General features: G+C 28.6%; 9 protein-coding genes across 9 annotated transcripts in view; 3 read left to right on the top strand and 6 right to left on the bottom strand.

The window, feature by feature from the left end:
• LOC108467179 (uncharacterized) overlaps positions 1-3,986 on the top strand; it is a 4,071-nt gene extending 85 nt beyond the window's left edge. The window contains exons 1-12 of the mRNA XM_017767732.2: positions 1-405; positions 679-743; positions 871-943; positions 1,096-1,114; positions 1,476-1,595; positions 1,822-1,891; positions 2,455-2,498; positions 2,572-2,613; positions 2,853-2,912; positions 3,064-3,131; positions 3,531-3,588; positions 3,681-3,986. The exon at positions 1-405 is cut by the window's left edge and continues 85 nt beyond it. Of these exons, the coding sequence (XP_017623221.1) occupies positions 86-405; positions 679-743; positions 871-943; positions 1,096-1,114; positions 1,476-1,595; positions 1,822-1,891; positions 2,455-2,498; positions 2,572-2,613; positions 2,853-2,912; positions 3,064-3,131; positions 3,531-3,588; positions 3,681-3,770 (1,029 nt within the window). The 5' untranslated portion in view covers positions 1-85 and the 3' untranslated portion in view covers positions 3,771-3,986. The remainder of the gene's footprint in view (positions 406-678; positions 744-870; positions 944-1,095; positions 1,115-1,475; positions 1,596-1,821; positions 1,892-2,454; positions 2,499-2,571; positions 2,614-2,852; positions 2,913-3,063; positions 3,132-3,530; positions 3,589-3,680) is intronic.
• A 2,156-nt stretch (positions 3,987-6,142) lies between these two features.
• On the bottom strand, positions 6,143-7,867 carry LOC108467180 (uncharacterized). The gene has a single exon (XM_017767734.2). It carries the CDS (start codon positions 7,659-7,661, stop codon positions 6,822-6,824), a length of 840 nt encoding a protein of 279 aa, XP_017623223.1. The 5' UTR covers positions 7,662-7,867; the 3' UTR covers positions 6,143-6,821.
• A 19,426-nt stretch (positions 7,868-27,293) lies between these two features.
• Positions 27,294-31,504, top strand: LOC108467267 (F-box/kelch-repeat protein At1g57790-like). Its single transcript, XM_053025181.1, has 2 exons — positions 27,294-27,477; positions 30,147-31,504. Exons 1-2 carry the CDS (start codon positions 27,446-27,448, stop codon positions 31,237-31,239), a joined length of 1,125 nt encoding a protein of 374 aa, XP_052881141.1. The 5' UTR covers positions 27,294-27,445; the 3' UTR covers positions 31,240-31,504.
• Positions 31,505-32,128: 624 nt separating this feature from the next.
• Positions 32,129-33,824, top strand: LOC108467266 (paired amphipathic helix protein Sin3-like 1). The gene has a single exon (XM_017767863.2). It carries the CDS (start codon positions 32,243-32,245, stop codon positions 33,530-33,532), a length of 1,290 nt encoding a protein of 429 aa, XP_017623352.1. The 5' UTR covers positions 32,129-32,242; the 3' UTR covers positions 33,533-33,824.
• A 1,258-nt stretch (positions 33,825-35,082) lies between these two features.
• On the bottom strand, positions 35,083-38,947 carry LOC108460744 (heterogeneous nuclear ribonucleoprotein Q-like). Its single transcript, XM_017760367.2, has 9 exons — positions 38,764-38,947; positions 37,573-37,991; positions 37,386-37,502; positions 37,037-37,177; positions 36,734-36,907; positions 36,440-36,647; positions 36,161-36,333; positions 35,582-35,667; positions 35,083-35,410 (listed from the first exon to the last, which is right to left on the bottom strand). The coding sequence occupies exons 2-9, from the start codon at positions 37,954-37,956 to the stop codon at positions 35,269-35,271; spliced, it is 1,425 nt and encodes a 474-aa protein (XP_017615856.1). The 5' UTR covers positions 37,957-37,991; positions 38,764-38,947; the 3' UTR covers positions 35,083-35,268.
• Positions 38,948-45,169: 6,222 nt separating this feature from the next.
• LOC108466538 (uncharacterized) lies at positions 45,170-48,431 on the bottom strand. Its single transcript, XM_017766902.2, has 8 exons — positions 48,138-48,431; positions 47,740-47,915; positions 46,994-47,061; positions 46,758-46,859; positions 46,489-46,644; positions 46,279-46,398; positions 45,523-45,652; positions 45,170-45,451 (listed from the first exon to the last, which is right to left on the bottom strand). Exons 1-8 carry the CDS (start codon positions 48,212-48,214, stop codon positions 45,336-45,338), a joined length of 945 nt encoding a protein of 314 aa, XP_017622391.1. The 5' UTR covers positions 48,215-48,431; the 3' UTR covers positions 45,170-45,335.
• A 1,121-nt stretch (positions 48,432-49,552) lies between these two features.
• LOC108463352 (rho GTPase-activating protein 5-like) lies at positions 49,553-52,607 on the bottom strand. The gene is made up of 5 exons (XM_017763301.2): positions 51,908-52,607; positions 51,225-51,345; positions 51,031-51,150; positions 50,408-50,638; positions 49,553-50,324 (listed from the first exon to the last, which is right to left on the bottom strand). Exons 1-5 carry the CDS (start codon positions 52,291-52,293, stop codon positions 49,833-49,835), a joined length of 1,350 nt encoding a protein of 449 aa, XP_017618790.1. The 5' UTR covers positions 52,294-52,607; the 3' UTR covers positions 49,553-49,832.
• An 8,960-nt stretch (positions 52,608-61,567) lies between these two features.
• On the bottom strand, positions 61,568-63,007 carry LOC108466276 (uncharacterized). The gene is made up of 3 exons (XM_017766613.1): positions 62,521-63,007; positions 61,957-62,433; positions 61,568-61,902 (listed from the first exon to the last, which is right to left on the bottom strand). The coding sequence occupies exons 1-3, from the start codon at positions 63,005-63,007 to the stop codon at positions 61,568-61,570; spliced, it is 1,299 nt and encodes a 432-aa protein (XP_017622102.1).
• A 4,274-nt stretch (positions 63,008-67,281) lies between these two features.
• LOC108466643 (probable small nuclear ribonucleoprotein G) lies at positions 67,282-69,223 on the bottom strand. The gene is made up of 4 exons (XM_017767027.2): positions 69,028-69,223; positions 68,897-68,919; positions 67,619-67,740; positions 67,282-67,534 (listed from the first exon to the last, which is right to left on the bottom strand). The coding sequence occupies exons 1-4, from the start codon at positions 69,060-69,062 to the stop codon at positions 67,472-67,474; spliced, it is 243 nt and encodes an 80-aa protein (XP_017622516.1). The 5' UTR covers positions 69,063-69,223; the 3' UTR covers positions 67,282-67,471.
• Between the last annotated feature and the right edge of the window lie 2,187 nt (positions 69,224-71,410).

Below are 71,410 nucleotides of genomic sequence, written 5' to 3'. Positions count from 1 at the left end.
CACAACTACCACTCCCCAAAGAAAACACAAACTTTCATTCTCTCACACAAATATCTCATCAAGCAAAAACCTTAGGGAATAAAACATGGCGGTGGCGGGAATCCTTAACATCCCCAAACTCCCACTTTTCTCGTCGCTTCCTTTGCGTAAACGATTAAGGTCACTTTCCATTTCCATTAAAGCCTCAAATTCCCAAACCAGTACCAAAGAAGAAGAAAACCCAAGCTTTTCTTCTTCTTCTTCTTCTTCTTCTACTACTCGTACAGCTACAACTTTTGCTCCTCCTCCCAACTTCAAGCCGCCAGAGCCAAAGCCATTTGCAATTAGGCCCGACAAGACTTGGGATGTTGTTGGGGCATCTCTTGCTTTGTTCTTTCGGTTGGGAACTGGTGTTTTTGTTTCTGGGTATGTATGATCCCTTCTTTTGTTTAGTTTAGTTTCTAAGTGTGATTCTTAAGGGTTGAAAAGGGATGGGATGATGACTTTAGTTATGTGGAAACTGGGATTAGTTTAAAATACTTCTAAATAGCAGCTTTTAGATATTATGAATAAGTAAAATTAAGGATTATCAAGTTGAATTAATTGGAAATTTTGTTAATGATAATCAATTATTAGGGGCATAGGCTGTAAGTGTGCCACTTCATTTGATGAAATTTGTATCTTCTTGTACTGTGGCAGCTATTCAGCATCTTTAGTTTCTGAGAAGGAGATTCCACCAGGCCAATATTCTTTAGAACTAGGAGGTATGGGGTTCAATTCTTTCGTTTCATTTCCTTACTTCTCTGTGACATTTTGTCAAATACCTGGTGCAAGTTAAATAGTTCTCAAATCGAATGGCTAAATGTTGATAATCATAGCTATATTTAACAGGCTCGAAGGTGAAAGAGACATCGAAGATAGGCCGTCGTCCGGAGAAGCCTATCGAGATATACGAGTTCGAAGGGTAACTTACCCTTCATCATTTGTCAATCTGGATAGCTTTTTTACCCTTTATTCTTGAATTTAGTTTTTCACGTTTCATCTGATGAAGATTGACTCTTATGTGTTTCTTTTTTTCGTAAAATAACGGATAATGCGGACTGCCTGCAACTCCAGTTGTCCATTTTGTCGAAAGGTAGTATATAATCGACATCTATTAATTCTTCTTTTCACTTCTATCGCATTCAATAGTCGGGTTCCACTTCTTACACGACCTAGATGTGTCCATTTAACATGACCGGAGGATTACAGGCATTAACATCTAGTTATTGATGCATAGCATCATCCTTCTAATTAGTGATAGGATAGCTATACTCCCGAAATACGACCTTTTTCTCCTTTTTTTCCATAATGAAGCATTAGTTCAAACTAGGGTAACTAAGCATTATGTATGAGGTTCATAACAAAACTTCGGTTTTTTCCTCTGAACCTATTACCGAAATCATAATCCGTGATATTCTTTGTGTTTTAGACCGACAAATTTTATTAATACACAGGTTAGGGAAATTGTTGCAGTTTTGGATATTGATGTTCTGTTTTATCCTTGCCCCAAAAATGGTCCGAATTTTCGTCCCAAAGTTGCTCAGATGGGTGGAAAGCAGCAGTTCCCTTACATGGTTAGATATCTTTCCTCTGCTCCACTTCTTCTCACTTCATTAATCCTTGGTTAAATTACAAAACGAGCCCCTGAATTTCACCATTTTCTAAGCAAGTCCTTGTGCTTTTATTGTACTCAAATGAAATCTTGGCTAAATTACTTGTATTTAAACAGCCATTGAATTGGTACTGAAAAGAGTGATATAAAGTGGGAGTTCAGCTTTAATATTTGTTTTTGGGTTTCAGGTTGATCCAAATACAGGAGTTGCCATGTATGAATCAGATGACATAATAAAGTATCTGGTCGAAAAATATGGTACATGTAGTTAGATCTACGTACTACAGTTCTGCTTCTTCTATTTCTTGGTTAATGTAAGGATCATAGCTGTGGATATACCTAGACTCGATGCATATACGTAGTCTTCCGTTTTTGTATTAATGTAGTTGCTTTCTGTTTTTCAATTGGCATTTTAGAGTATTCTAGAAAATGAGTTTCCTTACTTCTTCTAAGGTTAACGGTTATCCGTGTAACATGTCTTGATTCTCATCTCTTCCAGGCTAATTTGTATATAAGATATCTCGAAATTCTTGTTTTACATTTTAGTTTCTTAGTAACATTGTTACATCTACATACTACGGTTATGTTCCTTCTATTTCTTGGTAAACCTATGTATGATATTTTCATAAATCTATGCGCAATACATACATGTATTCTTCAGATTTTATACTGATCGAGCTGTTTTCGTGTTTTTGATTACTACCTACTCTAGACTGATCTGTATAAAAGATTCTCGAAATTCTCGGCTTATGTTTTAGTTTCTTAGTAACTTAGTTCGCTATAGTCACTGACTGATCTCTGTGTGTTCTCTCGTGTTTTAGGTGATGGAAGTGTCCCTTTCATGCTATCACTCGGTCTATTGACGGTCAGTAACTGTTCTTATTATAATTTTTGCCAGTCTCAATGAAATCTTCATAATTCTTTGTTGTTGGTTGCAGACATTGACAGCAGGATTTGCAATGATAGGTCGGATGGGAAGGGTAAGACAGATCGTAAAATTACCACATAAGTTTGATGCTAAAATTACCAAAGATCGTAAATCTTCATAATTCTTTTTTATTACATTTTGAAGATATAGGTGAAGAAACTCTTTTTTTATTATTTTCCGATTTCTTATGCGTCATGAACTTGCTTATTTGTCAAAGAAATTGTGCTAAAATTACCACATAAGTTTGATGCTTTTCGGCAGACACTGTAAATCTGAACTTGTTTTACGCAGGGAAATTCCTACACGCCATCAAAATTGCCTCCCAAGCCACTCGAGATATGGTCATACGAGGTATTAAACTATTAAAAAGAATCTCGATTTTTTTGTTGATATTTATGTTTAGTGATTCAGTTCCTTCTCTAAAATGCATGGCAACTACCATTTCTTTTTAATAGTTTAAATATGTAAACAAGTTCCGGCTCTTTTTCTTTTTGCCGTTTAGGGTTCTCCATTCTGTAAGATTATACGAGAAGTGCTGGTAGAATTAGAGTTACCGCACATTCAGCGCAGGTAATTTCCCAAGATCTTTCTCAACTCAATTTGGTCAATCTTCTTACAACCATCGTATTTTCTTGTATGTTAATGATCCATGAACTGATCATGCTTGTTTACCTAAACTCTAATTTCAACAACAACGGCATCTTACCTGTCTGAGCTGCTTGCAAATGTTTACCTTGCGATTTTTCATACAAGTCTAGTAAGATCAGACAAGCCACTGTGAATAAGTTTTTCTTGTATCACAACTGTTTGATGGACAACTCATGATGATCATCATCATTTCCATCATTCCCGTGCAGATTTGATCGACACACATGCCCTTTATTCATTTATGCATATACATTAACATGGTTGCACCAAGACATGGTACTAGACAATTTGTTACTAATTCATCATTTTCTCTTCAATCAGTTGTGCTCGAGGCAGCCCGAAACGGCAGATCCTTTATGAGAAAGCCGGACATTTTCAGGTATCTTTATGATTTTCTCAACAAGTTTCAACATCTATAAAGCTCATTTTTCATGATTTGGCAATGTATATGTATATATACATGGTTGGCAGGTACCTTATTTAGAAGATCCAAATACTGGAGTTCAAATGTTTGAAAGTGCAGAAATAGTGGAGTATTTAAGAGCAACTTATGCTCAATAATCATCGGGTCTGTTGAATATGTTCTTTCAAGTTTGGTTCATTTGCTTAGCCTTAATTCAAGTAATGCCGGACGGGATCGGATTTGACTAGAGATCTTAGGTTCGAGTTATGTTACTCCCTTTGTATCAAATCAAAAGGAAAATGAAGTTAGTTAACTATATACCTATTTTATTATTAATACGAAAAGTGCTTTAATATGGCACTTAATTGTCAATATATTTATTCTTTAGATCTTAATAACATCGGGCATTGATCAGTGGTGGATCTTGACGTTAAAATTCGAGTATCAAACTAAATTTTTAAAAAAATTTGGAGAATTTAATGAGAATATTTTAAAATTTTGGTTTGTTTAATTAAAACTTTCAAAAATTTAAGACTGAATAAAAAAATTTAAAAATTTGAAAGGTTTAATGAGAAATTTTAAAAGTGTCAAAAATTTTGACAAAATTTGAAGGCGAGTCAAATCTAATGCATTGAAAAACTATTTTTATGTGGTAGAGAATTGAAAGAAGTGAAAATATTTTAAATTTTAACATGAAATGTCATTTTCTAAATTTAAAAAGAAAAATAAAGTGAAAAATGGGACTATGAATAAGACATTTAAGGTAGTCAAAAGGTTATAAACCATTTTCCTAATGCCATCCACTTTAGCAGTCAACAATATCCACATTGTTCAGATAAGAATTAAATGAAAATTAGAATATATATAGTAGTTATAATATTTTTTTTCTTAAGAAAAAGATTTTTTTTTATTTGGGTAAATTACACCCGGTTTTAGTTTTCGTCATTTAATTTCAAAAAGTTACAAAATGGTCATTGAACTATTCGAAAGTTTTCATTTAACTCATTGGACTGTTAAAATTATTGTTGTATGACTTTCTCTTTTCGCACCACCTAGACTAATTGAAAGCTCTCCTCTTTTTTTATAGTTCAATTTTTTTTTCATGAAACAACTTTGAACAACACTATCAACTGAACTTAAATGATTAAAACATAAACTTTTACGAACTTTTTTTTTTCTTTTTCACAATATTTTTTAACCCTTTTTTTTTCACTAAATTCAAACATTTTAATATTGCATAACTATCTTTAAAAATTACTCATTGATATTTTTAATAAAATCTATCTATTTATAAATTAGGTTGTAGTTATTACTATTATTACAATAATTAATAAAATATGAGTTCGAGTGCATTTCAACACATTTTTCTCCAAGTCTAATATTAAGGAAAGATTACGAGTAAAAATAGACATTTTATTAAAGGGTTAGTATTCATTGGCAGTATACTTTTTTTTATTCCAGAAGCAGCTTTAAAAAAATTGTCAAATATCTCCATTTTTTAACTTTCTAACTTTGCTTGCAGAGTTTGAAAACCCTCTTGATAGTATACCAAATATTTTTCCTTTATTAAAAAATAATCATTTATGTATGAAGTTAACTTTAAAAATTAATAAAATATAAAATTTTGAATTCAAAATAATATAATATCTTATAGAACTAATATTTGACTTATATTTTGTTTGTTTCTTTCACTTAATTCTTGATATCAAACTATTTATTATTACTATAATATTTTTAGAATAAATTAGAATTACAATATAATTAATAAAATTAGACTAATAATAAAAAATCTATAAATAACAAAGACACTATAAAACTTGAAGCTTATTTTTTATTTTTATTATTATTAAACACATTTTCACTTAAATACTTCATCACTCATCTTTCTTCAAAATATTTATACTTATATTAAAATCTTATTAACATCAATTCAGTTAAAATTAATAAAATAAATATTAATTTTATCTTTTCATATCTTTCATTAATTAATATTATAATAGAATTTGAACGAAAGATATAAATTTTGAGCTTTCAACTTAACAAGTTAGAAGTCAACCAAGACTTCACTTAATTTTAATGTAAAATTTTTATAAATATATCTTGGGTGAGCGGAGTAAAAAAATTTCAAGTTAATCGAGTTGAGAAGTCCTATTTTATTTGATTAACTTGATTTGAAATTTTTTGAATTGAATCGAGTGAAATTGTTTGAATTAAATTAAAAATTAAACATGTCAAATTAAAATTTTGTTACGATATAACTAAACTTATGTTAGAGCACATAAGTTTAAAACATTATTTATTTAAAAATTTTTTCAAAACAAAATAATAACAAAAATACTTTAGTATAATAAAATTAAATTATTAATTAACTTATTTAAATCCCAAAATTATAATTCTAGAAATTTTTAACTTTCTTTATATATTTTTAAAATTTTTTAAAATTTTTAAAATTTTAAATTTTTTGTTGAGAAAAACTAATTTGTTCACTTTTAAATTTAACAGAGACTAAAAGGGTATGTATACTAATCTGTTATTCGAATTATTCAGATTGTAAAAATAATTTTATTCAAACTCGAATTAATTAATTCGGTTAACTCAAAATTCGAAAAAAAATTCAAATTTTCGAATTGAATCCCTAAATATGTCTTTATATACAATTATTTTCACCCGCCATAAAAACTAGTACTCTACATGCCCTTAAGAATGTAAAACTCTTGATACTTCCTTTGCCTTTTCCTTCGAAAATAGATAGTTAAATATACTTTGCTATAAATGAAATTTTAATTTTATATTTATGACATAATTCAATCTCTTTTAAGTTAGAATTTATGATAAATGATAAAAAAATATTCACAGAGAATATAAAATTTTACATGGTTGTTTTGAAGTTTTTATTAAAATAACAAAAGCAAGATTACAGAAAAACGCTTATGAGCATCATCCTAGTGACGGTACTATAAAATGAAATCAAACCTTTTTTTTTTTTTTTGGGTTTTCTAGAGAGAGAGAAAAGCGTGGAAATTTTGAAAATTAAATGTGTTTGTTTTGGTTTTTTACCTTCAAAGGAAACCGCTAATTTATCATGCCACGCCACCACGAAGGAAGTTTAGCGCATTAGGCGGGACCAGCAAGTTACCAACTACGACCAAAAACCAAACCCACGACCTTAACTATGGCCCACCACTCAGGGAACCGGTTCTCCACACGGTTCAGATTAACGTCTCCGATCTCCTACCCGACGAGAACCGCTTCATTCCACCTAGACTGACCGGCTCTGCAACCGGTCCACTCTCAGCTATTTCAGGAGCTACATTCAATACGTCATCACCATCATCCGGCGGCAAACGAGACCTAATGTCACTGTCTCGCGGCGGCGACAGTGTTAATGGCAGAGCGTGTGACTCACGTGCTTTACCATTGCACCGGAAAATAGCACGGAAACTCGAGAAGAAACCGCTCCCTGTCCTCGTTGTTTTCTTTTTAACTGTTTCGATTCCAGCTGATTTTTGGCGGTTCTTTTTTAATCGGCGATTACGGTCTCGTTTCGATCTGACTCTTCCCATGCAAGAAACTTTAGGCGAAGAAGGTTCAATGACGGGCGGATCCGATTTAACCGAACCGGATCGTTTAGGAAACAATCTGGTGTTTCCAGGTTTCCGGTTCTTTGTTTCAACGAAGCAAGATTTCTGTGGTTTCGGTAATCCGAGGATCGAAGCCTTAGATTTTCTCAAAGAAAAGCGTTGAGAATTCGGAACTGAGTTGAGATTAGGATTAAGATTTGTAGAGTTCGAAACGGAGTTCCGTTTCTGCGAATCTTTCCGTTCTAGAAAAGCGTTGCTATCGAACCAGACGAGCTCAGCGTCTTTGGACAACAAAAACGATTCTGGCGGAAAATCCGGAGGGGTTTCTTCTTCGAGAAGTTTCTCCGCCGTGTGGAGGCAGTCGTTGTAGTCGCCTTCGGTGGTTGTTAAAGTCTCGCAGACAATTTTGTTGTCGCAAGAGCCGCAAGCACAGGCGGAAACGAGGGTTTCCAGATTGCCCTGTGGCATTATACGAACACTTTAAACCTTGAAAAAGAATTAGAGAAAATTTGAGAGAGAAGAGGGTAGTTTTGAGGAGATTTATATAAAAAAATATATATATTCTTTTTAATTGTGGAAAATTTAGAGTGAGAAACTGAGTTTTGGAGGGAGAGTCTTCAACGTTATCGACTACTCCAGTTATATTTTATGAGATGGAAAAATTATTTGTTAATTGCTAGCCTAGTTTTTAAATTCGATAAATAAAATTAGATGTAGACAAATGTCCTTTAATAAATTATTAAAAATAAATTTTTATTATGTGTTTCTTTGATAATATGAGTATTTATATATGAATTAAAATACGGGTAAATAATCTCAAATGTCATTAAATTAATTATTAGTAAGTTTACGTTTTGATCACTCAACTTCAAAAAGCTACAAAATAGTTATTAACTATTTGAAAATTTTCATTTAAGTCATTGGATTGTTAAAATCGTTGTTGTATAGTCTTCTTTTTCACACAGCCTACATCAATCGCAAGCTCTTATTTTCCGTCTTTTCTACAGTTTAGTTTTTTTTTCCATGAAATAATTTTGAATGTCACGAATCTGTGAACCAAAGTCAAACAACTTTCTTTTTCAATCTCTTATACAAACCGTTAGATCGACTTGGATCTAAGATACGTTCTTCTAGTCTTTTATGGGTATTGATCAATCAAATCAATTGCATTCGTCGCTTGATACTCACTAGCCAAACTTCAAAAAAAATGAACAATCTAATAACTCAAATAAAAGCTTTCAGTGACTAAAATGTAAATTTATTAATAATTTAGTTCCATCCTTAAAATAGAAGTGGACTTACGGGAAAAATGAGAAGAAAAAAAGGAAATAGGGAGTTCCCACGTCCCACTTTTTTTTCTTAATTTTATTAAAATTAATTATTATTCATATTTAGATTTTTTTATTATTAGGCTAAAAATAAAATATATGTAAGTACAGCTAAAATTCATAATTTGATAAACTTATACCCAACATATTGAAAGAGAAGATAATATAGTAGTAATTGATATTAATTTCAAAGTCAATACTTTCACTAAAAGGAATTTCTAAGCATTAAATTTTATTATAATTTATCATCCAAATCTCAATATTTAAAATTATTTTCTCATTATAAAATATAATTCATTATATTTCACAAAAATTGTCTTTATTTCAGGAAAAAAATTGTTTTCATTTTATTTTACTTAAAATTAAAATAAACCAAAATTAATAAAATAACTGAATAATCAAATCCTTAAATAAAATTCAAATTAACATAAGATTAGGTAATTTATTACCGATTGACTCTTAACTCGATTAATATGGATAATGTTGTCAATAAAGGAGGACGTAGATTCGAAAGTACGCTAAAGCGCATTATCCTCTTATTTATGAGTAGTTCTAAGTATTATATCAAAAAGAACAGCGTAATGAAATTATTAAAAAATTAAATAAATTATCAAAAATTATTATATATAGTTTGATTTGGTTGATGGGATTCTTATGATTAAATTCACAAAATGTGGTCTGGCCACGTGTTATTGAATTCAACCTAACGTATCATTTTAGTTGGAAACTTACTTATCTTGCAATATAAATAATATGGTCAAATGAAATCTATTTTTATTAAAAAATTATTTAGATATATTTTGATTAATGCTTTTTTTTTTATAAATGTCATATCAAATGTGAATGATAAAATAATTTTATTGGCGTAAACAACATTTAAGGGGTCATTAAACTATTAGTAAATTTACGTTTTAATCACTCAAATTTTAAGAATAACAAAATGGTTATTAAACTATTCAAAAATTTTCATTTAAGTCATTAATCGGTTAAAACTATTGTTGTATGGCAATTCTCTATTTACATCGTCTACACCAATTGAAAGCTCTCATTCCTTTCTCTTTTATAATTTAGTTTTTTTGGGCATGAAAACTATCATTTAGAGTTTGCTGGTTGAACTTAAAAAAAAAAACATTAATAGCCCAATAAATTAAATAAAAATTTTTGAACAGTTTACTGATTTAGATGAAAAACTTCAAATAGTTTAATAATTTAAATAAAAATTTTTAAATAATTTAATGATGATATTATAACTTTTGAAGTCGAGTGACCAAAACATCGAGAGTCATTTTATTTCTCTCAACAATTTAATTTAACAAATTTGAAATTTTTGGTTTCATTGTTTAAAGGATATTTTATATTAATATAAAAATAATAATTTGGAGTGAGATAAAAAGGGCTTTGTACTTGGAATTTGATTGATTGCTTGATGTTGGTTGCAATTAAGAATATAGGTAAATAAGGACAAAATCTATTTTCCATCAATGTTTGAGCTTTTCTTATACATATAATAATATCATCTAAAAGTTAAGAGATAATTATTAACCAAATAATAAGTGAACTTTGGCTTTATCTTTAGAAGTTTCTCCTCTTTCTTTCTCTTTTACATTGTTTTAAACTAATTGTTGTTCTACGATGTCTCTATTAAACTTTAGATTAAAAACAAATATAGTAATTCGGATTTAATAATATTTTTTTATATTTAAATACTTGTTTTTATTAGATAGTAATTTGAGTTGAGTTGTCGATTGAGTCTTAACTTGATTAGTATGAGTATTGTTGTCAATACAAGAGTACGTGGGTTTAAGTGCGCTGAAGCGCATTATATTTTTATTTATGGATTGGAGAGAAACTATGAGTAACTCATATTGTGTCAAAAAAAAATAGATAGTGAAATGTGCTATGTGAAGTTAGCATGTATTTTGTACACAAACAAATAAGTGTAAAGATAATGAAAGAATAGAATAAAAAAAGTTATTAAAATAGTTTAGACTTAACCTATATGTCTGTAGGGTATTACAGAGAGAAGAATTTCACTTTTGAATTTCACGCTACAAATAATGATTTAAGTTAAATTTATTTTAATTTTCGGATAATTGCAAGCTTTCTAATGAAAACAACATTTCCCACTGATAATTTATCTCATCACTCAAAAGTGAAACAAAATCACTCAAAAGGGGAGGGTTTGACCAGAAATATAGACATGAAAAATGAAGTTAAGCAAAAAATAAGGCTCGTTTAAAAAATGGGTCAAGCCTTAAGTAAGGTTTTTTTAAGCCTGGTTGGCCCAAATTTGTAATAAAAAAAAATCCTGTTGTTTTTCTATGTTTTGTTGTTATTTTCCCACTTTTTGCCACTATTTTACTATCATTTTACTATTATGTTGCTACTATTTTATTGTTAATCTTTGGATATTATATAACACTTATTTTATTGTTAATTTTGTTACTATTTTAGAGGTATTTACTTGTTAAGTTTCACTTATCTTAGTATTATTTAAGTATAAGGGTTTTGTAAAATTTATTTTCAATTTGTTAGGAAATATTTTTTAATATTTTTAGTGTATTTGGTGTATTATATTTTTAAATTTTAAATAAAAATAAAAAATTAATACGTGCTAGACTCAAATTTTAGTATTTTTATATGAGTTTGTTTAATTTAGACAAAAATTTAAACTTATTTTTAAGGCTGCTTCAATTCAAAACAATCAATTAAGCCTAAAATTTTATTATAAAATATGATACAAATTAACTTATGGGACAAGTAGCTGAAATCTTGATAAGTGTAACAAGATTGCCAATTTTATTAAGTCTAAGATTGCTAATCTAAGAAAAAGAATATTCATTAGTTGTGTACCTATGTTGAGTGAGAAGTTCTAAGGTGAACTCTCTAAAAGCAAGCTTTCTATCACTCCCAGTCACACAAAACATTACTCAGTTATACCAATTATTATAACATTTGTAATGTTTTGTGTTACATAAATTATACAAACCATTACAAAAATATTAACATCTCTTTTTTCAAATTTTCTACATTCAAAATATAAAAAATAAAATTCAATTCTTAAATAAGTCTATTACAATTATTAATATAGTAAAAATATTAATTTTAAAATATTATATTTAGATCTATCCATAGGTCGGGTTGGGTCTTGACAAATTTTAGGCCCATTCGATAGGCCTAAGCACGGCCTGACCAAAAAAATAGGCCTAAAATTTTGTTCAAGTTCGGACCGGATAAAAATACTAAAACTCAAGCCTAGACCGGTCCGCTCGTATTAAAATTATATATATATTTTTTTTAAAATGTAGTACATAAAAAACACTAAAAATATTAAAATAAATGTTTCCCAATAATTTGAAAATAAATTAAAAAAATCTTTATACTTAAATAACACTAACATAATTACAACTTAACAAGCAAATGCTTCTAAAATAGTGACAAAATTAATAATAAAATAAGTGTTATATAATATCTAAACAATAACAACATAATAGTGAAATAACAGCAAAACAATAAGAAAACAACAAGAAAATAATAGATTTTTTTTTCTTTTTGCAAATTCGAGCCGGGCCCAGGCAAAAAAAGCCTCACCCGAGGCTTGACCCATTTTCTAAATGGTCTTTATTTTTTTTTACCCAAACTCATTTTTTGAGTCTATATCTTTGTCCAAACTTTCCCACTTTCCGGATGAAACCCGACCCGACATATAGACAAGTCTAATTATAATTTATACTAATAATTTTTTTATAAATAGTTAAATTAAATATTAGATTAAACTTTAAATTTACTTAATATTATCTCTTATAAAAAAAAATCCACAAATCTAACAATTGGATTTCATTTCATGTTGTTTGGGCGAGTTTGGATGGACGGTACGTTTACCTGCGGTTAGTGTAAAAATAGCGGTGGCGATAAGATTAGATATTATAACAATACTGTAACGCGTGACAAAAAATAAGCTAAACGCACCGCACCACACCCAGTATCCATCCAAATTAAGCCTTTATTAATGCCTTTTGATATCATCAGCCAAAAGTATCTTTCCAAAATTAAATAGAGGATGGGCATTACCTCTACTATTATTAAATCTTTGACTAAATTAATATAAAAAGTTTAAAATCATTCTTTAATAATTTAAAAGTATTTTTGTTTTCTATATTTTATATAAAATTTATTTTTAAAAAATCTAGAAAAAAATCGAACACATAATATGATTTAAACTTACGATAGAAAACTTTTAATATTTTTATTTCTATTATTTCAACTAAATACTATCTAATTTTTATAAATATAATTTTTACATAAAATTTCACCTACATTATAAATATACTATAATCTAATTTAAAATAACATGCATGCATAGAAGAACGAACTAATTAATTTTGAGCTCTTTATTTTATCCATATATATATATATATATATATATATATATCCTTGAAATAGATGTTAATTGACATTAAATGTAAAGCAAATGACAAGCAATGTAGGCATGTGATATGTCCTTTCTTGCAGGTTCAACATTATTTGGAGAAAGAAACATCTAGCAATTTCATTCATATATCTCACTTCTTTGCATTAATCGTTTCAATGCTTGTCTCCTTCTACCACAAATATTTAATAGGTCAAAATCTTACGGATGATATTATAAGTTTTTATTATATTTATTCTTTTTAAAATAATATTTATTTATAGTTTCTTATCAACTCATTAATATGAGGTTAATATGTTTTAGTGCACTCGAACTTACGTCCTTTGCATTGACAACAATACTCATGCTAATCAATTAAAACCCAATCAACTTAATGATAGTAATACTTAAATTTTAGTAATTATTAAAGTGTTAATAAATAGTCAATATATTAACTAATTGATGTTAAGGTTGAAAATATGAGAATTTTGAAATTTAAATTGAGTTTTATATATATAAATGATGATTAGTTTTAGTTGAATTAGTTTATTAAATTAATTATTTAATACAATGTTTATAATAATTGGTGCTAATACAAGTTGTTGAGGTAATTTAAAATAAATGTAAGAGTTTTGCATAATATCATTTTTTATTTAATTCAATCATAATATTTTATAATATATTTACCTAATTGTCTATGTTGAGTTTTGAGAAAATTTAAAATGTTTAATTCAAAATAGTATATATATATATTCTCCATATATAGTAGAAATATTGGATTAAGTTCAAACTTTAATTGCATGATTAGCATAATTATATTTCTAATCTGAATATTAATTTTATTATAATATTAATCAATTATATAGTTATGAAAATGTGTAAAAATGTCAATTGAAATGTTATAAAACATGTAAAATTAAGGGTGTTTTACTTTCTTGAACACTTGTAATGAGCCCGGTGGTTAATGGATGCTCTGTAACACCCCGTTACCTGATCCAGTCATCAGGTTCAAGTTACGAGATGTCACATTCGTTATCAAAACAACTACAATCAAAGTACGAGCAATTCATAAATTTAGTTAAAACATACATTCAATATGGAGTAGAGTCAATTTCAGGGCTTACACGAGCTTACGTAAGCTCTAAAGCTAACTTGAGATAGGGATAGGACTTAATTGTAAAGAATTCAAAATAGGGGTCAACACACTGTCTGAGTCTCATCACGCTATGGCCTAGGCTCAGGCTCGTCCCGGCGACCTGTATTTGGCGCCGCAACATGATTGACTCGTCCGTGACGACATTTAAACGACGTCACCATTTGTTTTGACAAAAAAAAAAATTACCAAAAGGTACTCAATACTATCTCAACATTTCAATTATAATTTCATGCATATGTCAAGCATGATTTACTTGCATTAGACACTTCAAAACACTACCCAAAAATGCATAGATGATTCACATTCATTCTTCAAACACTTACCAATTCATATCTATCAAGCTCAAACCATATTCAAGTTAACATAAACATGCCAAATACATATCCAATTCACTTTCATCAATTATGTGCAACTTATTAACCTATTTCAATTTAAATCATCCATTCAACCAATTACTAGATAGCTTCTTACCAATTTATCATTTCAATTTCCAAAACATACACATTAAAAGCATACAACCCAAAATATGCCATCTTCCAATGTGTGTCAACTTATCCTATATCAACATTTAACATATATTCAGACATACCAACTTTAATGCAACTCTTACAAAATATAATTTCATGTCTTATCAACAACTACTAACCTTCAATACCATACCAATTCTCATAAAAGCCTATTCACAAAAATGCCTTCACTTTATCATAATATATTCATTAGTATAACATAGATACAAGCAAAAAAGCATAATTTATACTAAATTAATCCTAATGGATACATGCCATTAACTAACAAAAGAAACTTCACCAACTTGAGTCCAAGATTTCAACTAGACGCTGATGTAGATAAAATGAATATGATCAAAACCTAATCTACACACAAAAAATAAAATATATGCTAAATATAAACTCAATGATATTTTTGTAATTCAAACATTATAAACAACATAAATAAAATAAGTTTACATAACTACATGCCATACAATTCAATGCAATAAATAAGACAAAAAGCATCATTTTGTTTTACAATTCATTTCACTTATGCTCAATCAAGCTAATATAAGTGTATCATATATATTTATCTTCCATATCTCAATTGAATTCATCCACTTGTTCAGTATGACATTAGTTCTTCCGGACTTAAATTCGATTTTCACAATCATCCATTATCTCAGTTCATACATATAATTTTATGCATTTTACATTTTAATTCCATATTAACTTGACTCGAACTCGAACGGATACACAAATCCAATCAATCACACCAAATTAGCACCCAGTGCCTCATCGGACAAATCTAAAATATATAAATTGCGCCTTTAGCTTATCAATATAATCGAAGTGATTTGGCATCGAGTGCCTCATCTACACGTAGTCAAAGTAACCCGTACTCTACCTATTCTATGATATGCCAACTATATCCGACTCTACCCGAACAGTTAATAGGGTAACAATTTATTCAATTCCGAGTATAGTTCAATTTATACATCATCACTTTTGATTCATCAACCAATCATCATTTCGTATATATAATATCACGAATTAGCCCAATTCAAGACTAATCTCACATTTTCATCAAGATTCAATATTTTCAATTCTTTTCAATTTAGCTTTCTATATCTCTAACCAAATAAAAATTGTATCAATTCAACTCGATTTATCAAATTTAGCTAACCTCATAATCTTATCATGCAAAACAATATAAAAATGCAACAATCGAAATAGTTCAATTTATAGAAGCACAATTCGATAACTTCGAGTATTCGTCGTCGACTTTAGCTTTTCTTTTTCTTTCGAGGATTTCAAGTTGACGCTAACTACATATTAAAATAAATATACAATACAATCAATAATCAATCAAAATCAGATTCAATTTTCAATTTACAAAAACAAAAAAAAAACTTGCATTTTGTTCAATTTAGTCCCTAAAATCGGGACTAACATAACTTTCAATTTAAAACTTCAAATTTTAATCTGCTTTCACTATAGTCCACTTAGGACCTCCTATTTCTCATTTGTACAACAAATTTCACAATTTATTCATTTTAGTTCCTATTAAACAAAACTATCAATTAACTTTACAATTTAATCCTTTTTCACCACTAAGCTTAAAATCTATCATTTTAATACCTAAAACTTCAAAAAATCATCAATGACATCTTTCTAAAACTTTAACAATTTTACAAATTGATACATGGCCTAGTTAGATTAAGCTCTCATGATCTAAAAAAAATAAAAATTACAAGAAAATGACTAAATTAAACTAACCATTTGAAGCTTTAAAATTTTACAACCCTAGGTCATACGTCCCTCCTCCTTCTCCTTATAAGGTTTGACTATTGAGGAAGAAAAGAGAGAAATGTTTTCTCTTTCTTTCCAACATCTATATTTTTTTATCATATTTCATTATAAATTTTTCTATTTAAATAAAAACTTTATAATATAATTTATAATGCTTCCTCTTACCGTCAACTATTAATATTAGGATGGTCTAATTCCATTTTAATCCTTAGTCCTTGTTTCTAATTAAAAACCTATAATAATTGGACTTTTACTACTTTTACAATTTAGTTTTTGTACCTTAATTGAACACTAATTCAACAAAATTAGCTATCCAGCATTCAATTTTTTTTATACTATTCCGAAATAGTATTTTTCAACACCACTGACTTTCGGATCGTTATATGTTCACTCATAGAATTCACTTGAGTTTGAGTCTCTGGGGAGTAAGTAGTAGGCTTTTATTTGAATAGATCCCTTTGGATGTAGTGTGTGTGTGTATGGTGTGAATATGTCCTTACCTAAACATGTTCATGGGTCGGGCTACCAGCCAAGCCTAAAGACCCATCCGAAATTTAGAAGGGTTTGGATTAAAAGATTAAGCTCGAAAAATAGGATTGGCCAAAAAAATTAGGCCTATTTAAAATATAGGTTGGGCTCGAGCTTGAACATTCAAGGCTCAAGCCCAGCCTGACCATTTTTTAAAGTTTATAATGTTTTTATATTAGATTATGTTATTTTTATATATTATGTAATTTATAACACATAAAAATTAAATCGATAGTAATATATAATAATACTATAATATAAATATTAAAAATGTTATGATTATAAAAAAATAATAAATAAAAAATAAAAAATTATTAAATTAAAAATAATATAAGTATTTTAAAAAATAATACAAGAAAGCCTAGAATGGGTTTGGGTTAACCATTTACAAATGTAGACGATTTTGGACAAAATTTTAGGCCTATATTTCGGGCCGGCCAGGTCTAGGCAAATATAAAGTGTGTTAATATCATGTATAAACTTGGCCCATGAACACCTCTAGTTCCTACCATGTGTGTACTACCCCCTTCATTGTTCAATAAAAAAAAAGTATTTTATTGTCTTGAAAGTAAATTTCTATTTACATATCATCAAACATAAACCTCTTCAACAACCAAGTGGCCCGTGTGGCTCGGTTGGCTTGACTCATTTTAGATTGATTTTGAAAAAGACGTTTCATCTCAAATTAGCTCATCTCATCCCAAATTCAAATAAAATAATTTAAAAATTATTTTTTATTTATATGTTTAATTATGAAATATCTAATTATTCATATAAATTTAATTTTTAAATTTTATTATTATTTGTAAATAATAAAATGTACCATTTGTGTAAATCGAATCAAACCAAACTTTAACTTGATTTCTTTAAAAATATTAGTTTCTAATTCATATACTATATTAAAAGATTGATATTTTGTAGATATATAAACTTTTAATAATAATTAAAAATCAAATCATAATTAAAACATTTGCACTATTTCAATCATACAACAAAATTTTACTTTTATGTAATCATTATTTAAAATAATAAATAATAAATTGTTTTAAAATATATTAAGTATTTTGATAATTCTAATATAGTAGTAATAAAAATTATTATCATTAAAGCATTTTTACAAACAATAAAAATGATATATTATAATATAAACTCTTCACTATTCAATTTTTATTTTTATTTTATTTATAATTAATAAATTGACTATATTAATTTGTAAATACTATGATTAATATGTTGCAAAAAATATCAAGTAAAAATACAAAAATTCTAATTTTTTTAAATGATTGTAATTGTAAAAACTTTTTAAGTAACTTCTACTTCATTTAGAATTATTTTAACTATTTTTTAAATAATGAATGTAAATTAAAATATAATTATTTTTAATTATGTAACTATAATAACTTCTATAAAATTATAATTATTGTTAAATATATAAATATTACAAATTTTATTTTTACGCCAACTTTTTAATAAATAATTATATATTATAAATATTTTTAAATTTCAATTTAATAATATAATAAAAAATAAATAGTATTCTCTTCGATTCAAAAGTTGTTTTTCAAACTTGTGCCTATATATATATATATATATATATATATCAGTTTTCAATGTTACATACCTTGTATGAGATTTTATACGTTTAATACTTAATTAATTTTTAAAAATATTGTAATTGTAGTTTTAGTATTTGTAGATTAATATTTATTATTTAAATTATTGAATATAATTAAAATAATTAACCTATCAATCTAAATATTATAATAGAAAATTTTCTAATCATAATTAAAGAATTTTAACATAATCATTAAATTATAATTAATATGCTTAAAATTCTATTTAATTAATAACTTAATAACTAATTAACAAAATTAACTCTAATAATAATAAAGTTATAATTAAGGGTGAGTATTTGGTACACTAACACTGTACTTTTTTATTCTATAAGTAACCTTAAAAATTTTGCATGTGGCTCATTTTTTTAAAAATATTTATTTTTTAAATTATTTTACCATACCCCTATAGGACATTTGTCAACTACCTGACCCTGTTTGTGGAGTCTAAAAACTACAGTTGGCAGTGTACAAAATAATTTCCCATAATTAAGATGCTTAAAATTCTATTTAACTAATACCTCCATTTTACCACAATAAAAGAGCACAACTTCTTTTTATATCAATGTTTTTAATTAATAATTATAATTATCACAATTTTTTCCGATATTTTATGATTTAGCACAACTTCTTTTTATATCAAATTTTTAATTAATAATTATAATTATCACAATGTTTTCCGATGTTTTATGATTTATCACTTCTTTTTTATATCAAAATTTTAATTAATAATTATAATTATCATAAATTTTCCCTGTATTTTATGTTTAGAGCTCTATTTAAATAATATCTCTATTTTAAAATTAACACAACTTTTTAAACTAATAATTGTAAATTAAATTATAATTATTTTTAAATGTGTAATTACCACAACTTCTATTAAATTATAATTTAAAATGTTGAATCATCACAACTTTTATTTTGTTTCAATTTTTATTTTTAAACATAAATTTAATAATATGATAAAAATAAAAGATGCTCGTCAATTTCTCCAAACACATACTTTTATATATATATATATATATATATATAATCAAACCATAAGCATGCTCCAACCCACAACCCATTTTCTTTCTTCTTTTGTATGTGCCAGTGAATTTTATAGATAGATCATGTCTCCCATCCTTATCATCCTTATTGAAAAATTATAAAAATAAAACTTAAATATAAAATTAATATCTAAACTTTTCCAACACTTCCAGATTGGTACTTTATATTTTTTATCTCAAGCTGATACTCAATTTTTTTTATTAACTAAATCAGTACATTTTTGTAACACTGTTAAGTTTAGAACAAGTCGGAGAATAAGATTATGATACGTTACATTAATGACATTATGATGATGATATAATCTTAAAAAAATATTAAAATCAATAAAATTATTTTTAAAAACTATTTCCATTTTTCTTCTTCTTTTTCCCGATTTTCCTTTCTTCTTCCCAATTTCCCTTTTTTCCTTCCCCCGAATGAACCCTAACCGCCTCGTGTACAGCTGTCGAAGCTTCGATTGGGCACCACCAGAATACTTCTCTCCACCACCTCTCTTCAAATCGTCGTTTATCTGTGCACCATCGACCCTGGCGTTAATCGTTCTCCAGTGGAAGGATTAGTTCTTTGCCTTCGCCTTGTTCTTGCAGTAGCAATGGTGAGGAAGAGAGGCCAATATTCTTCGATTCAAAGGCAAAGAGCAAGTGCTCGGCCAGTGCTGAAACTGTTCACGGTCGTCATCCCGAGCGATGGCACAAAGACGCTGCCGATAACATCGTCTGCAAGTGTTTCTGTAACTGCCAAGGTTGCATTTGTTTCGAATACAACCACATCGTTCCTTTCCCCAAAGGTCTATTTCTCATCAACCCATCCACTTTTTCACCAATTCTTTGCTCCTTGCTTTGTTTTTCCATTTTTTTTCTTTCTTGAGATTTTAATTTTAGCTGATTTTGAAATGGGTTTAGAGTGTGCAACGTTAATTTGAGCTTAATTTAACGATAAAGGGGATTTTTATTTTATTTGATGCTTTGTTTAATTGTATGAGGAAATGGAAATAAATGCTAAGTTTAGTGAAGTAGACATTATAAGAACAGATGAATCAAAAGAGGAGCAAAGAGTAATGAATCATACAGTGATAGGGTCTTGTATAGTGAAAGGCTCGAGACAGATATAGCAGTCGTCTTCGACACTGTCGTCGAGTACTCCTTCGATAGAAGACGTCAGCGATGAACATGAAGCTGCCGTTAACGCAACCGGCTTCTCGAACAAAGAACAAGCAGCAACAACAACAACAGAAGGTAAATAAGAGGAATTAAAATTAGTCATTGAAAGCAAACCTGTTTAGCAGAGCAAAGAAGAGAATAAAATTGGGAAGGAGAAAGGAAAACCGGGAAAAAGAAGGAAAAAAAATGGAAATAGTTTTTAAAATATCTATTTTTATTATTAAATTTTTATAATTATTTTATATTAAATTTTTTTTAACTAACATGATAACATTTTGACGGGGTTTTTTACCTTAATATTATAAAAAAAAAATTATACACCAAAATGGGTTATCAGTCAGATTAATTACGAAAATAGTATACTTTTTGGGGTCGTGCCTACTTAACAGGCACAATCTATTATTTTATTATTAATTTTTTTGTTTTAAAAAATTATTATTATATTAGTTTTAATATTTATATTAATATATGGATAAAAATACGGGTTTTATACGGATAAAAAATACGAAAGGTATACGACTAGTCGTGCCTAACAGCAAACACAACACCTGCACATTTCCTTTTCTTTATTTGCATTTTACAAAAATTGGTCTTATATCACTTTTGGTCCCTCTACTAGGCCTAAAATTAAAATTCAATCTTTATACTTGAATTTTTACAATAATATTGGTCCTATTTTTATAATTTTTTTCCAAATAATTAATATTGTCAATTACTCTATTAAAGTTTTTAACGTGTTTTTTAAACAAAATATTAGTTTAACAAAACAATGATATGTTGTTGTAATAAGTTTTAAATAATAAAATTTCTAACAAAATGTATTCCAACTTAACATATTATTGTTTTGTTAAACTAATATTTTATTTAAAAAACACGTCAAAAATTTTATCGAGTAATTAACAAAAATTTTAATACAATTTTGTTAGAAATTTTATTATTTAAAACTTATTCCAACTTAACATATCATTGTTTTGTTAAACTAATCAAAATTTTATAGAGTAATTAACAAAATTTTAATATAATTTTGTTTGAAATTTTATTATTTAAAACTTATTCTAACTTAACATATCATTGTTTTGTTAAACTAATTTTTTGTTTAAAAAAACACGTCAAAAATTTTATCAGAGTAATTAACAATGTTAATTATTTGGAAAAAAATTATAAAAAATAGAACCAAATATTATTGTAGATATTCAAGTATAAAGATTGAATTTTAATTTTAGGCCTAGTAGAGGGACCAAAAGTGATATAAGACCAATTTTTTGTAAAATGCAAATAAAGAAAAGGGAAATGTGCAGGGTGTTGTGCCTACCTGTCAGGCACGACTAGTCGTGCCTACCTGACAGGCTTGACCCGTTTCGGGTATTTTTTATCCGTGTAAAATCCGTATTTTTATCTATATATTAATATAAATATTAAAAATAATATAATAATAATTTTTTAAAACAAAAAAAGAAATTTAATAATAAAATAATGGGTTGTGCCTGTCAGGTAGGCACAACCCCAAAAAGTATACCATTTTCGTAATTAATTTGGCTAACAACTCATTTTGGTGTATAAATTTTTTTTTTATAATATTAGGGTAAAAAACCCCATTTTGACGTGTTATGGAAAGGTAAAATATATGATAAAAATTGGAGTGTATTTAATATTTTAATTTAATATCTTTACTTATTTAAATTTCTTTTACTCAGAATCTAAGTTATTTTTTCATTTTATTCCGTACATTGTTGGATTGCCGAGACCTAAAAAATGAAACTCTACTTGAAAATTATAAATTAGTAGAAAGCGACAAGTAGGGTCATATCTCTAGAGATCAATGATAATTTTATTTCTTTAATAAATAAGCAAAATGGTTTAAAATTAAAAATTAAACAAAGTAAAAGAGATTATAAAATAAAATCAACAAGAAGAAACTATAGCCAAAGGTAAAATCTCCATTTGATTCATAGATTCAATTATCGATGCAAGGGTAACTTCAATGCCTTTAATAAATTAGTTCTAGTTGTTGACTCAACATCGAACAACTAATCTCTCTTTACTTATTCGATAACTAAGAAGCAACTTGTTTGAAATTACTTTCTTAACTAATAAATAACCTCGCAACTTAACGCCAAATATTTAACTTAATTATTGGCAACATTATGAACTAGAAAGACCTAATTCTAACTAACATACTCACCTCAACGGGGTTCATTTAAGCTAGATCAAATATATACGCCTTATAATCATCCACAAACAAGTTATTCAATTTGTCACTAGCATTAGAATTAATTAAACAATTACAAATTTAATTATCCTAATTGACTCGACAACCATTCTAAGCTATTGAATATTGGTCACCTATTAATCAAACCTGAACAATTGTAATTAAAATAGAAAATGCACAAATATCAAAGAACAAAAAAGAATTAAAGCATAAATAAATCTTACGAATTTATTGAATCAAACTTCGATATAACCTTTTACTAGAAAGGAGGCTTTAAAAACCCATAAAATAAAGCAAACAAAATAAAATTAAGAACAACTAGGTATAAATCTCTCCTAATCTTAACCTAATAATCTCTATTTATAGGAAAAAAATATAATAGGGAAAATACAAAAGTGCTCTTAATTAAATAAAGTATAATTTTTCTAGGTTATTTTGACAATTTTTGCGACAAACTTTCAAGTCGTTTTGAACATACTTCTGACATTTTTGGGCTTCATCTTTGAAATAAGTTTAGCTAGACCTTTCAATTCATTTTGAATCGATATATTGTGGGTCCAAAATGAATGTTTGTATATCAAGTTATGGCCAAAATAATGTTTGTATATCAAGTTATAGCCAAAATACTAAAACCGCATTGTGTTGAAAGTCTAAATTGTAAAACCAAAAATAAACTTTAAGTTATTTTTTCTCTAATTATTCCCTAAATCTATAATAAATAAAATATTAATATAAATAATATAACTGAGAACAAAAATAGCATAATTCAAGGAGAAAAATATCACAATGTTGCATATGCATTATATTTATTTCTGAACAGACATATGTGTTACTATTACTAGTACGGTTTCCACCCACATTCCACGTTGGATTAATTATTTATTTCTTAACCAAATTAAAGTCTAAAAATTTAAAAGTTAAAATTTGTTCAAAGTTTTTGTACACTTTGTATTTTTGAAATTTAATCTCCATATTTTCATTTTAGGAATTTAGTCTCTCTATAGAAATTTAAGTCCATTTATTACCTCTATTAAAATTCTTTTGTGTTTATGTGACATTTTGAAAAAATACAATAAACTTGTTATCCATGTAATAAAAGAATAACATTGTAATAGACCGAATTTAATAAATAATTTTAATAAATGCTAAAAATTCTTAAAATTCACATCACCATTTTAATTGCAATAAAGTATTAGACTAACGAATGCCATTATAAAAGTTGAGATATCAAATTATGTTAAAATTAAAGTATATAGATTAAATCTCAAATTTGAGCGAAATATAAAAATCAAAATTGAAATTTAACCATTCTTATAATCTAAAAAGTAGAGGGATTGAAATTGAAATTTACCCATAATATTCTCATGTCAAATAAAAAAAGGGAGCGGATAAAAATGGACAGGTGTCCATTGTGAGGCCTTCTTTTTATATATAGTTGTATAGATAGTTTCAAATGATATTTATTTATTGCATGTTATTTTTAAATATATACAATATTTTAAATATATAATTTTCGTACGCGTACACTCGCAATAAATTTATTAGACGTTAATTTTGTTGATAAAGTTGAGTTTCGGTTTAATTTGGTTGAGTTTTTATTATAGATTTTCAAATTCTTCACTATTATTTTGTTTAGTTATCAATTCTTTTATATTAATTTTGAATTTTATTTTGACAAAATAATTTTTTTAACATTATGTTATAAAGTTTCAAAGTATTTCTTAAAAATAAATTTTCAATTAAATAACTTTTTAAATTTGTTTTATATAATATTTTAAAATTATTTTATTATTTTAAATATAAAATATTTATTTTTACATCATAATTTTTAAATTAATTATAAATTAAATAAAAAGTAAAGGTCAATTCAATCTTTTTATCTTATGGGCCAAATTTGTCCAAGCACTGTCTGGTTTGGATGTTACCTAATTGTTGCCCGCCCAACTTCGTGAGGTCTGGCCACGTGGCGCTAAACTAGACATAAAATTAATAATTTATTTATTTATCATTTACAATTTTGAATTTTTGATGTGCAGTGCTGTTGTAGTAAATTTTAGTCTAATTTATTAGTTTTAGTTTAAATTGTATTAATTTTAGTTCATTTATGTTATAATAATTTAATTTTACTCGTTGTGTGATTACTTGAGTAGTTAATTTTATTATAATAAATTGATATTTATAATTATTCAAATTTGTATTTGTATTACTTAAAATAAAAGTTGAACTCTTACATGGCTTCTCATTAAATTAAGAGCGAAAAAAAATTGGTGGTATAAGCGTCTAAAATATAGAGTAAGTGTAGGCTTAGATGGGCGGTGTGTTTATCTACATATTTACGATTTGTGTAAAAAGAATGGTGGCGGTGATATTAGATACTATAGCAATATTGTAACGTAAAATAAAAAGTAAGTCAATTGAGTATTCGCTTGATTGGCATGGGTATTGTTGCCAATGCAGGAGAGTGTGGGATCGAGTGCCCTAAAGCGCATTTATCCTACTATATATTGATTGGAGATGGACTATGGGTAGTTATAAACATTATTTCAAATACAACAAATATGACTAGAACCAAGTATAAATAATTTATAATATATACTATTTAATTTATTTAATTATTTAATAGGTTTAAGTATATAAAATGTTATCTCTCGCCCATGAGATTCATATCAATGATAGTGTAACTTTTAAAAACTATCTCATCCTTATATTTGAATTGAAATATTTTCTTAATTACAATTGAATTCGCTCCATACTTTAATTAAACGCTTATTTCTATTTTGAATAATCGTTATTTATGTTATTCAAGTCTAAACATATTCAAATTAAATTTAAATTTATCGTAATATTTCCTGATTGAATCATTAAATCGTAACTTTGAATTAGACCTTTTAGTCAATCAAATAAACTTAATTGAATCTCAAACTTAATCATCATCATCCTCCTCATCCTGTTATCCATTATGTTCCCAATAAAATGACTAGCCATTATGTTCCCAATAAAATGACTAGGCATAAAGGTTAGTTAATTAAGAGCAAATTGCACTAAAGATTCAAGACACCCAAATTATTGTAAAGTCAAGTGTAATCTCATAAAAGGCATGATTTTTTTTTTTGATATATTTCATGTTCATTTTACGATCTGTATTTGAGGTTCGTGATTGTCCCTCCTAATAATGTTGTCTCCAAGGTTCAAACATGAGTATTCTTTTTAGAAATGCAATGTACCTTACCATTACATCTAACCACTTGTTAGTATAAAAAGCATGAATTTGATGCAATACAATCTTATAATTGTAAATCAATTATTGTGTCTCATTGGCTCTATCCAATTAGTAGTCTCATTATCATCATAAATCATTTAACATGAAAACCTTTTATTACTTTTGTCGATTCATTACCTTTTATCGCTTCAATAAGGTGTCGAGGTTCTTTGTATTAAATTTGGTCAATTGGATCTTTAATCAATAAGTGTCGAATTAATTTAACCTACCAAATTATTGATTCAAATGATTGGGACTCCTTAAGCTTGTTAGTAGGATTTTGACAATCATGAAAGTCAAAGTCATTTATTGTACATTTTCGTACATCAAGCGATACAAAATTCGAAAAGAAATAAATATTAAAAGACTTTGACACCGATAAATATTATGATTGCATAAAGTAAAAAAACATATTTTAGTAAATAATTAAGTAATATTAGTACGGGAAAAATAGAAAAGATAAAAGACAATGTTTGAGTTAATTGTACTATACATTTCTAAATTATAACTTTCATTTTAAATTAGTCCCTAAACTTTAAAACATTCTAATTACATTCTTAAACTATTGATGTTATATCAATAATGTATTTCTATCACTAAAACCATCAATTTAGTTTTCGGATTTATGAAGTTTTACAAAATTTTTATTGCTTGCTTTTTTTCCGTTTTACTTGTAAAAGTTAAGTAGTAATATTTTACTTTTCTTTAAAATTTTCATGTTAAATTATGTTATAAGATTTGACATGTCATTTAACGATTTTAACAATTGAATGATTTAATTGATGTAATATTAATAATTTGAGTATGTAATTAAAATGTTATGAAATTGAAGGACCAATTTGAAATTAATAAACAAAATAAACGTTACATTTTCAATTTTAGAGGTGAGAAAACCATTGACCAGGTGGCAAAAGCCTTCTCCGCTGTTACTTTCTGCTTACCATATAAATCCATAGGATCTTCTGTCAATATTTTTTCACATCTAAACTAAACCATTAAACACACGCCACGTCATCAAAGTCAATTCAACCTAACGCCCATTGAATTACGTGGCATCCATGTTTCGCTGTCTTTTGTCCTTATTACGAAGGAATCAGCCACACTTGATTGCACCCCTAACTCATTTTCACCACTTCACTTTGAGCTTATGTGCTTCCTTTTATATATAATCTCATTTCACACTCTCTTTGAGAATACACAGTGAAAACTTCAGGTATTTTTTTTTTTTTTTTTTGCAGGATATGGCTGAGAGAAAGAGAAGGAAACTTAAGTTGTAAGTGTTTTTATTTCTGGGTTTTGTTTTGAGTAGCCAATTTGATAAGTTTAACATTTGCTTTTTTTTTTTTTGGGTGTGTGTGTGATGAAAATGAAACTTTTAATTGCTATGCTAGGGTTTCATTCAAATGAATTGGAGTTTTCTGGGTTCTTGATATGAGATAAAATGTGTTATTTTTTGAATTATGTAAAATTTAATCAAATCTGATTTTTTTTAAAAAATAATTCTGATCTGAAACAGTTGGGGTGAATTGGGTTTTGTTTTGTTGTCGTTTAATGACTGTTTTTGAGAGTAATTTAAGATTTTAGTGTTTAGAATAGCTTGTGGGTTTTAATGAATTTTTAATTTGTTTAATTCCTCAATTTGGGTTTTGGGAATTGGGTTTTTCTTGGTCATGCTAAAAAATTATTTGAATGTCTAGGGTTTCTGGTTTAAAACCTAAAATCCAGTATTTATGTAAGGAGATTATGTTGAAATGAATGAATGTGGGGGTATTTCAGCCATGTCACTGAATTTTGGTAGTGTCTTTTGCACCACAAGGTTAGGGGTTCTAAAGGTCTGTCAAAGAAGGGTCTTTGAGTTGTTACCGCTTGTTAAGTTCTTGAGTAACTCATTTGCATGCAGAGTACTGTTAACGGAGGATTAAAATTTAAAATTGTTTTACCATCTGTGGCTTCTTTTGGTGGACCTTTGTACTTCCAATACGCTGTTACTTAACAAAGCCTTAGATTTTCATTGAGGTATCAACATTCTTCTAACCAATATCTTAGTTTTCACTTTTTGATCAATGTTTTCCGTTATTTGAGATAGCCAAATTTACAGAGATCAATCTTTTCAAAGAAAGGTTTTAAAGAAAATCGTTTTAATTATGGTGCATGTGTTATTTGCTACTTTTGTTTTAGGCTATACGACAAAAATACCGTTCCAATATCTTAGTTTTCACTGTTTGATCAATGTTTTCCGTTATTTGAGATAGCCAAATTTACAGAGATCAATCTTTTCAAAGAAAGGTTTTAAAGAAAATTGTTTCAATTATGGTGCATGTGTTATTTGCTAATTTTGTTTTAGGCTATACGACAAAAATACCGTTCCAATATCTTAGTTTTCACTGTTTGATCAATGTTTTCCGTTATTTGAGATAGCCAAATTTACAGAGATCAATCTTTTCAAAGAAAGGTTTTAAAGAAAATCGTTTTAATTATGATGCATGTGTTATTTGCTAATTTTGTTTTAGGCTATATGACAAAAATACCGTTCTTAAATAGGAATATGACTTAAATGGTTAATACAGTGACTTCTAATAGCTTCAAGTGTAACCGACAGTTGCATGTTTAAATTCGTTTTATAATGTATGACTTCTTTTAGTGGACTTTTGTACCATCAATAGGCAGCTACTTAACAAAGCCTTAGATTTTCATTGAGGATTTGATAAAATATCAACATTCTTCTAGCCAAGATCAATTCCATTTCATGAAATCATGATGGAACCTTGTGTTTCTTGAAATCGTCAAATTCATAGAGATCTTACTTATCACTTTTTGATCGATTTTGTGTTATTTGAGATAGTCAAATTTATTGAGACTGATCTTATCAAAGAAAGGTTCTAACGAAAATCTTTTTAATCATGGTGCATGTGTTATTTGCTAATTTTGTTTTAGGCTATACGACAAAAATGCCTTTCTTAAGTAGGAATATGACTTAAACGGTAGATATGGTTGCATGTGAATATGAAGCATTTTGCATGTTTAATACAGTGACTTCTAATAGCAACAAGTGAAACCAACGGTTGCATGTTTAACGTCGTTTTACGATTTGTGACTTCTTTTGTTGGACTTTTGTACTACCAATAAGTGGCTACTTAACAAAGCCTTAGGTTTTCATTTAGGATTTGATAAAATATCAACATTCTTGTAACCAGGATCGATTTCATTTCATGAAATCAATGTGGAAATTATTATCCTTGTGTTACTTGAAATAGTCAAATTTATAGAGATCTTACTTATCACTGTTTGATCAATGACTGTGTTATTTGAGCCAAATTTATAGAGATCTTACTTATAACTGTTTGATCGTTGTTTTTGCGTTGCTTGAGATGGTGAAATTTATAGAGATTGATCTTATCAAAGAAAGGTTATAAAGAAAATCTTTTTAATCATGGTGCATGTGTTATTTGCTAATTTTGTTTTAAGCTATACGACAAATAACGCCTTTCTTGAATAGGAATATGACTTAAATGGTAGATACGATTGAATGTGAATATGAAGCATTTTGTATATTTAATACAGTGACTAATAGCAACAAGTGTAACTGACGGTTGTTGTTTCTTTCCTAACTGTACATACTGTTGCTTTAAATTTTCCACTTGGGGTTGGGACTCGGGAAGTGTTTATGGTTAAGTCAAATAAGTACCTTTTCGGCGTGTACCATTTTAGCATGCAATATGTAATGAATGGAAGATAAAAATATGCTCTTTTTCAAAACTTGATCAGTTGTAGGTTCAAGAAACAGCAAGCATTGCACACTGAATTTGTTCTAAAGCATGATAAGCTGTCCGACATAATGCAGCAATTTAGGGTTCTTCTCTGGGTTTCTTTGCCACCCTTTTCTTTTTAGTAGTTATAACTGATAATGGCATTTGAATATCAATAATCCTTTTGGCTGTATAGGTTAGCTGAAACAATAAATTTGGATGAAAAAAAAGCAACCGAGGAGGAGGAGAGTTTGAAGCTACAAACGTGGGCTGATCTTCCTGTGGAACTTTTGGAATTGATTCTGTGCCACCTAACACTAGAGGACAATGTTCGAGCTTCTGCTGTATGTAGGAGGTGGCATAAGGTTGCAGTTGCAGTCCGGGTGGTTAACCAATCACCGTGGCTTATGTACTTTCCAAAATATGGTAGCTTGTATGAGTTCTATGATCCAGCAGAGCGTAAAACCTACTCTCTCGAGCTGCCAGAGCTGCAAGGATCCAGGGCTTGTTACACCAAAGATGGTTGGTTGTTGCTGTACCGACCCAGAAATCATGGTGTATTCTTCTTTAATCCCTTCAATCGGCACATGATTAAGCTTCCCAGATTTGAGTTGACATATCAGATGGTTGCCTTCTCTGATGCCCCAACATCGGACCTGTGTGTGGTTTTTACGATTAAGCACATCAGTCCTACTGTTGTCGCTATTAGCACATGTCGTCCTGGGGATTCTGAGTGGACCACCGTTAATCACCAGAACCGATTGCCGTTCGTTAGTAGCATTTGGAACAAAATGGTATTCTGCAGTGGAATGTTCTATTGTCTTAGCCTCACTGGTTGGTTAGGGGTCTATGATCCGCTGCTGCGCGCTTGGAGTGTTCTTCATGTGCCTCCTCCGAGATGCCCTGAGAACTTTTTTGCCAAAAATTGGTGGAAAGGAAAATTTATGGCAGAGCACGATGGAGATATTTTAGTTATCTATACTTGTAATACTGAGACCCCCATCATATTCAAACTGGATCATTCCGAAATGGTATGGGAAGAAATGCAAACCCTTAACGGTGTGACGCTATTTGCTAGTTTCTTGTCATCTCATTCAAGAACTGAACTCCCTGGTGCAATGAGGAACGTTGTCTACTTCTCTAAAGTTCGGTTCTTTGGAAAGCGATGCATATCATACTCGGTTGATGACCGTAGATACTACCCTCGCAAAGAGTGCCATGACTGGGGAGAACAAGATCCGTTCGAGAACATATGGATCGAACCACCCCGAGATGCATCCTTGAATTGAACATCAACACTGGTAGTAGTAGTCCAAGTAAGTATATGTTTAAAGCTGTTACAACATATAAACCTAGTTATATTTTACAACATCCATGAAATGGTTGTTGATGCTTTCTATAGAATAATTGCTTATGAATGAGTTGATCATGTAATGACCATGTTTGGTACAAACTCCATTGGTGCTCTTTGCTTTTTAGGGAAGAACATTGTTATGCTCTTCAGAGATTTCAGTTAATCTTAATTTACCTTTCTTTGTTATTTTACATATGAAATGTCTTTTCAGTGTAAAGTTATTCAAATACAGCACCTGTTGATCATATGTAATTTAAATTCTTATTCATCATTATCTTTATCTTTATGTGATTGTTTAGGGTTTGTGATCCATGTTTATTGCCTTAATGAGAATGGCTTTGAAACTCAAGTTTCATCCATGGAAGAGAATGGGGGTTTAATCCATTTGCCGAATTAGGTGTTTTTTTTCCCCATGATTTTCAAGGATATCAAAATCTGCGGATGCAAGAACTGACTTTTTTTTAGAATATTTTACACATTATTATTTCCTTAAATCTATATCTATACTATGTAACATATAAATCTTTTTTAGAAAAGTGACCCTATAATTTTAAAAAAAATTATAAAAATGACCCAACTTCCAGATTAATTATGGGAATGACTTAAGATTTACAGCGTAATTCGGTGCCGTCACTACTCAATGCGGCACCACCTTAAAATTCATAACCCAATCATTAATCTGGAAGTTGGGTCATTTTTATGATTTTTTAAATTATTGGGTCATTTTTCTTAAAAAGTCAAAAAAAAAAAAGACGGTTGTATTATTTTTTTTCCTATACCAACTATGAATATAAGTCTTTTAAGTTGAATAAAATCGTGCCTTTCTACTCCTTTTAGCAAACAAAGTCCGATTTGTATTTAATTCATGCTTAAAATTTCATTAGAAAGAACTTCAAAAAAAAATTTTAAGAAATAGCAGTAAATCAGATTTGTTTAAGATGGATGCCTCTGATTTGAATTTCCGCAAGTCAAAGATGGAAGCTTTTCTTGAAAGGGTGAAGGAACACATGAAAGCTGATCAATATACGCTTTTGTTGAAATGTGTCGATGAATTCAACAATGGAGGAATCACCGTTTATCATTTGAATGAGATTGTAGAAGTTTTACTTCGTGAATACCCAGGTTTTTTTACTCAGTTTCAATTCGTTTTAAACTTTGCTAATGGCGTAACTCGTAGAGTCCAATCAGCAGATAGTAGTAACAAAGGGAAGAGGAAGCTAGCTTCCGATGAAGATGGAGAAATCGATGGCTTGAATGAAACCAAGGATCAATTGGCTGAAGCAATGGAGTTTTGTGAAAAGGTAATGAAGCAAACCAGTTACGATAAGTATTTGGATTTGTTGAAACATTTATATTCTTATGGTACTGGGAAAATCATAATGGTTGATCTGAAAACCGCCATCGCTGAGAATTTTCAGGCTCTTGGGGAAGATTTTGATCATCTTTTTGAGTTTTATACGAATATAAGCCGACCAACATCATCATCATCATCATCATCGGAGTCTGAAGGAAAAAAACGAAACCAAGAGGTGGACATTGTTAAAGAAAGCTGTAAACCTCGACAAAAAGGGCCGTCATTAGAGTCGAAAATGAGTAACAAAAAAAAGAAACCCAAAGAAGAGATTGAAAAGGTGAGGAAAAGCTATAAAGTTAAACGAGAGGGACCATCGTCATCATCTTTAACAAAACCCAAAAAGGAGATTAATAAACCCGAAGAAGAAGAACTTGAAAAGGTGACAGAAAGCTATTATCTTCTACCGGAAAATCTATCGGGAGTTCATAGTACTGAGATTGATGAAATTGGGAAACAAGTGTTGAATTTCAGTACTTTTTCAAAAGGTGTATACAATACTAATAAACAGAAAGGTCCCGAGATTACGAAACAAGAAATGGTGATGAATAGAAAAGAAGATGAGATGTTTGTAATGGATATGCAGATGGAATGGTTGCGCTCCACGAAGAAGAACGCAATGAAACTATTTCAAGATATCAGTGAACGGAAAATCAAGGAACCAACAATGGCGGACGTGGATGAGTATTTCACAAGTTCTAATTATAGATACCTTGTGAAAATGTATAATGAATCTGGGCCATGGTTAGTGGATAGGCTCCGTCATGCACCGAAAACTATTTTGCCTGTGATTATTAAGAGGTTGAAACAAAAAGATATTGTTCCATATTGTGAACTTTGCCAACAACATCAACAAATGATGGAGGATCAACAATAATATTGAAGGCAATGTTGAAACTCAAGCTTTCGAAGAAATTCGAAATAATATTATTAAGAGTGATAATTACAAATCCCGAAAATGATAATCTCTGTAAATTTTACTTTTGCTCAAAATAGTATTAGTTGTGTGGAGTATGTAACTAATTTTCTATGGATGAATAAAAGATTAATATTTTCTAAATCTCAAATTTATTTATTTTAAGTTAAATTCTCTTATTTATTTATTTTTTCAAAAATGTGAATTTAATTTCTTGTATTTTAGTTTGATCCGTCTTTATATTTTCTAAAATTCAAAATTTCAGCCATCACCAAACAATTATTATTAAATTTATTAAATTAAATTCGTTATTTCTAAAATCGATGTGCCAAACATATTGTCATATATATGATAACTTATCCTCTTATTATTTTTACATATTACTTACTAAAAATTTAATTAATAGATTAATAACGGTCATTTGCATCAAGATTAAAATTTTAAAATTCGAAAAGTATATAGACTTATAATGATCCAATTTGAGAATATGAATCAAATCTACCACTATACGTATAATATAAAACTAGTAATTGAATTTAATTAAATAAATTTAATTGCTATTATTTGGGTGAGGACTAAAAATTCAAATTAGAATCATACAAAGACTAAGGTTGACCAATTCAAAAATATAGAAACTAAAATGATCAAATTGAAGTATAGTTATTAAATCTAAAACTTCTTAAAGCAAAATGGATTTATAGCAGAATTAAACTTTTATTTTGAAGGCGACCAAAAGAATACATTTTAGCATGACATGAGCAAAAAATTATAAGACTTGCAAATTCCGTATAAAAAGTACTTGGAATGATGATGAATAATGCAAATTATGATATTTATGGATATTTTTATTTATTTAGATGTTATGGATTTAATTAATATTTAAATTTAAATATTTTAATTATCATCAACAATATATTCAAACTAAATATTGATATTAGTACTCAAAAATATTTTATCCGAATTTCTTTATGTTTATGTTTCTGGATAATGATCTAAACTTAAATATAAAAATTTAAGTATTTTTTACTTTTTTAAAAAATTGATAAAAGAATTTGATAAATAAAATTAAACATTTGTTTTCAACAATGTCAACATGGAAACATGTTTGATAATTAAATTTTATGATAAAAATATGAGAAAGAATTCGTACAAAATATCATATTTAATATTTAAAAATAATTAAAAGACAGCTTTATATTTACATCGTTTTGAATAAAGATTAATTCATTTAAAGTAAAAAAATCCTTATTTAGGAGCCTAACTTTTTTAACTTACTAAATTAAAATATTAGCAATTTCAAACATCTGAAGTAATTTATTTAATTTGAACTCAGATTATAATAGATAAATTTAACTAATTTATGGTGTAAGCCAATTGTGGCTAAAATTATTTATTTTCTTTGCTTTGGCCTAGCTAGACCCACCAGCTCATGATATGTATTAAAAAAAAGGTAAAAGAATGATTAATATAAATATATAATTATAATTTAAAATAAAAAATATAATGGGCAATTTTGATCACTGGAATTGGCATCAGCCATCAAATAAATATCAGTTATGGTTTTACAGCTACATTTGCCATCAAATTATGTCAAAACAGAAACTAATTGGGTAATCCTTACTGCTTAGCCTCAAATACAACTCAAGCAGATTCGTTCTAAGTTTCAGACTCTGTTAAACATGAAATTGGGAACTAAACTAATATGGATTATACCTACGCCGTCCTCGGCTACTGTCATTGCTGCTCCGCCTTCCACCACTCGAACTGCTACCACTAGCACCACCTCGGCTGCTATGGGGCTGTGGTGGAGGGGTGTGCGGTTGCACTCCAGGCTGTTGCCTGTACCAAAATGTAAGCAATTTCTCAAGTGAGTGTAATCATGGACTAAAAGAAAATAAGAAATGAATGGGTAGCACATGCACCAGTCATGTCAAAACACACGCATGCACACATAACTATAGCACAGGCTCACATGATCAATTGCACTACAAAAGCATTGTTAGAACTTACAAGACATATCCAATCCTTCCATCAGGTAAAAGCATTGGCATCATTGCCATTCCTGCAGGGGTTGGACCTTGACCGTAGATCAATGGCTGCAAGATTTTAACATAAATATAAGTAAAACATTATAAAATAGTGCTAAAGAAAAACAAATAATCAAGTATACGCATTCAAAAGGTCAAAATTAATAGTGGCACCTTATTATAGGCAATGTCTAACGGTCAACTCGCATAATAATGTCTACCATAGGATATTCACAAACTTATTATAAGAAATTTTGATGTAGGAAAGAATGATGCCTTTCTTATTCTTTATCAAGTGCAATGTTCCTTTACATTCCTGAAGGGAGAATTAGAGAAATAACAGGATACAACCAGTGCAGACTTATGTGCGAATTTTAGATTAATCACCCAGTTGTCTTATTCACAAATAAAGAACCCAAGTTCAATCTAAAAGAGATCTGAGCCCATTCGAATTGTTTGCCTTAAAAAAATGTCAACTATTTCACTTTCCAACTTTTTCCAATTACAAATGAGCATAAAAAGGCTTAAATCTGAGAAGACAAAGTGAAAAAAAGTATCTAACCTGTCCAAAGCCAGCAGGACCAAATCCTGCCCCAAGACCACCATATGCTCCCCCAACTAAACCATATCCGAGAAGAGGTGGGAAGCTTGAATCTAGAGATGACTTCTGGGAGCCAGATGCTCCAGACTTCTGATCCGCTTGTGGTTTTGCAAGAGAGCACTCCAATACGTGACCTGTCAATAACAGAAAACCCAATAAAATAACATCAATGATGCCCTTAATCTCCATGGAAAATACATAAGTTAATAAAATCTGTAAGGTACAAGATGTATATCCTACCACCAATCTCATATTTTTCAGTGTTCTTCAATGCTTTCATGGCACTTGACCTCTCCGCAAAATGCACAAAACCATATCTGCTGTTCTCCTTTCCAACTTTTGCAGGTGGAACTACAACTTTCAAGATCTTTCCATGATGTTCAAACAGCTTCCTTAGGCGATCCTGAGTTATATCTTTTGGCAAATTCTTAACATACAAAGCCTTAACCTGCAATATATCAAACATTATGACTAGACAACTCCCCGTGCACATTAAAGCCACAAAGCATTATTCAGCAAATAAGATTAAAAAACCTGAGTATTGGAAAAAGATTCTGCACTTCTTGGGTCCGCCCAACTCACGGTTGGAGCATTATCATCAAGCTTAAATGTTGGCTTCATCATTTTCTGTCTTGAGTATTCAGCACATGCATGGTTATAGTACTCTATGAAAACAAATCCACGGTTTCGGCTAGGGTTCATTGGATCCTATCAATGTCAAGCTCATTGTATCAATAGCTGATATAAATTGGCACATAAGAAATGGAACTTTGAATTGAATTACATCAGTTTCATAAATCTGGAAGTGACAGACAACAAATGCACTAATGCACAAACCTTCAACAATTCAATACAATTGACTCCAGGACCAACATCTTTTACAACCTTTTTCACATCTTCCTCCCCCCAGTTTCTGGGAACATTACCAATAAATAACTTATTCTTTGCTTGAGATGTTGAACATTTTATCTTCTTCCCCTGAAGAAGGCAAAAAGAGTAAACAAGAAAATAGAAAAAAGCTTCAGGGGCGAAAATAATTGGAAAAAAACAAAGCCACTATTCGTCTACTTAGTTCATAGGAAGCAAAAAAGAAGATGAAAATTGGATACAAACAAATAACAGCACGTATTTAATGTTAAGCCCTACTAGAATCTGTAGATCCTAAAAGCAGACCATTCTTTCTCACCTTGAATTCAGAACCGTTCAGATTTTCAATAGCTTTGGAAGCCAACTCTTTGGATCTGAAGGTCACAAAAGCATAACCCTTGGCCTCCCCTGAATCTTTCTCCTTCATTATCCTAACCTATAATCATGACCAAGTCAGCCAAAATAAGAATAATACACCCAGACATTGTGAAATTAGCAAAAGTTACCTCTATGACTTCTCCTATAGATTCACAAAATCTCCTCAAGTCCTCATCAGAAGCATCATGAGGAATACCACCAAGGTAAACCTCTGACCCATGAGGAGGAAGTGCAAGAAGCTCCGCATGCTTCTTTTTCTTTTCTTCCTCTGTTTCAAAATCATCCATCCCCTCATTAGCATCAGAGCCTTTGTGGAAATCAACAAGCTCAGCATCCTCGTCCTCGTCCTCTTCTTCTTCTACTTCCACTTCCTCTTCTACCTCTTCCTCAACTTCCACTTCCTCCTCTTCCTCTATTTCTTCATATTCAACCTCTTCCTCTATAGTCTCCTCAGGATCATTGTCTCCATCAAGGTCCACCTGCTCTTCAATCTCTTCCCTTGTCCTTGGCATTTTATGTAATCTAGTAAACCAAGCTTGCAAAGCAACTGTGAAGGAAGCACAGAAGCCAGAAGCATTGACAAAAGAAAAGAGTCCAAATGTGGAAAGGAGGAAACAAAAATGAGAGGCCAAATGGAGTTGCAGAATAAGAATTTTGTTTGAATCTGTGCCATGAAGATAATATGGCTTTCACAGGAGTCGCAACTTGAATGACTCTCAAAAGAGGGAATTACAAAATAGTACAAATAGTAATAGAGACAAGAAAGAGAAAGTTCTGAACGACAATCAAGAGGATTCAGATGCGCAACAAAGTGAAATTCTTGAAAGTTAGATAATAGATTGCCCAAAAAAAAAAAACAATGGCCAGTTCTACCGTTTAATTATATATCTGGGAAAATGCATTCACCAAAAAGGCAAAAGGGAAAGAAAAACACAAAAGGCAAAAAGTAAGCAATAAGAAATTGAACTAAACTAAAAGGGAGAATATAAAGAAATTGAAGGGATACAATACAAGATTCCAGCAAAGGAGCAAAAACATTATTTCTTTCATAAATCTATTGCTTACAACGCTATTTCAACAACAAATTCATGAAATTTTAAACAAACAGAAATACGAATTCCATTGTTTTTCAAGACTTCATGTTCATGGATTATCACTTCAGAATATAAAAACAGAAAGCCTACAACAATTTCGAATTCAATAAATGGCCAACCGAAGAGAGAGAGAGAGAGAGAGATTAAACAATCAGCATTAAGCACAAAGAAAAAAATCGAGAACAGTGAACATGAATTTAGAAAGAGAAAGCAAAGAGAAGTTACCGAGCAGGAAAATTTGAAGAAAAGGAGGGAAATCTAGCAGAGAATGCTGAGGGATTTTGCTAAAGCAAACCCTAATTTTGAGTTTTAAGAAAGAAAGAAAGGGGGCGGGCGCTTTACTTTCGCGGGCCTTTATATTCGAGTTTTCGCCCCAAACATGGCCTTATCTTATTTACAGTTATTTTCGTAATTATAACATATCATTATTAGGGTAAATTTAACTATTAGTCACTCAACTATTAATAAACTTCTTTTTTAGTCACGTAACTATAAAAAGTTACAAAATATCATCCAACTATTAGTAAATTTCTATTTTGATCACCCAAATATGAGTTACAAAATGGTTATCCAATTATTCAATTTTATATTTTCTGGTCACCATCTAACTAACAATGGTAACTTTTAAAATTAGCATAATAACAATTTTAATTCTCAACATTTATAAAATATGTCAAATTTTTTATTATAAATAATTTAACTCTCTACACTTATGCATTATTATGTAATTTAGTATTTTTGTTTACTCTTCTTTATAGTATTGGGGTAAATTTAAAAAAATAAGATAATATGAAATTTATTATCTTGAATTTTCGGAGTTTCTATTATATTGAGTTTTGCGCTTCTTTATAATATTGAGAGTTAAAATTGCTATTTTGTCAAATTTAAAAGTTGTAATCAACTAGTGATAATATTAATAATAAGATGAATTTGAATAGTTAGGTGATTATTTTGTAACTTTTCATAGTGGAGAGAATATTCAAGGTCCAAGCACGGACCGACTCTTGCTTTAGTTTATAATATTTTATATCATGTAATTTACAGCACATAAAATTAAATATGTAGTAATATATAAATATTACTATAATGTAAACGATAAACAATGTAAAGATAATTACATGTAATTTTTAATAAATAAAAATATATAAAATTATTAAATTTAAATAATATAAATATGTTTTTAAAATTTTACAAGTATGCATTATCATAATAAAATATCTAAAAATTAAATTTGATAAATGCATTTCTTAGTTATCATAGTTCAGTTAACATACAAACGTAATAATGAAATTCTCTTTTAATATGTGAATACATTGTAATGTTATTTTGACAATAACATAAACACGTATACATATAGTCATTACACAATTTGATATTAAGCTAATTTTAAATATTCTTTTAAAGAATGAATCGAATCTTCAATTTTATGCAAAGGTTTGAATTGATTATAAATATGAGTTTACATTAGCTTAAAACTTATCTATATATAATATGACTTCTTTGATAATGTTATTTCTATTTTCTAATATTAACAAACAATATATTTATAATAATTTTACAGATATATAAAATTTGACTAATATATAATCTAATTGTATAAGATAATTTTGAAAAAAGTTAAATTTATTTATAATTTTATTACTAAGAAATTAATGTTCCAATTTATAAAATTCTATAATGTAATACCATAATATAATTGACGCATTAAGATAAATCTGTAGAATTCTAAATCATAGAAAGTTAATCTGACAGATTTTTCAAAATGTTTCAAAGTCGTTCAACATTATTCTATCTAAATAAAAAATCAAACTTTGAACATAAAAGAAGTCTACAATTTAATTTTGAGTTAGTTAATTCAATGATAACTTTCTTACATCAAACTATAATCACTGAATGAAATAAATAAATGATAATTAAATATGACATTATAATCTTAAATATATTAGAATTCATCATAATAATTCTTATATCAAGATGCAACTTACATTTTATAAATATACTGAAATAATTGTATAATTATAACATTTATTAAATAAAAATTAGCACGAATTTAGCTTAATCATTGTATGATTCTTTAACTTATTATAAATGTTCAAGTAAATGATCACATATCTTAATGTCATATTAAATTTATAAAATTAATTCTATCGAGTATTAAAATGCATCATGAAAATTTTAGTAAATTTTCTATTATAAAATAAAACTATTGAATAACTCATAATTTAAGTCAACTTGATAATTCAGTTAATGACATTAAATGTACTTCAATTCTACAATTAAAAATGATCTATATTTATTAATGCTTAATATAAAATATATAATTTAAAATATATTTAATTGTTCCTAATTTAATAATTATTACAAGTATATACTATTGTGATTATAATTCGATTATTTTACATAATTATAATTAATTTATAATTGTAAATAAATTTTTATTAAATCACATATATTCAATATTATTAAAATATGTCATAACGTGATAATTTATAATTGTAAAATAAGTCAAAATATTATAAATTGATCAGATATAAGTTGAATATAAATAAACTAAATGATAATTTACTATCATAATAATCAATTTTACAAATTAAGATGAAATATTAGAGGTAAAATTATAATATCATAAAAAATTACATCAAATTTCCTAAAAAGATTATAAAATCTAAATTAGTATCTTATGTATTAATTACTTATTTAATTTCAAATAATAATTGAAATAGTTACATTTTTAGAACTATATAACCAATTTCAATAATTGAATATTGATTAGTATCATATTAAATCGTAAAAATTAAACTATAAATAATTTATAAATTAAATAAATATTATTAAATTAATACCTAATTATTCAAATCATTAATTTTATAAATCTCTAATAATTAATTAATCTTCATATGATTTACTAATTAATTTTATATATTTAACAAATAATAATCATTACTTAAATTACCAAATAACTTACAAATTACTAGATTATATATATTGACTACATTTTATTCAACTTATAGTAATAATTAATTTAAATTTTTAAGTAAATTATTAATTATTAACTTTTTTAAAATTTAAATACATTTAAGAATATACAATTATAGAAGAACCATAAATAATTTACATTTATAATAATATTATATTTCACTTAATAATACTTAATTGTCAAAATAATTTTTATTTACTAGTCTAGTTTGCTATATTTTATAAATTTATTTTTTTTAGACAATGTTTCAAATATTATTAATTTTAGAAATATGATTTAAGTTAAATTAAAATATATTTTAATAATTTTGAAATATTTAAAAAATCATTTTAATTTGTAATCCTATTTGAATTTAATTTTAATTAATTTTAATTTTCAAATTTAATCATATGTATTAATTTATTTTTTAGTATTTAATAGATCTTAATTATTTTAAATTTAATTAAATTATAATATTTTAATATTTTGTTAATAATTTTAAATTAATTTATTATTTAATTTTATTTTTATTATATATTTAAATTTATTAATGTAATATTATATTTGATTAATTAAATTAATTAAAAATAATATTTTAATTTTAAAATTTTTAATATTATTTTATAAAATTAATATATTATATTTTGTATATTATTTTATTAAATTTATATATTAAAATTATATTGTGAGTTATGTTTTAATATATATATATAATATTATATATATTATAATATTTTAATAATAATTTATTATTTGTGCATTAATTTTAAATTTAAATTTAAATTTAAATTATTATTAATATATAAATATTTATTATTACTATTAATAATTTTTAATTATTTTTTATTAATTTATTTTCTTATTTAATATTATTATTAATTTTAAATATATTAAATATTTTATATTTTTATAAATTAATATTTTATTTTATTTATTATTATATATTTTATATTGATTATATTTAAATTTGAATTATTATTATTTTAAATTTTATTAATTATTTATACATTTAATTATAATTTTAAATATTATATATATTTTATATATTATTTAATAATATTTATTATATAATTTTATTAGATTATTATTTTTAAATTAATATTTTTATAATATATTATATTATCATTATAAATATTGATTATATTTAATAATTTATATTTTTTTTATTTTAAATATTTATTTTATTTATTGTATATTATTTAATTTATTAATTTAAAATTGATTATTAATAATATATTATTAAATTTTATATATTTATATTTTTATATTTATATAATTGATATATTAATAAATTTAATATATTATATTATTTAAAATATTTTATAATTTATATAATTATTTATTATAAATAATAATTATATATATTTTTAAAATAGTAAATTGATTATTTAATTTAAAATTTAGTTTATTTAAAATTTATATATTTTATTATTTATTAATTAATGAATGTTATTATTAAAATATATTTTATTTATTAATATTTTGTATAGTATTATTAAGAATTAGTAAATATGTATTCTAGTTTAATTTTAAATTATTAATTATAATATTATTATAATTATTGTAACATTATTGAATATTAATACGTAAATTATATCAATTTATTCAATTAAATTATTAAATTGAATTGATATTTTAAATTTTATTTTGTAGATTATTTGTATACGAGATGTTGAATACCTTTAAAATTTCATCTTATATATTTTAATATTAATATTACTAAATTTATATATTAATTATTACTTTAATAAATTGAATATTATTGATCTAATATATTTAATGTTACTTAAATGCTTTAATTTATAATTAATATTAGTTTATAGCTATATTAGATTTTTATCAAAATTTAATGTTTATTTATAAAAATATATAATTATTTTTAATATTATTTTTAAAATATAATATTAAATATGTATACTTTTATAATTTTGTATAATTGTATCTTTATATTTTAAATTTAGATATCATAAACATTCTATACAATTAAAAATTTTATTATTAAATTTAAAATAATAAATTAATTTAAAATACTATTATTATACTACTTTACTTATTAATTTATAATTGATTATTTTATGTTTTAATTACTTTAAATTTACTTATACTTATTTCTCATAATTCTTTTCCTATTTATACTTAATTATATTGAATAATTTATGATTATATTATGATTTAATTATTTATCATTCTTGAAATATCTTTGATTTATTCTATTTGAAATTTATACATATAAATTTATTCTAATAAATATTATCTTGTAATTTACTTAGTTAAAAAGTATTATATTAATGTTAATTCATATATTATGTTGTTAATTTTCAATTATCTAATTCTTTGAATACTTTATGTTTATTTACATAATTATATTAATATTGATTTATGAATTTCTTACTATTTATCATATGATTAGCTGGTATTTCATTTCTTTAGTTATTTATGGACTACGTTTTCTAGAGGTATATTTTCTGATTTTACGTTCAATTGTACGATTTATTTTATGAAATTATATTATGACAATTTATCTTATATATTGACCTATATTATTTATCGGATGATATTGATTTCTGTATTATCCGTGATATGACATGTTATTAACCTTATACATCTTGAGGTTACTTGGTAATTAAGCTGATTGTTTACTATCTAATATTGTGTTTGAAGTTTACGAGTATCTACTCGTATTTGGAGATGCATTCCATCTGAAGCGTATTAAGCAGGTTACGTTACTTAGTCGTTATCAACGCTAGGTATCGCAAACTAGTGCTTACGATGACCGACTCATATGATTGGGATTACTGTATGCAATTAGAACAACTACGTTATAGAGTCACTTGACGGTATCTAGTATTTGTAGTGATTCTGAGTATGTCAACACTAATCGGTCATGTTGGTGCATAATATATTATGAAACTGGTTGAACAGGTATTTGTGATTATACTTGACGTATGACATATCTGCCGCTTACGTATGTACTTGTGATTACTCAACCTTGTATATTAATTAGACATATAATGTGTGATACTTAAATTCTACAAATTATATTCATGTATTTCGTAATGTTTGAAGTACTCAATGATTTCTAATCGATTGAGCATGGGGAGTAAAGGATGTTTGTTAGCTGCTCTTTAATCTTGTCAATGGACACACGTATGAGATTATATAGTAAGTAAATTATTATTAATCATTAACGATCATAGTGTAATTTATTAAGTTGAACTTCACATGATTGATTCTTATGCTGGGTTACGATTGAGCGGATAATTTAATGAAGGGTACGGGATAAATTTCAATATATTGTATTATTTATGCTACTATTGTTATATTAACCAGTGGTAACTGCTGATGGATACATACTTCGAGTTATGAGCGCATTGGTATGTACAACTTTGCAACTGCACAACGTCTCGAGTGTCATGTACATGGTAAATTGATGCCGGTACATGCAAATTGCGTGGTACTATGGAGATTACGTTGGCATACCGGATTCAATGCTAAAGTGATAAATCACTCAGTAATGGTGATGATGATAGACTACTGAGTGAGTGATCCTGTAGTAACTATATAGACGAGCAGCGAGTGAAGTGCACTTATCTGACACTTTGCGATTATGATCGGAGTCGCAAGTTACATACTGAATGGTTCGAGTTATGATCACTGATGGGTCGAGTCTTACACGACATAGTGCACTTGATTCCAGAAGTTATCACCGATTGATTGATTCATACCCACGTATGTTTGAAGCCTAGAACCAAAAAAGATCCAAACATGCACATTGCGAAATTTGCCAATTGCATCTCATATATCAATAATCTATCAAAAATAAATACCGCCCAAGTTTCAGCTATTGTTCAATTTTGCCGCGTAGGGGTAGAACTGCATCGGTTCCGGAGACGCAAACATCTTCGACAAATGGAATGGTTTTCCGTACGGTCAATTTCATTGGTGTATTTGCTTCACCTAAGAATGGAACATTAACATTTTAGCAACCATGTATTCTACAAGCAAACCGACGAGAATCAGAATCCAACCTCTAACAATTTCATCATTTTCTACACAAATGGCAGCGTAATGAGAACCGGCAACTTCCAAGAGCGCAAATAGGCAATTGTTTGTGAGGTTCCCGGGATCATTGGATGCTTCAACAATAACCTCAGATGCCTGAAAATGTTACTAGCGTTAATAGAAAAAAAAAAAAAAAAAGAAGAAGAAGAAGAAAGATTTAAGTTCACTGTAAAATACACGGAACCGATCGAAAAGCTAAAAGCTTTGTGTACTTCTATTCGGTAAAAGTATTATGGACGTTGTTGGACTAAGAGTTAGATTACATTTTGTCCCCTTTACACAAAAAATAGACCAATTAGTCTGTGTACATTAAATCAAAGGGCAAATTGGTCTTTCTTATTAAAAATCTCATCTATTTCTACTATTAAAAACTGACATGGCTAACAAAATAATCAAACAGTTACACTTGATGTGAATGATTAATTTGTTTTTTTATCTAAAGTATGGGGACTAGTTTGCTCATTTTTTGAGTAATGGGGGCAAAATGCAATCCGACTCCTAGTATAAAGTCCTCCATGCTACCTTTAGCACTTCTATTCTGTTACTCTTGTTGTTAAACTTCCGATCGAAAAGCTCAGCAATAAGGTGAAATGACTGACTCAGCAATGCTTTTAGTTTTAGTTTTTACTGGGTTAAATAAGTAATTTCAATTTATAACTCCCCACACTCATATTGTGACATAGATGATGACGTTTGTAGACTCATAAAGTTCAGGTACAAACCTCGGAAACTGAGTTCCCCGGAAGATGAAAACGCCTTAAAGTTGAAGTCCTAAACTGAATGGTAAAGGTCTTGAAAGGCATAGCTGAGAAGCCTTTTCCCAATGCCTTTACATATGCCTCCTGAAAAAGAGATTGGGATTCTCAAACACTTGAGAAAAAACATGAACGCAATACTTATTTTATATTCCAACTGCGATATATCTTGTTTACCTTGAGAGTCCATAGTTTAATAAACTCCTGACGCCGAACTTCGGGGTCTGATATAGAAGTTAAAAGTTTTATTTCATAAGGTGAAAAATAGCGTTGAGCAAATGCTATAATATCGTTCTTTAGTTTCCGTTGCTTCTCTTCAACGTCAATGCCAATCTACAATTAGGTAAGAAATTTGCACCAAGTTTGATTACACAAAGTAGCAAAACTTATAACAAAGACAAACTGACACTCATCATGTAAGAAGAATAAGAATGGAATCAGTTTACCGGCGCATTGATTGTCACACCGCAAGCAATCATCGAAGATGTGTGTGAGATATTGAAATGCAAAGGTGGTGGGCTGAAGTTGTCATCTTTATGCCACTCCACCTATTTAGATATGGCAAAAAACACAATTACGAGCACGCGAGAATAAGAAAAAGATATTCGAAAAGATGAAACGGAGGGATAAGAAAGCAAACAAAAGGGTTGCAAGTGCTTTATTAATCCAAATTGGAACTCACCTCAGGTTTCCCGTAGATATTCTTTTTAAACTTCAAAGATCTTGGATTGATTTCACAATTTGTCTGATCTAGCAATACAAAGACTATGTTAGTAGTCTATACAGAGCATGTTGTATGGGAAATCTAGTCTTTAAAATACGAATGCCGAAAACATGCTTTGCAGATAGGCATTTTTGCATTGCTAGAAGGCATTAGATTTTACACCACTTACAGAAAGAACACATGAAGCTTAAAAATAATACTAAGAACAACGAGCAAGACTATTCCCTTGGTTTGAGATCATGAATCCTAATCGCAAGTCTAAGCAATATCTTGAACCTTCACGTGTTAAAGAGAAAATCAAAATCACATAATAGGATTCTAGCAGTTATTTTCACCCCTAATAAGATGGTGAATGCAACATTTATGTTTCCATGTCCAACACCCGTGTCTAACGCATATATAGACATCACGGTATATGACCTTCCGATGATCTTCTAAAAGGAACATAGAAAAACTTGAGAATCCCCGTGTTGAAAACATATCCGTATCCAACACTAACTCTCTTAAGCCGAGTAACATAGCACACATTGATATATTAAACAGGAATTGAGTAATTTTAGTTACATTAAAACCAATAACTCTATCTAATTCTGACTAAACAAGAAGCATACTAGCTTTTTTTCGTATCAATTACAACACATTCAAAGATAAAAGAATGATATGAACAAAATAATAAGCAGAAAAAAAAAAAAAAGGGAACCTACATCTGGCAATGGTAGTGCGAACCAAGGTTCTAGCAAGCAAGGCTCTTTTCTTGAGCTGATCTCCACTCATACGATTAACATTCTCTCTTTCACATGGCGATAAGAGTTCAGAATATCGATTTAGAAGTGCCACACTTTTCACTTCATCAGGCAATATATACCAGAAATGGGTTTCCCTTAAAATAAAATAAGAATCAATGAAAGAAAGTTCAGAATTTTAGCACAGATGTTAGAGCTTGAAACACCAACTAGAACCCATGGAAAATTACAAAAAAAAAAAAAAAAAGAGGCAAATTTGGGAGGTACCCATATTAATTGAGTGCAAATATAACATAAATTCTAAATTAAAAGTAACAAATTGGGGAATAACAGACAGACAGAAAGAAAGAAATCGTTACCTTGGAGAAGGAAGTTGAATGGGAACCAGAGGCGGCAAAGCAGAAGAAAAATTTCTCTGAAAGCATCGTATATTCATCTTCAAGTTGAGTTTCGTATGGAAACAAGAACGAATTCCTAAGCTTGAAAATAATACAAGGGATCCATGAAATTGAGAAAAAAAAAAAAGCAAAATTAACTAAGGACAGACCGAAAACTGAGTTTGACTCTGCGTTACTTCTTAAGAAAAGCGTTAACGTTAATCTACAGGTTGGGCTGGAAATTGGACCGAATAAGTTTCCCTGTTTATGGATATGCTCTTAGTCCAGCTTATTATTTGCCCAAAACTATGACGTATTATAGTTTAATCTATCTACTTAAATTTTTTACCTGTGTAAGTAAGTGTTGGATATTGAAATTCAAATATGGCGGAGACATTGACTCGAGAAAATCTACTTAGAGTTAGTTGATCACTTTTGTAAGAGGAGTTGTAGCTTAACAATTTAAATTGCAGAAATGTGTTGTTTTATCTGTTATTGAATTTTTTTTTTTGTAAAAACGAGTCAAAAGAAAAAAAAATGTGACAAAAAATTAGTTTTTGTTTACCTTGAGCAATTTTGATCAACTCTTTAATTGAAGTGAAGTTCATATGAGGTTTTCTTGAATTAACTTTGGGGCATTGACTAGTAGACTTAAATATTTTGATTATGAATGGTTGGAATTTTCATTCGGGTGTAGTTTCAAGATTTTAATTTTAAATTCAGCCTTATTCAGCCTTATTTGAGGTGAGATTTTCTGACTTTTCTCATTTGCTTGCTTGATTTACTTAATTGTTAGTCTTGTTGGAGTTATATGCTTTTTGTCGTGGTTTTATATTGTGATCTAGTAGCAAGAACTTTAAATATAGTGAACTTTAAGTAAACTCTAAGTCCGGTGATTTTTACATATTGTTTTAAAGAAGATTTTCATGTAAAAATAATATATCTCATTTATTTTCTTGTTTTGTGGTTATCATGAATGATTAAATATATTTTATTATTAAAAAATCAATTTATATTTTATTATTTAATTTTTAATAAATATATTTTAAACTAACGTCTCTAATTTTTAAACACTTTAATATTTTTAACTTTTGTTTAATATTAATATAAATTGAATTACTTTATTATTTAATACAAATATTGTTTTATTTTTATTACATATACACTTATTTTAATTTAGTGCTCTTATAATTACTTTTTACTTTCGTCCCGCCGTCACCGTTACAATTGAATCAAAACACACATCCCAACATTGTTTTAATGTCACCGATACAATACTAAATTTCATTCTTACAACAATTATTTTCACCATCTATCATTGATTTTAATCTCGCCGTCCATCCAAAGCTATGCAAACTTTTGGCAATCAGACAGTCACAAGAACATGAAAAATCATGTTTGGGGTCAGCAACACAAAGAATCTTTGATTGATTATAAACTGTAAAAACAAAGGTACCATGAAACTATACAACATGTTAGAAATTAGTAGAGCAAATGTCAGAATGATTCTAATGAAAATGGTTAAAAGAATTTCCACCCAAAGTCACATTTTAAGACACATGAAACTCAAATACACAATAATTCCAAATGTAAATGAAACCAAAACACACCATTACCGACATTTATCGGTCGGCATTTCCCGACCCCCCTCCGACTATGACCAAGCATTTAGGCCATTCACCTCCAAGCTTCACAAAGCTCAGCTCTTGAGTTTACGCAGTTGACAATCCGTGTTCCCTTGCTCTTCTCTTCGAGTCCTGATTCACGATCCACCATGGACTGTTCATTTGCCTTCTTCAACCCTTTCTTTACGCTTTCAGATGAACTCCGGAGACTACCTTCTCGGGAAACCATAATGCAAGGATGGTTATCAACTAGAGATCGATTTCCGGCACTAATGTTCTCTATCGAAGCTAAGCTTTGAGAGTTTCTTTCGGTAGTTGGAACAAATGATTTCTCTCCTTCACATTCGTTTTTAACCTCATTATTGACATCGTTGCATAGTTGTGAAGAGCTTTGCGGTCCATTCTTATCAGAAGGCTCTAACGGAAAATCGGAAGTAGAGTCTACCATGGAATCTTGTCTTGCTTTTAGAGTCCTAATAATAAGTGTCTTGAGAAAATTCATCACTTGGACCGCGTGCATCAATGCAGTTAAAGGATCCGACAACTGCAATGAACAGCAGTACTATTAGTATCCGATAATCGAACATGAAATCCAACATTTAAAACTACTGAAAGATTTTAACTCACTTGTGTCATGTTTGGAGCGAACACCATGGCGACATTACGTGCATTCATCTTGTTTAGATGTTCCAGTTCCACGACATCGGCCATCAAATTTATTGTCCAATCGAGTAGAGCAGCTTCTGTTGGAGGAAGAAGCCTTACAAGCTGAGCACACTCTTCCTCGGACTGTGATTTTATTACCAGTTCTGGAGGAAGAGAGTCCAAGACACCACTAGGAAGTTCCCTAAACCAAGCCTGCAGATTTATAAACACATCAACCATATGGCAATATATCAAAACCAAGCCTGCAGATTTATAAACACATCAACCATATGGCAATATATCACAGTCCAACATGACAAGTTCTAGATGACATCTCCGCATACAATACACACACATACACATACATATATACATACATACATGGATACATACATACAAACATACAGCAGCTTTTAAAGAGAAAGAAAATACCTTTATAAGACCAGCCAAGCAATGCACGCATTTATAAACACATCAGCCATATACAACATATCAGTTCAACATGAGAAATTCTTGACAGCATCTCAGCATACAATACACACACACATACATACATACATACATATATACATAAATACAGCCGCTTTTAAAGAGAAAGAAAATACCTTTATAAGACCTGCCAAGCAATGCACATCTATTCCATCTGGTATTACTCCTCTATTTAGTTGTTCTCTAACATACTCCTCCTGACTGTTCTCGGCATTAATTCGGAAAATCCCTTCGGCCTAAACAAAAAGAATTGGATAATCCAAGCAATTTTCATAGCAATAGCAGTGTAAAGATAGATATGATCACATACCTGGAGGCCACCTTTGTCATATAAATGCCTTTGCATCAATAGTAGGATTGTTGGCACACTATTTCCTCTACAATCGATCGAAAGCTGCATAGACTCTGTCGAAACACCGAACACATTCGCACTGCACAACAATGGTGTCTTAGTTAATGAAATGAATTCAGCCACACACACACTGTTGATAAAGACTTTGACATCTATGATCACATAGCAAGGTATCAACCATGGATTTAAATAGCAGCCACAACACGATATTCGCACCGTCGCCGATATTCAATGCAATTGACAGTCATTTAAATCCTTTATAAACAAAGTTTAGAAAGGACTCTAAAAGAAATCAAATCATCATAGAAAGCTCCTAAAATGAATTGATGTTTACATTTATTTACAATAATAGTTTCTTCATATTTAGGTAATAAAAACCGGAAATATTCCAATCTTAGCATCAGCAACCTTCAACAAAGACAGTATAAAAGTTAAAGCATAGTGAATTATATGAATGTGAAACAAATATCAAGAAAATAAGCACATTAGCCAATATATAACCAAAACCCCAGAAAAATTTTCTTTATTGACAATCAAAAACAAATTAATCAAGACAGAAAGACTCAAAATTGAAACAAACCCAGATGATAAATTTTCAAGAACCAAAAGAAAAGAAGAAGAATTAAAAAAGGAATCTTTACCTAGCACTAGGGGCTTTCCTGGGGACCTCAGGTTCAAACTCAACCGGCAAACCAAGAAAACCATGGAACCTATCAAAAGTCACATGAGCAACATGCTTAACATTGGTGGGCAATCCAATTTCCATTGCACAAAGCTCTTTACTTCCAGAAATGCTACAACCAATCACAGACTTCCTAAAAGCAGTCACCAAAATCGTTACCAAAGGCAGCTGCTGTTCACCTCCTTTATCCCTTCCTCTCCTTTCTCCCACTTGCCTGTTCTCTTCTCCTTGATCACTTCCTTGGGCTGTAATGCTCATTGAGGTGTTAATAAGGCCATGTTGTGTGGAAGTGGGGCTTGAAGATGAAGAGAAGTGAGATGAAGATGATTGGAGCACTTCAGTCATTGTGTTTTCTTTATTGGGGACAAGGATTTACACCCAAGAAACAAATCCCAAAAAGGGTTTCTTTGAAAAAACTTAATGCAATAATAGGATATCAAGATTTGGTGTCAATGTAGAGTTTGATTCAAGGCAAGATTTTGGATGGTAACAAGCAACTATCATCATTTTTCAAGGTTTTTATTTTTTTATTTATTTTGCTCTTTTCAACTTTTTTTAAAAATGGAAATAGATTGAGGATTGAATAAGCAATGTTAAAAGATTGAAAATTTTAGTTGAAGATTAATGAGAAGTAGTTGTGGGTGGAAAAGGAATTGAAGAGGTTCAGAGAAGAAATAGAAGAGAAAAAAAAGGATACCACCTTTCATTTTAGGCTTTATTATTCTATGAAATAAATTGAGGGGATGATTCTCTACGATTAACTAAATTGTCGTTTTGTTTCGAAAGCCAATCAAATATTGAAACGTATGCTCTTAAGCTTTGACAGTAGTTGACTGGTCATTAGTGGGTTCTTTTGGGTAGTAACGGTTCCTTTGGAAAAAAGGATTTAGTTTAGTATTTTTTTTTAATTAAACTAAAATCGATTTTTTTAGGAACTAAAATCGAATAAAACATTATTTAGCTGGAATCGTTTGGATTTATTATTTTTAAATATATTTTATATAATATTATTCGACTTTTAAAAAATTTGAATTCAACTATCAATATTTTTAGAACATCGAATTGATTTTTCTTAACGGAAGTATGAATTAAAACATAAAATTTTTAAACATAACAGCTTACTAGGAATCCTTATGTAATTTATACTAGCTTTTTGAATTTTTATAATTTTTATGTATTTTTTAATAATTTTATAATTTTAAATTATTCTTACCATATAAGCTAAATGGTGTCATATCATCGTCAAATATATGTGAATTGTCACATGAGTTATTATGCTAACATTGTTAAAAAATGACTTAATGGTATAAAAGACCCTTGAGTTTTTTTTTTTAATCAATTAAGTTCTTGCAACTTTTTTATACATAATTGAGTCCTTCAACTAACATTTTCTATAAAAAAAACTCCTTTGACCAATATTGACTGTTTTAGCAATGACGTGACATTTCATGTCAACGACAATCACGTCAACTAAATAATAAAAAATTTTAAATAAAAATTAAAAGAAATATTTATTTTTATTAAAATTGGTTTTCTAGGTTCATTCATTTCAAAGCTTAATTTTAAAAATATTAAAAATGTTTTTTAATCTTATAGATTTGGATATATTCATAAATTCCAAAAAAACTTTACTATTAATACAATTAACATTATTTATATTTATTTTATAAAATATTTTTATTTTTAATACATCTTAAAATTTATCAATAGAATTAAAATATCGATATACATAATTAACTTTTTAAAGAAAAATATTTTTAATATTTTTAAACGATATATAATTTTAAAAGTTGTTTTGAATGAATATGGACATATTACCGTTCAAATTTCATGCGAATCTTGACAATCATATATCTATATTCATTATGGACTTAACTTTTAAATGATTTTTATAAATTTTAATAATATTTTTAAAATTTATAACAATTTTAAAAATATCTTTTAAAGAAATTAAAATTTGAAATAAATGATCTTAGACAATCATATGTTCAGTTCATTGCAGTAAAAAGTTAAATATTCTTTTAATTTTTTTACTGATGTGATATTACCACATTAGTAATTGTTGTTGACATAGAACACCACGCTAGCGCTATTAATGGCCACATTAGCATTACAACGCTCAACATTGGTCAAATCATGTTTTTAGATGGAAAATGTCAGTTGAATGGCTCAATTTTGTGCAAAAATGTCGCATAGGTTTAATTGATTTTTAAAAAAAAAATTCGAGAGCCTTTTATACCATTAAGCCTTAAAATTTTTAATTTTTTTAGTCAATATTTTCGTTAAAGACTTATTTAACTCTTTTTAAAATGTTAATGATAACTAAATAATAATAATTGCCAAATTGAGAAAAAAAGTAAACATTGATAATTAAATTTGTCATAGGTATGCATATTATAGGAAAAAATTAGAAAACTATTTCATAGAAGTGCATTTCGACGTAAGATTAACAACGATTGCTTAATAGCAAGAGCTATGATTCTATTTTTTGGTGAATTATGAGAGAAGGGTAAAGTCTTAATAGTAACGCGACTCGAACTCAAACTACACCTAAAACGATAAATACTCTGATCATAAAGTCAACGCACAGGATTTCAAGAGCTATTATTCTTTGGTTGAGTTACATTGTAGATGAAGCAAGTGAATCAAAAGGAACCGTCCTCTTTTCAAAAAGGGTGTTTGATTGAGGAGCGTCGCCCGTTTGCCTTTGTTCTTTCAAATTTGAACCCAACATAGTGGCCATCGGAAATAAAGATGGCTGTCTTTGCGGCGGCTTTGCCTTTTTTTAGGCCTTTTCTAAGTGATCGTTAACCCCCCCCCCCAACGGGATGAACCCTTTTTCTTTTTTGCAGCCAACGGGATGAACTTTGACATGGGATAATTTAATTTTTGGCCCTTAAACTTGATAATTAAGTTCATTTTGGTACTTATAATTTTTTTTGTCCACTTTATCATTTGAACTTAACAATTAGATTAATTTTATCTCTATTTTTTAAAAAATTGATGACATCACTTAAAAATTTATATAAATTTTAATGTAATGATATGGTATAATATTAGATTAACACGTTTAATGTTTAAATAACTAAATCGATAGCCAAACAAATCAGATTGTTGATTCTTGATTCAATTAGTTCGATTGTTTTAACCATAGACCAACAATAATTAAATAAACAATTAAAATTTCATAAAAAATCTAAAAAATATTAAATCGGTTCAACTTATTTCGTAAAATCACATGATGTATTTCAATTTTCATACAAATATTCTATCGATGAATCAAATATAAAATTGAGAATAAAAAGAGAAATGCTCGTAGCTAAATCAGAATAAGTGCAAGAGTCTTGAGTATTCTTCAATCGCAAAGCTTTAACATCAAAAATAAAAAATCCACAACTGAAAATAAAATGAAGATCTAACCTAACTTTTTAAGAGCTAGAAAAGAGAAATCTACTCGAATCCATTCCTAAAAAAAAAAAATCATCTACTACCTATTCTCCTCCCTAAAATAAGATTTAATGAAAGATGCATGCATCATCTTAATGCATATTATATGTTGCAAAAACTGTCGATTTTTATCTCGATTTTCTATTTTTACAAATTTGAAGCAATTTTCGAGTCAATCAGTTCAATCTTTTTGTTTGGACCATTATATCGACCAATTCTCAACCTATTTGATCTAATCTTGTTCTAGTAACACTGATCACATCATTAAATTTTGATAAAATTCAAATTCAAAAACTAAAATGGATCTAATTATTAAGTTCAATTATAAAAATAAAGAAAAAAATTATTCCTACCTTTTATAACATGAATAATTCACATGCTTTAAGCCAAGTTAATATAATGTGACTCTAATTTAAAAATGTAAAATTATCATGCTTATATGGATTTACGTGAATTAATTTTCTTTAGAAAATATCTCGAAACACCTCAAATTAGAGTGAAAATCTCATTAATCTTTCGTGTTAATTGTTTTAGCTATTTTGGTCAAATTACTCACGTCACAAAGTAGGACTAAAGGCACTTTGTATAGGTGATACATTTGCTGTTAATGTAAAAATAATAATAAATGTGAGATTAAATGTTGTAACAATATTATAGTGTAAGATCAAAATTTTTTTTTAAACAAATCGTATTGAAAATACGTTCATTAAAAGGGTCCTAACTTGCATAAAATTAAAGTGAAAAGTAGAGGATCAAAATTAATGGACCCTACCCCAAAATCAGGTCAGATTTACAAACGTTAACGGAATAAAAGTTCACTAATAGATTTTACTTTATAGCCCTATTATAGCTACCTAATTGACAAAAAGAGTGTAATTTAGGAAGCGGAAAATTAACCCAAATATTACTTCACGTAATGTTTTACTTAGAAATTAAAAAAAGTTCCTCAAAGTTAAAACCGAAAAACAGATTTACCTTTAATAACATTGCCCCCAGAAATTTAAGGTTTAAATCTCATTAGTTAGTTAAATCCATACTGTATTATTTTAAATTAAATTGAATTCAACATTCACTCTCATCTAAACCCTAAATCCCAATTTCACTAGAATTATAATATGAATTGGGCACGTGGCTTTGTTTTATTCCAACTTAAACTCCCCGTACCAAAATTATATATATACACTGATTGATTATACATTAAAGGAAAATTATTAAATTCCATTTTCAACCCTTTTTTTTTTAAGAAAAATGTTTCAAAATTTTCAATCAGGCTAAGCTTGACTTTTTTATAAAAGTAATCCTAAAAAATAAATTAATTATCAAAATAACTCACCCTTTTAATTATGTACAAAAATAACCTATTTTTTACAGTAAAAAATGGTGGAGCCATATGATTTGGCTCCACCACTTTGCCACGTCAGCCAAGGGTATTAAAAAATTATTTCTTGGTGGAGTCATGTTGAATGACGCCATCAGTATAAAATACTAGAGAAATACTAAAAAATTTGGAAAAACGGGGACATAAAAAAAATTTTCATTTTTTGGTGGAACCATTTTAAATGGCGTCACCACTTTTCTGATTTGTCAGGTTCTTATGTATTTTTTTTTACTTTTTACTTTTTTCTTATATTTTGTCTCTTTTTAGATTTTTTTAAGTTTTATATTATTTTCTTAATTTATTTTGCTTATTTAATTTATATTATTAATTTTAAAAATTTTGTAATATATATTTACAATGTTTTATAATATTTTTTAAAATTTTAATTATTATTTTTAAAAATATTTTTAACTTTATATATATATTTGTGAAATTAATTTTTATAAATTTTAAAATGTATTAAATTAGTTTTGAAGTTATTAGTTTTATAATATTTGAAATGTATGTTTAATATTTTATTAATTTTACATACAATTTTAAATATTATTTTAAATTCTTTTTGTCATTAGGTATATATATTTAAATTTTAAAGTTTAAATTAATATATATATATATATATATATATATATATATTATAACTAGTCACATCATGTCAGTGATGTGACTATTAATAAATTTAAATATAAATATAAATTTTAAAAATATATTAAATATTATTTTATAAATATTAAATATTATTTTTACTCTTTTTATTGTTTTGTTTTTTCTTTTATGTTTAATTATTATTATTAACTTTAAAAATTTGAAATATTTTATTATATATATATATATATATATATATATATATATATATATTTGTAAATTTTAGATATGTATTTTGAGATTATTTTTAAAATTTTAAATACATTTTTAAATACATTTAAAAATTATAATTTTTAATAATATAAAAATCATAATATTTTAAATATATTTTTTAAAATTTTGTCTTTTCCTTTTTTTTTACTTTTTGAAATTTTATGTTTTTTCTTATTTTATTTTGTTTATTTATTTTATTATTAATTTTAAAAATTTTGTAATGTATATTTAAAATATTTTATAATATATTTTTACAATTTTAAATATTATTTTAATTTTTTTAACATTAGAAATATGTATTTAAATTTTAAAGTTTAAATTAATATATATATATATATATATATATATTTATTATAACTTGTTATATCATGTCAGTGATGTGATTATTAATAAATTTAAATATAATATAAATTTTAAAAATATATATTAAATATATTTTTATTATTTTGACTCTTTTATTGTTTTATTTAAAAAAATTGTTATATATATGGGTGGGGCTTGGTCCCTTGTATAGAGGAAGAAGTTGAGTGAGGGAAACAAAGTACCGTTTGTTAAAATTTTATTTTTTATTTTTATATTTTATAGTTAATGTAATATAATAAATAATTGTATTGTATGTTTGTTTTCTTATATTATACAGATTTGAAGATGTCTTCTGGAGCAAATACGGATCACACTTCATCGATGATCGACGAAATAGTAAAATCTATTATAAATTAAAAAAAATTCGGTTTAGTTTCCCAATTTTTTTTGCTAATCGCTACTCTGTTGAATATGTTTTGACTGCTTTAAAATATTATCTCTAATTAGTTGTTATTTAGCTTTTGTTAAATATTTTAGATTATTAATTTGATTATGCTTTGTAATACTTTATTTTTGTTATAATTGATTTAGATATACATTATTTGTAATTGTATTTGTATACTTTAAAAAACAAAGTTAGTAGCACTCACCTCCAAACATCTAATTTAATCACACAAATTATAATAGAATAGATATATTATAAAAATAAATTAGGATATTTTCATTTTTTTAAATAACTACCCTTAAAATCGACTTACTTAAAACTTTACTCTATTTTTACTAATTTCATACTTAATTTATTAGACGGTGTGTAGGGATTAATACGCATAAAACTATTACTTGACGAGCTCTATTTATGAAAAAAATTCTTTTAATTTTAATATATATATTATTAAAACAATAATAATAAAAGTGAATATATTTGATTATTTACTAGTTAATTTATAAATAACTAGAAAACATAAATATTTGTTTAAAAATACTTTATGTTTTTAAAATTTATCATATAAAAAATATTAGTATTCCTTGAAAACAATTTTTCGCTATTACTCACTTTAAAATTTGAATAAGATATCATAAAATTTTAAAATTAGAAATATATACGTATTGTAGCCATTGGTGTCAAATTGATCTTGCTTGAAGCAATCATCTTCTCTTGGGTTGTTTTCTGGTTTGGACTTATTTTTTACACTGGTGGAGTTTGAGTTGCTGCTCAATGAATTTCTCTTTTCTTGTAATTTTACTAGTCATCAGTTCATATTCCTGTAATTTCTCTCATTCTTTTATTATTAATATATTTATTTTAATTAATTTAATGCTTAACTATGGTTAGGATATAATAATCACATTTGATTTCTACGTGTTATTATTAATATTTTATGACAAATTTTCATTCTATTATTAATATATTATTACTTATTTAATTTAACTTAAATAAAAAATACTTAGAATGGTTACGTTGGTATAATATAAGTGTGATGTTTTTGTTTTCTCAACCTTTCAATTTTACTCTTGAATATATTTTTATGTTTAAATTATATAGATAATTGATTTATCATATTTTTATAAAAAATTTACCATACAGGATGGTTATCGGGTTTTGAGGTTACGGTGTCATTTTTCCAAGTACGATCCGGACGAGCGGATCATTCCATACTTACGGTTGGCCGGATTTGGGAACGTCACATTGATCCGGAGGTTTAACTTGAGGCCAAACTTACTATCCGCCTTGGTTGAGCAGTGGTGTACGGAGACCTACACCTTCATTATGCCGTGCGGGGAGTGCACTATCACATTAGAAGACGTCGCTATACAACTTAGGTTACGAGTTGACGGTGCTGTGGTCACAGGTCGAAGCAAAGTGTTGAAACCTTCTGTAGTATGCCACAAACTGCTTGGACGGTCCTCTCGTGATGGGGAATAGAATTTCACATGCTTGACATTAGCATGGTTGAGAGCAACTTTTAAGCAGTTATCGAGCACTGCCACTGAGCAGGAGGTGATGTATGCTGCTCGAGCCTATATTATGTAGCTGATTGAGGGGTACTTCTGCAGAACAACACGTCTAATAGAGTCCACTTAAAGTACTTGCCTATATTGGATGATTTTTCTCGTACCGGTAATTACAGCTGGGGATCTGCAGTGTTGGCTGCATTATACTATGAGCTCTGTCATGCAACAAAACATGGGGTTAGTAATATGGCTGGTTTTTTGGGTCTACTGCAGTCTTGGGCTCTATACAGGATGCCGTTTCTAGCGGCTATTAGGCACCAACCATATTTGTGGCCACTTATAAATAGGTAAAAAGAAAATTATACTTAACATTTAACGACTCATAAGTGTGGATAATATTTTTCAAAGTTTAACTACCAACATGTTTGTTTCGATTTCAGATGGGTGACGTCTACGGGAATTTGTGCGAGCCAGACATTAATCATTTACTGTCAAATGATAGAGGCGTACGCCGGAGAGAAAGTAATATATTTTAATATAGTTTAAGTAACGTTTATTTAACTTATCCACTTACAGTATGTGATGTGAATTAACTCATTATGTTATATTGTGCAGTTCTTGTTGATGCCGTATTCTGCAGTAAACATTGCAATCCTTATTCCTCAGAGGGTTCACGCTAAAGCTGGTATGTGGTGCATTAACACGCCGGTGCTTAACTTCTCAACTGTTGAGTGGTACAACGGTGATCGAGTTATGCGACAATTTGGGTGTAAACAAATTGTGCCGGTCGAGCCACAACAGTTTGCTGATGTCCATGGTAAGACCATGCAGGGGAGACATACATTAGATTAGAGCGTGGAACATCAATGTTATGTAGCACTATGGAATACCCGGTACGACAGGCGGCCTGAGATGCACTCCTGCATGTTTGACTTCAGTCCCTCGACTGAATATATGCAGTGGTACATGAATCGATGGCGAGTTTATTTATATGGTAGAACTTATGATAGTACCAGGTCACGGCTACAGACGTAGAAATCAACCAACGGTAGAGGTAGAGGATCAACTTATGGCGGAGCCTGACTCGGAGGACCAAGTTTTAAACACATCGGAGCAATGGGTTGACACTTTTTGTGATGAGTCCCAGAACAGTTCATGTAACCCGGACATAGGTGGTTCGAGTTCATATCATCCGGACATGGGTGGTTCGAGTTTATATCACCCAGACATTGGTGGTTCGAGTTCATATCACTCGGATATAGGCGGTTCGAGTCCATTTGACCTAGAGCAACCACCGACATCAGTTGATATGTTTGGTAATAACATGTACTCCACCCCGCCTCAGGCCACGATCGACCCAGTTGCCAATCCTTCAGATGTGTACAATACACCTCAACGTCTACCCCGTCAACGAAGGCCCGTAAACCGTTATACACCGAACGATGATACCACTCCTGGTTCTTTCCAATTTTAAGTTATGTAAATTTCAAGTATTATGTGATGTTTGTTGTATTGGTTTAAGGTTTCACAACTTATATATTAGTGTTTTTTTATTTAATTTATTATAAAATCTTTTAAAGTATTAAAAGTTGCAACTATTAATTTTAAATATAATTTTAACACTAAATAATACAAACTTTATTTCTAAAAGATCATAATAAAGACAGACCTTAGTTACAACATTTAATTTCTTTTAGACCGTGAAGATTGGCCAGTGGAGACGTTTCCATGGGGACATTTGCTCCGATTTTGGCCAACTGTTCTACATATGGTGCAACACTTTGGATCGACTTGTTCTCTTACATCCATGTCGTTTCGAATCCTCGCTATTGTCGGTCTACCTTTGACTCTCTTACGTAGTGACCGATCAGGCAACATCTCGAATGCAGGCGATTGCACTTCCCATGTCGATATATCCCTTAATACAGGGAACTCGTTACCCCAAATACGCAACGTACGTTCAAGTGTGTATACATTATCGATATATTGTTCGACATTCAAACTATAGGTAGCACAAGCTGCAACCACATGCGCACACGGGTACCGTAGTGCTTAGAACATCCTACACTCACAACGCCTGTTTCGGAGATCAACTCTATAGGACCGTGGCGGGATCCCTGACCGACGACTGATATACTCTGTCACTCGAAAAGTTTCCAAATTTCGAAAATATAGTTCTACATTCATCAACCTAGCCCTTTGAGTGTTATCTTTCATGGCATCTCTGATTTTTTTGACGTACACGTGTCCTGCCTCTAACTGTTTTGCTTGTTTCAACCCCATTTTTGACATTAAGGTTGCTAACCTGTAAAATGTGGCTGAAAAAACAGATGAAATTGGCAAGTGATGAGTACGCCTTAAGACGGAGTTAACGGCCTCAACAAGGTTAGTTGTCATATAGCCATAACGGGACCCCTCGTCAAAACATTGAGCCCATTGCCACGGCTCCATCCTACTCAACCACTGTGTAAGAGAAGGTTTGCAGCCCGCCATATCAGTCTCTAACCTCGCTAACTTATGTCTAAATCGGTGTGGTTCCAGCTCGTACCCTATGTATATATTCCGATAAAATGCGTTAAAATTAGGAAATGGACTAGAAATAATTACAAATACGAATTTAAATACGATATTTTTACCCATGTTGACAATACGTTTGCGCCAGTCTTTATTCTTATACTCATTGTGGAAGTTCACAGCGATGTGACGAATACAATAGATAGACCTCCACGGAACCTCCGATTGCCGAATTGCAGTAATAAGACCCTTCGATCTGTCAGATATAATGCAAATGTTGTCTTGCCTAACAACATGTCTCCGTAAGTTTCGAATGAAATATGCCCATGATTCAGGGTTCTCCGACTCTACAATGGCAAAAGCGATTGGTAGTACATTTTCATTACCGTCTTGTGCAACCGCAATCAGAAGTATCTGCGTGTATTTTCCATTAAGCCATGTTCCATCAACTTGCACTATCGGTTTGCAGTGGGAGAAGGCCCTAACACATGGATCGAAAGTCCAGAACAGTCGACGAAACACTTTTTTTCCCGGTTCCAATTCTCCATTAGGGCCTCTATAAGGCAACATTTGCAAGTCAACGATAGTTTCTGGGACATACTCTACCATTGCTGAAATCTAACTCTGAAGTTCATTGTATTACTCATCCCAGTCGCCGTACAATTGTTGCATGACCATTTGTTTCACCCACCACGCTTTCCTGTATGACACTCTGTACTGAAATCGAGCTTGTATGTCTGCAATCAATGTCGGCACAGAAATGATTGAGCTATCTTTCACTAGTGGCATGATGCAGTTGCAAATACTTTTGGCATCCAATTTTCAATGGTCTTGAGACATGCATGCAATAGTACATGTATGACGCCCTTCTAATTTTCGTATTTGTCACTGTTGAGTCCTCTGTATAAATGCAGCACGAACTCGCCAACCACACCTATTGTCGGCTCTCCAACATTCCCCAACGTATAATGTCGGTGTAGATTTGGCAACCTTGTAATCAATCGACAACTTCATGCTGTATTGTTTGATGGTAAACACACAATCCGCCTTGTTCTCGAATTGTTGCCCAACGAATAACTCGTCGAACTGTGAATTTGACGCCAATCTATGAGCAGGTACTATATCAGCGTACTCAGGGAACTCGGATACATGCGCTGCATCTGGATCTACATTCAACATGTTGCCCCCAGGTTCATTTCGTAAAATAATACCATGACTCGGGTTACAGAATGAAGGGCCGTGAACATCTTCAACCTCCTCCGGGCCTTCATCATCGATATCGTTCGGAACCTCATCAAGATCGGGGTCACTAAAATCTTCAACGTCTTGATCAGAATCTTCACCATTATTGGTCATTTCTCTGACATTTGTCTCAGTGCTTATTATCACCTCCGGATGTATTTGTAGACGGGGACCGAGGGTTGGGTTGTTGTACGAACTCCCACCATAATTAGGAATTTTGGGTATCTGCGACGTTCCACCGCATTCTAATTGGCCTGTCCATCTAACATTAAGATCAAAATCAAATTCGCGATGTTGACTTATTGGGCTAACATTCTCAATAGGCTCTAAGTCTGCTAACTCAGCAAATAATTCAACTGGTTCGAGGTTCACACTCCCAGTGGACCATCATATTTCCATCATAGTGCCCAAGTCATCATCATCTAACAGTTGCATCGCACAAAATTTGAACGAATCTGTAAAGATTGGAAACTTGTAAAATAATTTGGACATCGCCCTTCCACAACGGATAACTATTTTCGCACTGATCTTCCTTTTCATTTCTGCTAGCTTCACATTTTTTTTGAATCGCAAATCTACTCTTTGCCAGCCTTGAAATACACAACTAATATCACCTTCTACAATTTCACCATAAAAAACAACATACACAAAAAACACCTCATTATTCATTTTTAACAAATTTTTTGAATTTTTCCACTTAACACAACAACTACACCACTCTATATATAGAAGAGAACCAAGAGGTGGAGCCATTCAAAATACTGTGATTTTTTAGAGTATAAGGGGCCCCGTAGCAATTTTGCCATTTCCTGGTAGAGCCAAATAATTTGGCGTCACCAGTTTTCAAGTCTGATAGCCAACTTATTTGTTTCAGCCTTTTTTTTTTTAAAGTTTTGACTTTCTTTTTCTTTTTAAGTCATTATTTATTTTATTTATTTCAAAAACTTGGAATATATTTTTTAAAATGTTTTATAATATATGTTTTATAAATATTAAAATATATTTTCAAATTATTTTTAAATATTAAATATATTTTTAATATTATAAAACATTTAAAATGATTTAAAATATTTTTAATATTTTAAATGATTTTAAATATTTTTAAATTTTACATAGAATTTTGAAATTTATAATTTTATTTATTTTAAAAATATTTAACATTTTTAAATTTTTATATAAATTTTATTTAAAATTTAAAATTTTTATATTATTAAAAATAAAAACAAATAATAAATTTGAAAGATCATATCTTTAAATTATTTTAATATTTTATATTATTAAAAATATGGTTAATATTTAAAAATAATATTTATAATTTTCAAAATTAATTTGAGTAATATACATTTAAAACTTTAAAAAATCTAAAACTGATATTTAAAATTTTAACAAATATATATTATAGAACATTCCAAATATACATTACAAACTTTTAAAATTAATAATAAGAAATAAATAAATTAAATAAACTAAAATAAAATAACAAAAAATTTATAAAATCTTAATTTAAAATTCTATGTAAAATTAATAATATATTAAACATACATTTCAAATATTATAAAACTAATAAACAAAATAATATAAGAAAATAATATAAAACTTAAAAAAAAAAAAAATTAAAGAAAAAGACAAAATCTATGAAAAACTAATCTAAAATTTAATTTGAAATGTATAATAAAAATAAATAAAATAGATAAACAAAATAAAATAAGAAAAAAAATAGACTTCAAAAACTAAAAAATAAAAATAATTATATTTTTAAAATTTTAAAAATTAATTTGAAAAATACATTTTAAAATTTATAAATAATTAATTTCACAAATATATATAAAGTTAAAAATATTTTTAAAAATAATAATTAAAATTTTAAAAATATTATAAAACATTTTAAATATATATTACAATTTTTTAAAATTAATAATATAAATTAAATAAGTAAAATAAATTAAGAAAATAATATAAAGCTTAAAAAGAAAAAAATCTAAGAGACAAAATATAAGAAAAAAGTAAAAAGTTAAAAAGTAAAACAAGTAAAAAAGTAAAAAAAAAATTATAAGAACCTGACAAATCAGAAAAGTGGAGCCATATGAAAATTTTTTTTTAAGTCCCCCATTTTTCAGATTTTTTTGTATTTCCCTAGTATTTTATACTGGTGGCGCCATTCAACATGGCTCCACCAAAAAATAATTTTTTAATACCCCTGGCTGACGTGACAAAGTGGTTGCGCCATATCATATGGCTCCACCACTTTTTTACTGTAGAAAATGAGTTATTTTTGTATATAATTAAAAAGGTGGATTATTTTAATAATTAATTTATTTTTTAAGATTATTTTTATAAAAAAGCCGCTAAGCTCTATCACACACACGACTGTATAATCCATATTTTTACCTTTTACTCAAAATTTTGTAAAAGTTTTATTTTATTTCAAAATTGTTTGTTTTAAATGTTTCATAAACTTAAAGTCTCATTTATTAAATTGTGAATGATGTCAAATTTTTATAATCGTAGTATCTTATAATTCATACCAGACGACTGAATCGAATCTAGGGCGTTGCATTTAGTGATTTACCAATGGATTAGATGTTATCCTTTTGAACTTGCCGATTCAAATCGGTTTGCAAATCATGGTATGCTCTATTTAGTGGCAACACCTTCATAACCATGCATTTGGATCGAAGCCGTCAACACCGTTGTCACAAGATATCTTCATTATTAGGAGAGGATCGACGTCGAAAGTTTCCTTCTCAATGATCTCTAATAATGATTCTTTTGATCGTAGCTTTGATTTGTCTTTAGATTTCTTTGACGGGTCCTGGAGATATAATTTAAATGATGTATACCATTGTGATGGTCTTATATTTGATTTCAACTATTTGCCAAATTATAACGTCGTTTGTAATTTAGCCACCAAGGAAACTTTTATCCTACTGATTTCGAGTCTGAAACCCAAGATTAAAATTTTTTTACTTTTTTAGGTTCGGATATAATCTCCTAAACCATCGATGTGAAGCTGTGCAGATAAGTAGTTGAACAGTCGGGAGAACCAAATATAATGTCAGCGGGAGCTTCTATGTTGGATCGTACAATGTAGAAGTTTACCCATTGGGAACTTATTCATGGAGACAAGTAAAAAGAGGCAAGTTCAATAGCATAAATTCGGGAGACATTTGCAGTTATACTACTAAAAGCTTTTAGAGATTGATTCATTGGAAGGGCGAATATCATGATAGCATAGGTTTTGACATCATATCATTCGATTTGGCTGATGAAGAGTTTCGAAGAATACGACTACCAGCTGATGTAGTTTTCGATTTCAATTTTCTAATGTGGGATGGAAGCTTGGGAATAGGTGTAACTAAAAGAAATCATATGAACATATTTGTGAAGAAAGAACACTGTGTGACAGATAAAAGTTCCCAAGACAGATAAAAGTTCCCAATTTCGAATTTGAGAAGCATCGGTGTAGTGTAGAAGGAGCGCATTGACAGTTTGGGAAAACAATGAAGTTATTATGGTGGAAAACCTAGCACTCAATAATGAAATGGTGTCTTACAATCCTGGTAAACACGAATTTAAGAAGTTTAAGATTCATAGGCGTCCGATATTTGATGGTTTTGATGCTTTCGTTTACTTGGAGAGCCTTGTTTCCGTTAAAGTGATAATAGATCAAAGGATAGCGAAAAGAAAGAACAGAATCCATGGATATCAATCTAACAAATTCCTACGAATTCTCGATCATATAACATATCAAGCCCTAAGCTAGCAGCCTAGACACAATAAGTGAAAGAGATACAGAAAGTGAAATCCAAGTTTTGGAACGAAAAACCTGAATTACTGCATCCGGCCTACGGGTTCAAGTGCTTCAACAGTAACAACGCTATTTCCTCTGATCACCTGCAACAAATTGATACCACTTAAATGACGCTAATGATCGAAGTATTATATCTTTAGTGACGGTTTAAGCATTACGAGACTCACCACCATGCCTATATCAGTTTTCTCATTGCCATTCACCTCAACGGTGTTGTCAACTACTAGGTTCATAAACTGATCAAATCCGCGAAGTGTACCAACAACCAACCGATTTGCATTCAGCTTAACTGCAGTTTTAAGCATGATAAGAGTTCTTAAGATTCAAAATTGTAATCTAGAATTTATGTAAACCAACAATCTCAAAGCTCATAAGCCAAACATGTAATTTTGTTATCTCATTTATAAATATTGTATTTTACATATTGCGACCTAACACAACTGCAACTTACAAGAGCGAGTAAAAGCATAAAGCAATGAATTCCTGACTCACTAAATCAAAGAGGTATTAGAAAATACCGTAACAATTCATAGCCAAATCTACGACCAACAGTAGCTTATGAATTATTCAATCTCTTCTTTTTTTTTCTTTTGATGATAGAATGCTTCAATCTTCAATTATGGTCAATACTATGTTCTCAAGGATGCAATTTTATGACTATTAACATCCAGAAGAGTCTAAAAGAACAACCACAATTTTTATTAAACGTGAAAGTACACCCCGAGACAAGGGATTAAAATCTAATGTATGTTGCTCCGACTCTTTGTTTTTGTTGAGGAACCTGTGTAGCTGTGTCCAACACATGGATCTGGAGCCTCCAATGATACTCCAAATAAATAGAAAATCTTAGAAAAATCAGACCATAACTGTGTTGGACACATACACATATCCGATACCCGTACCCGTGTCAAAGTAACATAGGCTCCGACTATTATTTTTTCCTTAAATTATGAGAAATACTTGGACTTGTGAGCGAGGATATGACCCTCTAAGGATCTTCCAAATACATTAAAGAACCTCAAAAGAAGTTACAACATATCCGTGCACAACACTAATACGCTAATTCAAAGTAATCTAGGTCTTGATACCTAAATGTACGCAATCTAACACCTAATCAAATGTTGCATAACATACAAATTCTTTAACTATCACAACCCAGAAACAGGCATTCTAATGAACCAAAAATATGAAATTCCATACTGCAGGGCATACGCAGGTCTCAATTCTCAAACACTCATCACAACTGAAAAAATAAATGTAAAAATGGAACCAAGAGCCATTTATCATCGTGTATGCGAAACTTAACGAACGGAATTGAGGCTTAAGCGAGCTACTACTGGAAACAAGCAACAAAAAATGAATATAAACTAACTTCAACTAAATTTTAGTATGGAATTTAAATAAGTAGAAGCAAAGCATAAAAATTTTTTTTTTGAAAAACTTACTCTGGAGCTTCTTGTCCATGTATCTGTTATAAGCAAGATAAAAAGAAAATTAAAAAAAAAACAAAATATCCAGGGAAAAGAGATTCAAACAAAGAGAAGCATTGAAATAGGAGCGTGAAAAAATAAGTTACTTTTTGAGATCTGGAGGCTGGCCGGATCTGCTCATTGTGAAAGAGGTTTGCTCAACTACTGATTTAGAGCGTAGGGCTTTAGGGGAAGACGAAGAGTTTAATGTTTTGATTATTGGAATCAAAATTGAAATCCTTATAAATTGTTGGACGTCATCAAGTCTCCCTCCATTGATTTTCTTGAGTAAAATTATACGTTTCAAAAATTAATAATAAGTTTTTGAATTTATTTATGTTTAATTAGTATGATTAATATTTATTTTTAAAACATTTTTAAACTTTTCAATATTATTAAAATTATTTTATGGAACATTAATGCATCAAATATATTTTCAACATATATAATATTATTAGAGTCCAAATCTTAAGTGTAGATGGAGTTTATTAGACTTTTTTTTTTTGGTAAATGTAACATTTTTTTTGTGATTTGGATGTTAAAAGATCAACTTAGGAAAAATGACACAATTAGATATTAATTTGTGGTTAAATTTATTAAAATTTTACCTACTTTTCTTCAATAGTGCATACCAAATATTTATCTACAAATAAGGGAATGCTTTTATTTATAGTTGAACTCTTTCAAATTCAGCGGTATAGATCGAATATATCGATGGCTAATATTAGTGCTTACCTACAATATAAGTGTCCTAAGAGATTTAAACTCTATACAATCCTATCCCTAGGCCTATTCATGGGTTGAGCTAATTATCCAGGCACGAAAGTCTGTCAGAAATTTGAGAAAGTTTGAGTAAAAATATTAGGCCTGAAAAATAGGTATAAGCAAAAAAAAATAGGCCTGTTCAAAAATGGGTTGGGCTCGGACTTAAATATTTAAGGCCCAAGCTCGGCCCGACCTGACCCATTTTTAAGATTATAATACTTTATATTATATTATTTTTATATATTATGTAATTTAGAACACATTAAAAAATAAACATATACTATATATATAATACTAGTCTAATGTAAACAATAAAATACTGTTAAGATGACTATATAAAAACTTTAATAATAAAAAATGTATAAAATTATTAAATATTAAAATGAAATAAATATTTTTAAGTGAGTCAAATGAGTCTCATTTAATTAGTTGACATCTATAGAATTCTCTATGTACATTCGTCATAGGCTTTGAATCGCAACCCGTGACATTAGTATGATTGAATTACATACTATGCTAAACCAGAAGTTCACTAGTCCAAATATATTAATACTTGACATGGTCAGTTAAATCATCCTAATTAACAACGACGTGAAAATTATGGAGAATTCATGTAGATATTTATTAAAGAACCAAAAGATTATTCAATAGAGGAATGCTCTTATTCTACTTGATATTAAAAAAAAAAAAAAAGATTTTAAAACCTCACTAGTTAAGGTTGAAATTGAATGTCTTTACATTTATGAAATTTCAGCCCGTTTAATCTTCATGTGGAATATATTATTATATGATTTTGATAAATGCATCTATAAATTTACAATATAGTCACATGTGCATTATTAACCTTCAACAGCCATTGCATGCGTTGCTCCATTCCCTTCTCGCCTATTATTAAATATTTTGAGTAAATTAAATATTCAATCACGACATTATTTATTGATTATTATATTGATTAGACAATTTTCCTAATATCAGAGAAGGTATTATTAGCTTGATGGAGAATTATATTAAATGCATTATTTGTTATCTCATATAGATCCTTGTATAAATTAATAGGAACTAATGTTCATAAGTGAATGAAAGGTGCTACAAATCATCACCAAATAATTTATTTGATCTAACAAGAATAATTAAGTTTGATATATCGGTTGAAAATGCTCGAATATGAATCAATGTCTCCATAAGATGACTTGTTAGAGCAAATAAAAGTAATAAATGCCTAAAAAAAGTAAATCAATTAGTTCTAAAGATGAAAAATCTCGTAAAAGAAAATAACAACTCAATATGATCATATACTCCAGGTGCTTGAAATTTTGGATAACGAACATGAAGAGATATTGATAAGTTATGTCACGATGAAAAAAAGATGAAATCGAATTGAATAATTTATCGATAACATTTATACATATAATATAACTATTTAAATGGTAAAAGAAAATAAGAATATTGAATATAAATTTGTCGAGTAATGTATATATAGAAATTATTTGCCAAAATGGAAAAATATTATTGAACTAGAATTAAATTCACTTTCAAAATGTGATTTTTTTATTAGTATCCTAAACATCTAAATGTATAAAGTAATGTGGTAAAATACGACTTGTGAGACAAAAGTTTTCACAAATGTCCCAACATTAATTAAGTAAAATTATAATTTTTTACGGATGCAATAATATTTAAATATCTTATTAATTTAATAATTTATGAAAAACTTGATATGCTTGT

The sequence above is a fragment of the Gossypium arboreum genome, chromosome 2 (assembly GCF_025698485.1).
Source record: "Gossypium arboreum isolate Shixiya-1 chromosome 2, ASM2569848v2, whole genome shotgun sequence".
Classification (NCBI taxonomy): Eukaryota; Viridiplantae; Streptophyta; class Magnoliopsida; order Malvales; family Malvaceae; genus Gossypium; species Gossypium arboreum.
This window is presented reverse-complemented; position numbering and strand designations above follow the sequence as displayed.

Excerpts from the sequence above, each read along its gene's own strand:
- LOC108467180 (XM_017767734.2), bottom strand. The coding sequence starts at position 7,661 with ATGCCACAGGGCAATCTGGAAACCCTCGTTTCCGCCTGTGCTTGCGGC.
- LOC108467267 (XM_053025181.1), top strand. The coding sequence starts at position 27,446 with ATGGCTGAGAGAAAGAGAAGGAAACTTAAGTT. Across the intron at positions 27,478-30,146 it reads AAGAGAAGGAAACTTAAGTT|GTTAGCTGAAACAATAAATT; the intron begins GTAAGTGTTTTT and ends TTGGCTGTATAG.
- LOC108467266 (XM_017767863.2), top strand. The coding sequence starts at position 32,243 with ATGGATGCCTCTGATTTGAATTTCCGCAAGTCAAAGATGGAAGCTTTT.
- LOC108460744 (XM_017760367.2), bottom strand. The coding sequence starts at position 37,956 with ATGCCAAGGACAAGGGAAGAGATTGAAGAGCAGGTGGACCTTGATGGA. Across the intron at positions 37,178-37,385 it reads TGAACGGTTCTGAATTCAAG|GGGAAGAAGATAAAATGTTC; the intron begins GTGAGAAAGAAT and ends TGCCTTCTTCAG. Across the intron at positions 36,648-36,733 it reads AATCTTTTTCCAATACTCAG|GTTAAGGCTTTGTATGTTAA; the intron begins GTTTTTTAATCT and ends GATATATTGCAG.
- LOC108466538 (XM_017766902.2), bottom strand. The coding sequence starts at position 48,214 with ATGAATATACGATGCTTTCAGAGAAATTTTTCTTCTGCTTTGCCGCCT. Across the intron at positions 47,062-47,739 it reads TCGCACTACCATTGCCAGAT|ATCAGACAAATTGTGAAATC; the intron begins GTAGGTTCCCTT and ends TTGTATTGCTAG. Across the intron at positions 46,399-46,488 it reads TTAAACTATGGACTCTCAAG|GAGGCATATGTAAAGGCATT; the intron begins GTAAACAAGATA and ends TCTCTTTTTCAG.
- LOC108463352 (XM_017763301.2), bottom strand. The coding sequence starts at position 52,293 with ATGACTGAAGTGCTCCAATCATCTTCATCTCACTTCTCTTCATCTTCA. Across the intron at positions 51,346-51,907 it reads AGGAAAGCCCCTAGTGCTAG|TGCGAATGTGTTCGGTGTTT; the intron begins GTAAAGATTCCT and ends ATTGTTGTGCAG. Across the intron at positions 51,151-51,224 it reads ATGACAAAGGTGGCCTCCAG|GCCGAAGGGATTTTCCGAAT; the intron begins GTATGTGATCAT and ends CTTTTTGTTTAG.
- LOC108466276 (XM_017766613.1), bottom strand. The coding sequence starts at position 63,007 with ATGGTAGAGTATGTCCCAGAAACTATCGTTGACTTGCAAATGTTGCCT. Across the intron at positions 62,434-62,520 it reads CAAACGTATTGTCAACATGG|GGTACGAGCTGGAACCACAC; the intron begins GTAAAAATATCG and ends ATATATACATAG. Across the intron at positions 61,903-61,956 it reads TGATCTCCGAAACAGGCGTT|CTTGTGCTACCTATAGTTTG; the intron begins GTGAGTGTAGGA and ends ATGTGGTTGCAG.
- LOC108466643 (XM_017767027.2), bottom strand. The coding sequence starts at position 69,062 with ATGAGCAGATCCGGCCAGCCTCCAGATCTCAAAAA. Across the intron at positions 68,920-69,027 it reads CAGCCTCCAGATCTCAAAAA|ATACATGGACAAGAAGCTCC; the intron begins GTAACTTATTTT and ends TGCTTATAACAG. Across the intron at positions 67,535-67,618 it reads AAACTGATATAGGCATGGTG|GTGATCAGAGGAAATAGCGT; the intron begins GTGAGTCTCGTA and ends AATTTGTTGCAG.